At 39.8% G+C, this 72,089-nt stretch overlaps 1 long non-coding RNA gene across 1 annotated transcript; it reads left to right on the top strand.

Moving 5' to 3' along the window:
• Window positions 1-26,405: 26,405 nt before the first annotated feature.
• On the top strand, window positions 26,406-55,843 carry LOC144244781 (uncharacterized). The gene is made up of 3 exons (XR_013339069.1): window positions 26,406-26,505; window positions 27,699-27,756; window positions 55,491-55,843. It is a non-coding gene; the product is annotated as an uncharacterized LOC144244781 (long non-coding RNA).
• Window positions 55,844-72,089: the final 16,246 nt, after the last annotated feature.

Below are 72,089 nucleotides of genomic sequence, written 5' to 3'. Positions count from 1 at the left end.
ACTGCTCCAGCCCCAAAGGGGCCATGCCTTAGAGGGGACATCTCAGAGATGACCGAGAAGAGCAGAACATATGAAAATAAGGGAGGCATCTGGGGCACCTGAGTGGCTGAGTCAGTCAAGCCTCAGTCTTCGGCTCAAGTCATGATCTTGCGGTTCGTGAGTTCGAGTCCTGCGTCTGGCTCTGTACCCACAGCTCAGAGCCTAAAGCCTGTTTCAGATTCTGTGTCTCCCTCTCTCTGCCCGTCCCTTGCTCATGCTCTGTCTGTCTCCCAAAAATAAATAAACTTTAAAAAAATTAAATAATGGGGGCATCTCATTGTGCGATCTGACCCCTCTGGGAGAGACAGATTCTCTCTGTGCAGCAATCACATCGATTTTTTTTCTATAGCCATTTTACATGCTGTTTAGTCTCTTTCCCTCCACTTTTGCATATTTCCGACAAGGCAGCATTTCCCTTCTCATCTAAGAGGAATTATAAATTGTGCCTCTCTCACTGGCTATTACACTTGCTGGATCTGAACATAACTAAGATTAAAGCAGCATGTATTTTAATATCTTCCTTAAGAAATCAATTTGTACAAAACACAAAGCATCCGATGATCAAAAATGGGGACCAGTGGCAAAGATGGAGGGTTATAGGTAAACACTTGAAGAACTGTAAATGGAATGGTCGTGTCTTCTGCATGCATATGAGCCTCAGTCTCAATCTCTGTGCAACTGTATTCTGGAGGGCACTGGAAAGAAATTGGAAAACTTGAGTTGTGTGTCAGCTCTGTGTGGTAGCGGTGTGCTGACATGGGGCAAAACCTGAGGCTCATGTTCTCACCAAAAATGGGGATAATAATATGTGCTTTACCTGACATGTTGTGATAATCAAATGAGTTGAATGTCTGTAAAGATGGCCTGTAAATGACAAAAGGCCACATAAGTATCACTATCTAGTTATGGCTCAATAAAAACGGGTTTTGTGTCTGTTTGTATACACTCAGTGCATAGCTCATCTTGATCCCCAAGGAAATTGGGATCAGCAAATGACTTCATATGGAAAAGTAAAGGAAGGTGTCTGCAAAACTCAAATTGCCATGTACGGTAGCTTTTTGTCATTTCCAACTGGATCCAGGAAGAATTTAGCAGCTGAAGCAGTTTCACTGCTTCATTTGCTTTCAAAACCTCAAGTCATCTGGAAAATTACAGGGTTGGAATGGCTGAGAACATGAAGCCACTGAGGAGGGCGTTTGTGGAAGGCTCAGTGGCCTGGTGCCCCTGAGTTCTGCTGGGTACACCATGGAGAAGTCAGCTGTTTTCAGTGAGAGAGAGAGAGGCAGGGGGAGAGAGAGAGGGAGAAGAAGAGAGAGAGAAACAGACATACAGGGAGAAAGAGTGAAGAAGAGACAGAGAGGGAGACAGGGAGAGAAAGAGAGACATGGTGAGGGAGAGAGAGGGGGAGGGAGGGAGAGAGAGATAGACCAAGAGCAAGAGAGACAGACAGGGAAACAGATACAATGAAAGAGAGAGGAAGAAGGGGGAGGGGGGAAGGGAAAGACAGAGAGAGACAGAGAGAGAGAAGAAAATAACTGGAAGAGATTTTCTGTGTTCAGTCCCAAGAATCCTAAGGAGGAAGTTAATTTGCTCAGGCTTGCTCAGGACCTTTCTGGTACAGTGGGGAAAAGGAAAAACAAATATCCTTCATGAAAAAGAGTTGGAAAGTCAGAATTTTCAAGACTCTGCCTGAACTGCAGGAACAAGAAAGATCCAGCAGGAGACCTGGAAAATCAAATGTGTCCCTCCCCTGACTCTATTCCTTGATCTCCTTCCTGGCAGGATATATAGAATTTGTCTTGCTAATCGAGCTCTTGAAAGGTTTCAGCCAACATGTGTGCTCGTGCAGGAAACACATTTGGAGTGGTTTTCCTTCATTACATGATAGCACTGGATTTAGGTTAGGACGATGAGGCATGTCTTAGTGTGCCCAGTTGAAGGATGAATGCTAACATGAGGTTTTAAGCTCATAATGGTTCCCATGCCTGTGCTTTAGTGTTGGCAAGCCACAAAAGTTCTCAGTCCTCCAAGTTCTTTAGGATTAGGCCTACTTCTTGGGACAGGGGAGGGAGATGACTGGCTCATGGTAAATAGGCAACACACCCAACACACCCAAAATGATGATAGTTTGATTGTTCACCTCATTTATCTATTGGATTCTATGCTTTATCCACTATGCTTTGCATTGTATTTTTTAAAACTTAGTTCTTCTTTTAAAAATGTTTAGATTTTTTTCTTTTTTCTTTTTTTTTTTTTTTTTTTTTTTTTAGGGAAGGGAAAGGGCAGAGAGAGAGGAGCAAGTATCCCAAGCAGGCCTCATGCTGTCAGTGCAGAGACCCACAAAGGGCTCTGTCACATAAACTATGAGATCATCACATGGGCTGAAGTCAAGAGTTGGACATTCAACCTACTGAACCACCCAGGCGCCCCTGCATATATTTCTTTTCTCATTTAATGATCACAACAAATTTATGAGAGAGATATTATTACCCCATATTTAAGAGAAAATTGGTGCTGACAGAGGTTACAGAATTAGTCCAAAGTCACACAGTACTAGATGTCAGAACTAGAATTTGAACCCACATCTGTGACTATCTCTATAGTTGACTACGTATAGTTAATTACTGTCTCAAGTAAACAAAGATTTATTGAGAATTCCTCCATTTGCGGGGCACCGGTGAACATGCTGTGCTGTCTTACTCTTTGCCTTCAATGGATTTTTCATCCCGTATATAAGTAAAGAACACAGATAGCTACGACATGAGACCAAACTTGGTAGGTTGCTGAAGGATGGGTCCTATTCAACAGATTGTAATAAAGGTGACTGACAAATCACAACAGGTTCTGCCATGAAACAACTTGTCCCGCTATACCGGTGACTACTAGCTGAAAAGTGGTCCTTGTATTATTGAATAAATGGTTTGAATGTCATCTTCACTATCACAGAGTGATAAGGTGAATCATGGTTATGAGGCCACATCTACAATGTAAGTTAGATCTTTTGTAACTCCAGTTATAATTCAACAAACATCTATGGCACTAGTGTGGGAAACTAGCTGCCCAATCTATCTCAAGTGCCCCCCAGATACTTCTGCGCATTCATGGGGTCTCCATCTCTGGGCTCCTAGTCTTCTAGGCACAGCTGTGCTTTGGTGACTGCCCCCACTTCCTCCCACCATGGGCTCCATGGAGGGGCTGCTGCTCTCTCTTCACCTTCAATAGACACCCCCCCATCTTAGGTGTAGATCTTCTCACAAATCATTTGGATGTTTAGATCCTATTTTACTCCTTTTTCAGGGATCTTTATCCTCTCTTTACTCTTTGGGAGAATGCTAAGAACACAGTTTAAGTCCCACACTGTCCTCTTTGACCAATTTTATAGCTGGACTAAAGGGGAATTTATCTCTCAGTCCCCACAAATCATAGTACACATTACCATTTACCCTGCTAGATGACATGTCAGAGACAAAAAGAGAAGGCATTTTTAACTTTCAAAGAGATTGTTACTACCCCCACCCCAACCTTGGAGAGACAAGACTGATGAACCGTGTACTCTGATGGGGACAGAACATTAAAGATGGAGCTTAGTGATCAGCTTAGCTCTTTGACCCTGGTGTGACTCAACCTCATGTTGAGACTTTATGTCCCCATCTCAAAACAAAAGAGTCATCTTAGATGATATTGCCATTCCTGCTCTACTTTTTTTTTCTGATCCCATTAAAACATAGAACAACAATGTTCAATGATTTGTGACATACTGTGTGATTAAGACATGAACTGTATATGTTGAAAGAAAGAAAGAATCATGGTGAGTTGGGGGTGTTCCTGAAGGACTTGATGGATGAGAGGGGGGCTCATTAGGTATTGAAAAGTAATTAGATTTAGATTAGCAATAGACAGGAAGACTTTCATCTTTTTTACCCCAGCTATTTTTTGGATTGAGAAACTACTGTCTAAAGTGAAATTTTAGGGGTGCCTGGGTGGCTCAGTTGGTTAGACGTCTGACTTCAGCTCAGGTCATGATCTCAGTTTATGAGTTCAAGCCCTGCATTGGGCTGTGTGCTGACAGCTCAGAGCCTGGAGCCTGTTTCAGATTCTGTGTCTCCCTCTCTCTCTCTCTCTGCCCCTCCCTGGCTCTCACTGTCTCTCTCTCTCCCTCTCTTTCAAAAATAATTAAACATTAATAAATAAATTAATTAATTAATTAAGTGAAATATTAGGAGTGGTAGTATGTGGGTAGGTCGATCAGGTATGCACTTTGGATGAACTTGTTGTATTTCTGTCCCCAGTTTGTTTTCCTAAAACCCAATTCCATTTCTCATGCTCCTTTCCTGCCCTTTTATCTAAAAAAGGAGTGGTAGTACTTTTTTTAAAAATGCATTTCACCTCTTCTTCCTCCTGAGTTCTTAGGAAAATAAAAGTTTATGTATGTATTATTAATAGTTGTCCATTGTCTTGATTTTTGGAATCTTCTCTACAATATCTTCAAGTTATCCTAAGGTTCCCCCAGGTGTAAAGAGTACGGTGGTAGTTAGTCTTCAGAGATAACCCTACCCCACTCAAAGAATAATACCTAAACTTAACCACTCTCTAGTAAAGCCTTCTCTTCTTGAATCTGGGCTATCTCTGAAACTCATTTCCTAAGGAAGTGATACTGGACTCCCAAGAATAAGTCATGAGAAGCTTGAATCACTTGGAGTGTTTAATCTTAGCAAACTTCCTTTTGGAAACTAGGTACCATAGAAAAAAGATAACCACTAGGTTATCCTGAGATCATCAGAAAAATGCCCAAGTCATGGGGAGAAGCTCTGTGAGGAGAGACTCCTTGTGGAAAGAAGGCCAAGAGGCACCAAGGTGGCAGATGTGTAGGTGAAGAAGCCACCTTGGAAGTAGACTCCTCTAGCCTAGTCAATGCTGTGTGGATCAGAGACAAACGGATCAAATTTTGCAGAAATTTCTGACCCATAGAATTATGATCGAACCAAAGTGGTTGTTTAAGTCACTAAGTTTGGGGCATAGGATTTAAGCTGCAGTGGACAACTGAAACAAGTATCACCAAACCATAACACTATTCCAGAAGTGTTTGCTGCATAAGCTTGGAATATATGAGAAATGGCAGCAGAAAGGAGGATTGGAAAGAGAATCTGGGCCAGGTTGTATTCTTCTATGGTATTTGGATTTTTCCATTAATAGTGGAAAACTATTAAAATTTTTTATCATGAAAATGACCTATTTTAATAAACATTTACTTAAACTCTGGTTGATGTGTTATGGAAAAATCAACACTAGAAGAAAGAGTTAGGAAGCCCAGGAAAAGTGTAAGGAGGCTGTGGAGTGGGAAAATGGCAATAGGAATAAAGAGTGGGGAATGGGTAGTGTATATGCTGTATTAGTCTGAAGTCTGGACTGTCAACTAGACAGGGAGTGCAGGAAAGCATGCCAAAGATGCAAAAAGGACCCTGACTTTGTAGCTTTTGTGACTTGAAAGGATTGAGCCGTTAATAAAACCAGGGGATTTCAGAGGAGGATTAAGTTTGGAAAGGGAGGGAGAGAGAGAGGAGGAAGGATAATGATTTTTTCAATTTTGAGGTGTGTTATTAGTTATCTCTTGCTGTGTAATGAAGTATCCCAAAACGTATTCTTAAAACAACAAACCATCATACAGTTTCTCAGGGTCAGGAATCAGGGAGTGGCTTAACTGGAAGGTTCTAGCTCAGGATGTCTCACACTTTCAGTCAAGCTGCAAGTGGAGGGTGCTGTTATCTAGAGATCTGACTGGGTCTGCAGGACCTCTTCCACTCAGTTGCATGGCTGTTGGCAGGTGTCGAAGTTGCTTGCCACATGGACTTCTACACAGAGCTGCCACATGGCTTCCTCCAAAGCAAATGATGCCAGAGAGAAGCAGAATGGTGGGTGGGGCAAGAGGAGGAAGGAGAGGGAGAGGGAAAGAGGGAGGGAGGAAGGCAGAGCCTGAGCCCCAACGGAAGCCATAGTATTTGTTATGGCCTGAATGTGTCCTCTCAAAATTCACACATTGAAACCTAACCTCCAAGAGACTAGGAGGTAGGATTAGGTGATGAGGTGAAGCCCTCATGAATGAGGTGAATGCCCTTATAAAAGAAGCTCCAGAGAGTTCCCTAACCCCTTTGTGATGATGCAACAAGTCTGTGACCTAGGAGAGGGCCCTCACCAGACCAGGCTGGCACCTTGGTCTTGGACTTCTAGCCCCTGAAACTGAGAATAATTACTTTCTGTTGTTTGTAAATCGTCCAGCCTGTGAGATTTTGTTATACTTACAGTCTTTCTATAATCTAATCTTGGAAGTGGCATACATACTCCTGCTGCGTTCTGTTAGAAGTAGCCATTAAATCCTGCCTTTACTCAAAGGAAGGAACACTAAGCTCCACCTCTTTTGAGAATTTATGGTTATATGTTTAAAACCACCACAGATGTGGCAAATTTTAGCTTCTGAGATTCTATCCAGGTAAAGCAGAATTTAGGAAATATGTGTGTGGATCTCAGCATTGAGCTTAGAGGGCAAAGCAGGGATTGCCAAACTCATTTTTGGTTCCTTTTAAAATTGTTTTTCAAGCATCTCCAGGGTGCCAGGCATTCTGCCAAGTGAGGGAGATATGGTAGTGAATAGGACAAGCAAGGGGCCTGTCTTTATCATGCTTGCAGCCTAGAGGAAAATCCAGATCAGCAAATAGGAAGTTAAAAGTAGGAAATTATACAGGACACCTGGGTGGCTCAGTGGGTAAGCGTTCGACTCCTGATTTTGGCTTAGGTCATGATCCCGTGGTTCATGGGATTGAGCCTCACATCTGGCTCTGTGCTGACAGCGTGTAGTCTGCTTGGGATCCTCTCTCTCTCTCTCTCTCTCTCTCTCTTTGCCCTTCCTTTACCTGTGCTCTCTGTCTCTGTCTCTGTCTCTCTCAAAATGAATAAATAAACTAGAAGAATTATTTAAAAATTGGAAATTATAATACCCTAGCGATATGAAATGAGATTTGGGGGATGTGTAAGAACCTCCCAGATGAAAATGGGGTCGGAAGACAGACCTAGAGTACAGTGCAGAGGGGATGTAGAGCTCAGGAGAAAAGGATGCTGCCTAGGAAACAGGGAGCTGCCGCACTGTTTCCAACCTGACTGTTTAAGAGCAGAATCGGGCCCACAGACTTATTTTATTTGGCCTGCATTCTGCTTTTTTTTTTTTTTTTTAAATCTGAAATAGTTGCCAACATCAAAGAATCCTGGGTTTCTATTTTCTCTAGAAATTTGCATTCTCCTGTTGGCATATCCTGCTGGTGCTGAGATGGGGTGCCTTCAGTCTCTAGTCTGCTCCCTCCCTGCCCCTCTCAGTCAATGCCATTGCCATTGCTGCTACATGCTGTCTCATTACACTGCTAGCTTGGCTTGCTTTGTTCACCCCTATTCCCTGCTTTGCTCTTGGTGACATTGACGTGTGCAATTCTAGCTTTGATGTTGGTATGTGCCATCATTCATAGAGATGCTTTAATGATCCAAGATGATGGCAGATGTAGGATGGGTAGAAAAATGATCCCATAGAAGAGGGGTTCTAGAAGGCAGGGTGGAAAGGTCTGGAAGGGGAGGGAGACTTGGCCGAGAGGTCAGAGGAGCAGAAGCCCTTGATCCTGTGAGGCTGAAATACTGGAGGGGATGGTAATCAAGGATGATAGTGATCAGAACTGAGTGTGGCGGGCCACAGTCTCTCTAAAAGAGCTATGTCCTGGTGCTCCCCTGAAAGATGGTGAAAATAAGAATAGCCAATTATTACTGAGTGCTTACTGCATGTCAGGCTCTGTTCTAGTGCTCCCATGCCTTGTCTCAGTTTGCCCGCACAATAGCTCTGCATGGAGGTACTATACCGTAGCATCTTCTTGTAGATGAGGAAACTGAGGCAGAAAGGAATTGAGTTCTGTTTAGTCACAAAACCCAGATTTTATTCCAGGACATGTAACTCTAGAGCCTGAGCTCTCAATGGTCATACTGGAGGAGAGGACATTTGAAAGTGTCAGAATGAGCAAGCCAAGACCTGGGTCAGTTGCATTGAGGAGCTATTTCTCTGCATATGAAGGTTGCATCCATCCCTGGTGGATGACAGGACACCAATCTCTGTGGAAGGAGGTAACTTCACTCTGGATTAATCGCATGTTCTTGCTTTTATTTTATTTATTTATTTTGGGACAGGCTCCAGGGAGAGGCTGTCTGTCTGAGGCTGCTGGGACATGGTGAGGGGTCTGGCAGTCTGGGATGGCACCTCAGTGGTCAGATGCCAGGTTTCTCAAGGCTGACCTGACTGCACGATCCAATCCAGAACCATTCACAAATCCACATTTATTATTAGTCACAGCCTTTCTCAGTGTTGGGCCCAGCCTTGAACATAATCTGTTGCAGTCTTGGGTAGGTAGTCAAATGTGGCTTGGGTATATGGCCAGTAGTGGGGTGCTTGGTGTTGGTGTGTGGTGATGGCCTCAGAGTGTGCCCTCTGCTGGGTCTTGACAGCGCTGCTGGGAACACTCAATCCCTTCAACCTACAGTTCTCTGCGTTTAGCTCTGGCTTAGTAATAACTTCCCTCCAGAATAGAAGTCCTAACATTCTCAGGCTAAAGCTTCCTCTTTTCCTAGACCAGGTTTTGCATGGAAGGGATCATTGAATTTCCAGAAGCAAATACCTAGCCGTAAACAGAGTTTATCAATACCTATCTTTACAATACAGTTTTATCTCTTGGCTTGTCTCAAGTCCTGGGGACCTTCTAAAGAACAAACATGAACCCTTCTGGCTCCTGATTTTGGTAATTACCCTTAGCCCTGACTGCCAAGATTTTTTCCTAGCCCTGTGGTGCCAGTTTTCTTTCTCATTTTTCCTTCTTTTGCTGAATCACAATAAGGCTCAGCACAGAAATCATCTCTATTGCAACATTTGCCCAACATATGCATCTCAGACTAACTGACAGCAATATTGCTGTGAAATTTGGACTTCCTGGAAATAGCTTGTTCATAGTTGGAGACGTGTTTAAATAATAAAAGTAGGCTGTCATCCCTGGGTTATGGGTGAAGGAGCTATTTATAGATGAGCAAAAAATCTCCAAAGTGATAACTTACATTATTGTACAAGGACAATGGAAAATTCTCCAGGAGACGGATAGCATAAAAGGGATTTAAAATTAACCTCACCATGTTTTATTCATCAAGACCTTAAGTTGACTTACTTTTTTTTATGAAGGCCGTGCAATTTTGATTCCTTTTACTTCTTTTTTAAAAAAATAAAACCACAAGCCACTTAAATAATTATGCCAGGTCACAAACTGTGGTCCTATGGGCTTATCTTGCTTGGAGATCTCTTTGTTTTGCTCAGTCAATATTTTATAAAATTTCCATCGAAGTCCAGAGGCTGGGTCCAGGCTCTCTAGTTCGCTGTAGTCTGCACTGCTCCCTATTGTCGCACCCTGGGCTGCTTCGGCTGTGCTGGGGCATCCAAGGGTGTGACCCCTGCTCTGGGTCTGCCTGTGCCTGTCTCTGCGACCAGATGTATTCTGTGCCCTTCCCTTTGCACATACTGCAATCGCCAACTAGTGTGTCTTCCTTAACCCTTTCTTTTAATCCAAATCTTACATCTCTCATGAGCTGTTTCTAAGAAGCCTTTTCAGGCTATTTTGGTCCATGGTGATCTCTCTCCTTTTTCTATCGTCCCAATGCATGTACTTAACAAATGGGGGTGGGGTGGGGAAGTGAAGAAATGGGATCATTAGGAGATGTTCTAATAATTTTGTAATAGGACTTGCAATCCTTGAGGGCAGATACATTGCCATCTGGTTGAAAATGCATACTTCGTGTCAGGCACAATTCGTGCACCTTGGAGATCATTTGGACTGTGTTGCATTTCACGTTTGCTTGGCTCTTGTGTTTTAACACTTCAAATAATGAACAACCAGGGATTGAGAGAAAGAGAAAGGAGGAAGGAAGAAAGGAAAGAAGGGGGGAGGGAGGGAGGAAGGAAGAAAAAGAGGGAGAAGAAGAAAGGAATTTGGAGTAATTTAATTCTTAATCACCAGCATTAATATTTGACCTTAAAGAACATCTAATGATCCTTCCTCATTTTAGCACAGAGTTGAGGTGACTAATTCAAGGTCATACTGCTAGTTAATGGAAGGGTGGAACTTGCAATGCAGTCTGCTAATTCCTGTCACAATGTCATTTTTCTCTCCTCTCCCTCTCTCCCTCCCTGCTTTCCTCCCTCTCTCTAAGCCTGCGTGTGAGTGTGTGCATGTAAACACATGCACAACGGTATACATAGAGAATGCTTTGGAAGCTTCTCTATAACAAAAGCCCACAGGTACATCATAAATCTTTTCATGTTGATGGATAGTGGATGAATTCAAAGTGTAACATTAGGTATTCCTGGTTAATTTGAATTGAGAAGGTTAGAGAATCCAATGCTACATGTTAGAGAAGTTTTCATCTGTAATGGTGAAAAAAAGTGGGTGCTTAAAGGTGTCAAGAACCCTTCAGCTAAGTAGAAAGCTTAACTGTCTGGACCATCTCCTTTCCCAAAGTTTACAGATAGTTAAACTTTCATTGCATTTCCGTTAGTTAGCAAATTCAGCCTTTCTGAATCCTTGGAGCAAAGGAGGGAGGGTCCAGGTGGAAGGGGCGCCCTTGTAAGAGGGTTTCTCTTGCCTTCCTGCTCTGTGTATTTTAGGGATTGATATGCAGCTGTTCTCCAGATGCTGACTCTTTCCCCAAAGCAGCTGCGTCTCAGCAGGGGCCCCTTCTATCAATGTGACAACCTGCTGAGGGCTTTGGAACTCTTCCAGATGTAAGGCATGTTGAGGCTATAAAACATAATCATTAGCATTATCTCCATTTTCGTTTTCGAGTCTCAGCTGTTAAAAGTTTCTTGTACAGATTTAGGGCTTAATTGTGCTCATTTTTCTTCATAGGTAGCTTCTTTTAGACAGCATGGGATCTTCCCTTGGAGCTGGGTTTCCTAAAAGGAAAGAAAGACTAGCTGTGAGTAATGTTACTTGCTTCTGGGAGGCTGAGAAGCCTGAGATTAGGAGCTGTCTTTTCCCAGCGGCAGTGATCCGAACAAAATCGTGAGCTGAACAAAATCGTCCATGGCTTTCTTTTGCTGAATCACAGGCTTTCTTTTGCTGAATTTACTTGGAATCAATTTCTTCTTTCTTTCATTTTTTCTCCTCCCCTCCCCTCCCTTTGTTAACACAGCCCCTGTCTCACGTAGTGCCTGGAGAGGGTCTCTTGTTACTTCATTCTTCTTGGGATCTATGCTCTATTCAAGAGGGGATATATATCTATATTTTTGGGGAGTGTTACTTGAAGATTAAAAAGCTAATGCTTCTTTGCAAGAACTAAAGAGAGATTTCATACTGAAGGTGCAGTAAATTGGAAGCATGGGGCTTGAAGGTCTGTGAAAATATTAACCAAAGCAATAGACAAAATAATGACCTGGAATAAATTCGCCCATAGAAATTTATCTTGTGGGTTTATAGTGTGGTCGTTTTGTCTTGGAAATCCAATGCCTCTGTGCCCAATCTCAGAATCACCCTGAGTTTCGATGACAGAATTAGAAATACTCGTTCAACTCCACACGGACCTTCACACAGGCAGGCGATTATGGCATCGGCAGCAAGTATCTCATGCCAGGAGCTGCTGAGAAGCATTTGCTCACACAGGGAGCCCTGTAATTGGCCAGAAGACAGAGACTTATGCATATTGATATCTAAATTTCCGGCCATGTTTTACAAGTCTTGAATTCGACATTCAGAAGGTTCCTGTCAGTTTTCCAGACGGTTCACAAAATGCTGAACAGGCCCACGAGGGGTTCTTCAATGGCAGACGTCGCCTGAGGCGAGGTGGCCTTGAGGTCTGCCATTAAGTCTGCCTTCTCCAGTGAGCTCCACTCTCTATGATGAGAGATATGGAGTCCATGCAATGTGTGCTGAACTTCAGGTCAGAAACTCCTTATTTTGGGGCGCCTGGGTGGCTCAGTCGGTTGGGCCTCCAACTTCAGCTCAGGTCATGATCTCATGGTTCATGGGTTCCAGCCCCGCATCAGGCTCTGTGCTGACAGCCAGCTCAGAGCCTGGAGCCTATTTCAGATTCTGTGTCTCCCCTGCTCCCCTGCTCTCTGACCCTGCCCTGCTCACACTGTCTCTCTCTCTCAGAAATAAATAAAACATTAAAAAAAGTAGAAACTCGTTATTTCACCTAGCAACATAAAACCATATGCATAGTGAGATCCCATTAAAAAAAAAAAAAAAGTACAGGGGTACCTGGGTGGCTCATTCGGTTAAACATCTGACTTCAGCTCAGATCATGATCTCACGGTTGACAAAATTTGAGCCCCACAGGGGGCTCTGTGGTGACAGCTCAGAGCCTAGAGCCTGCTTCGGATTTTGTGTCTCCCCCTTTCTCTGCCCCTCCCTTGCTTGTGCTCCATCTTTTATTTAAAAAAAAAAAAATTAAAAATTTTTTAAAAGTACACACATACTTATATCTACCTATCAATCATGTATTTAAAAGAAGACTGTAAGACACAGAGTTAACAGCAATTTTGTCTGCATAATAGGATTGTGGATGATCTTTTTCTCTTATTACAAAGACATGATATTTTATATTTGTAAAATTTCCTTTTGTATTTTCTCTTTAAGATTTTTTTGTATTTTCTAATCTTTTTGTTTTTGCAATAAACATGAGTTCCTTCATAATCAGAAAATATCTAAGGACGTGTCCAAAGTTATGAAATATTTGACATCCAAATTAGCATCAGACTTGGACAGGTTCTGCATTGAGATTCTTTCCTTTACAAATTGTACTTGAATCTCATTTACTCAGGAAATCTACTGTGTGTGGCATAAAAGTCAGCTCATAGAGGAGGTGTATAAAACCCAGATTTACCATTTTGTCCTTGGCGCTGCAGATAGATTTGTCCGATACCCACATTTTTATATCTTGTTTCAGCTGGTTAGGTGGTATATGCAGTTGTTAAAACTAAGCTCTCTGAAGATCTACGTGTCTTATTGTATGTTAATAATATATTAACAAAAAAGAAATAAAAATAAAAGATCAATGTAAGGTGGAATGTGATTTTTTCCAGATCTTTGAAATTGAGATTACATTACATTGAATGACTTGGGCAGAGAAATGCCTGATGGGAACAGAATGTTCATCTGTTTTGTATGTTCTGACAGAACCAAAGTGTGAGCTGTAGTTAATTTCCCTAGGTTGGAAAATGTGATAACAGTGATGTTCGGAAAAGCCATCAGGCCATCCCTTCCCCAGGAAACCAAAGTCTAAGAAGCGCTGCCTCTCCTCGCCGAAGATGTCAATGTCAGGGAAAGAGGGTGCTAAGCAAAGTCCTTTAGCTTTTGTAATTGGGAGGGTGGCAAATGAGAGCAAATGAAGAGGCCAAGTGATACAAAAGTGTTAAAAGAATATAAAGCATCATCTGGAATTAAGACGCCAAAGAGGATGAGAAAGAAGATCACTTACTTGAAATATCTTTTTTATAAGTAGTAAGGTAACCTACAAATTGTGATTTTTCTCCTGTCTGTGTTTGATGAGGCGCTCGTGCTGGGTGGGGCATTCCACTAATGAGTAACTGGCCTTAAATATGCCATAAGGCTAAGAGCTTATATCTTAGGACTTCTTTTTAATTTAACTTAATTTAATAAAGTTAGGCAAGGTGAATTGGAAACTCAATCAACTGCTTTGTTATTGATGGTCTGGGACATTCCAGATAAGTGAACACCCTGAGCCTTCCACCTATGGCATCTGCATTAGCTACTGGTTTCCCCATGCCTCGTTTTTCTGTGGATTCAGGAAGGTCACCAGAATCATAACAATTTAAATTTCTCCAGATCAGGCTCACTCCCTGAAAAAGGTAGGAAGTTAAAATCCCATACAATGCCCCACCATCCTCAATGTCCCACCAATATATTCCTTGCTGTATGTGTTTTGTGATAGTTTATGAACAATCTTCTCATTTTTCACCACCCAGGGCCCATGTGCTTGATGTCACATGGGGGTAGTCACATATCACTGCCGTTTCCCTCAGTGTCCTCCTGGGATGCCATATCTGACAAGGGTTCCCTTACTCTGTCCTTCATTTACCAATGTGGGGAGTTCCAGAGTAGCAGAGAGGAGTTTGTACAAATGACTATACTTGGAGATTCAGGAGTCAGCCCAACTATGTAATCTGCCAATGTAAATTGCTAGTAAGTACTTTAGCCCCTCTTCCATTGAAGGGGGTCTGAAAGGGTTTGTTTTTTTTTAATGGGATCCAAATTTGCTTTTGAACTTGCTTTTGGTAGCCCTGACCCTCCCTGAGCTTCCCTGCTGGGCTTGAGACCCTAAGGAGCAGGCAGCATGCTTGGTTCACCTGTTCTCTGCTTCTCTTGAGCATGTAGACATCAAAACAGAGCAGCTTAGCTCCCTTCCCTCAAGCCTTGCCCAAGAAAATAATTCAGCAGCAGATTTCTTCTCTGTTGGGCTCAGACCTGAATTCACAGGCTGAGCATGGAACTGATATTCGAAGTCAGACACCAAGCTTTCCCCAGTTCCCAATCTTCCCCTTATGCACTCTGGAATGCACACACCCACGTGCTCAAAGTTGTCTTCTTCTTCTTTTGTTAATATTTGTTTGTTTATTTTGATGGAGAGAGAGAGAGAAAGAGCATGAGTTGAGGAGGGGCAGAGAGAGAGAGGGATACAGAGAACCCCAAGCAAACTCTGCACTTCCCTGGGCAAAGATGGACATGGGGCCTGAACCCACAAACCATCAGATCATGACCTGAGCTGAAATAAAAAGTTAGAGGCTTAAATGACTGAGCCACCCAGGTGTCTCACTCAAAATTTTCTTGAGCAAAAAATTTATATACAAATAACTTATGGTGGTCACTGCTGTTAATCATCTTATGGACCAGACCTCAGACACATCCATATCCCACTTCTGGCTCAAGCCAAGACCTCTGCCTCATCATCTAGCTGAGGCACGTGAAAAGATTAGTGTGCAATCCAAGATAGAGTGAAATCAGATGCTAGATAGACTGTATGTACTGTAAGTGCTTTGGGTTTCAGGGCCAGAAGATGCCTCCTACAGGCTAATATTGTTAAGAAAAATGGAACAGAAAGACAGAAGTGTACTGAACCACGAAGCAATGGTAAGATTTTCATAGGAAGGACCCTGTGTCGCATGAATTCTACTTGAGGGATGTTTGACACACACGTCCTTATAGAGGTCATTTCGTGCGTTTTCTCATTTCAGACTTTTAATGGAAACCAAGTCGCTGGCTTATTTTCTTCCTCCTGTCTTCTTGGCACTAAAAAGATAAGCGTTTGAGTTCCAATTCCACGCTTTGAAGTGCTGAAGTGATCCAGGCAAAAGAGATGTGGTTCTTTCGACCAAAGTAGAAGCTGCCAAGACAGTTAAGAAGTTATTTTAGTATTTGCTGATGAATTGAACGTGAAGGTGAGGAAAAGAAAGAAGGTAAAGATGATTGCAAAAATTTTTGCCTGATCATTTGGAAGGATGAAAGAAAGTCCCATCAACGGGGATAAGGAAGGGTACAGGTTTTGAGGGGAAAAGGTTAGGAGGTCAGTTTCGGGTATGTTCCATTTGGTATCCACACGGAGATAAACCTAGTATCCAGTTAGATATATGAGTCTGGAATGCACTACAGAGGTTTGCAAGGGTGACACAAAATTGAAGTCATTGGCTTAGAGATGGCCTTTAAACCCGCCTAGGAAGTGGGAGGACTTGGAGAAGGGCCAAGATCCCAGGCTATGGAGTGCTGGGCGAAGGAGGCAATCCAACATTCTCAATAATCGATGTGTATGCTAGAACCTTGGGCTTCCCTTCCCTCACGACACCTCCAGCCCAAGTTCTGGAGTCCAGTGATCTGCCACGTGGTGTCCTCTGGGCAGTGAACAATTTTCCTGTGGCGTGCAGGATAGTCACGGACTCTGCCACCTGGGCCAGACATTACTGCCATCTGCTGGGCACTTCTGGGGCTTCTCCTGAGTACAGCTGCACCCTCTGGATGTCACAGTGCTGTGTCCTACAGACCTGGAGGTCCCAGAGGGGGGTGGAATGATGGTGACATTGTATGCAGGGGGTTAGAAATTTATCAGAACAGTGCAGCCTATGGCCCCAACTTTAAGAGCTGAACACACCAAATTCTCCCTCCTATAGCCACCTACCCCCACCACATCCACAGGACTCAATATTTAGTGACAAACACCATGCCGACCTTAGACTTGTCCCTTCCCTGACCCCATAGGCCACGTTTATCTGTTTGACCTTCTCTTCTCTTGGAATGAATTCTCCCCTGGGAGGTTTCTTCATCCCTCATTCAAATAGACAGCTGGCAAATCCACTACAGCGGTTTGCCAGACATGTCTAGATATGCATCAGTCCTAGCAGTGGGGTTTTTAGGCATTTATGGGGCCTAAACTTGCTTTTTAAATTTCATAAAGAACACATCTGACATATTCATTCCTCTGAAGTCCACCAGCTTAGAAAGCTGTATATCCGATTTATTGTCAGAGAGTGGTATCATCTGGTGTGTGAGTATCTTTTCTGCAACCTCATTGATCATGAGCCCGGAGGAAGCAAACTTCAGTTGGCATCAGCAATGACAGGGCACTTAGGGGGCAGTCGATAGTCATTTGCTATTTAACGGGTTTAGAGGTGAAAGTGCACCGAAGCCTTCTACATGGTTAAGAGGGTGGGCAAATGGGACTATTAAAATCATACTGTAATTGCTGTATTAGTATTTTATTATGACCATGCTTTCTTTAAATTTTAAGCTTCAGTTAAAAATATCATATTACCATTAGGAATCTGTGTGTGCCTTAATAAGTAACTTATTTTTGAACAGGGGCAGGACTGACAGTCTGTGTGCTTACTTTGCTGGTTACGCCATGTTCCCCCCATACTGTATAGAGATCCCCTGAGGCAGCCTGACATTCTGCTGGTAAGCACCAGTACCACTGGACACTGTTTATTTTGGGAGCTAGGTGTCCTTTTTGATCAGTCCATGCCAACACACATCAGTCAGTAAATATTTTGAGTATTGCCTTTGGTTTTACATAGCTATTAACCCATTGATTATTTGAATTATATAGAATGAGTTGAAATATTACATATTACATTGGAAAATTGTAATAACCTCATGAAGCTGATGGAGGAGAAGGGGTACTCATTACTTTCATTGGGAAGATAAGAAAACTCAGGGGCGCCTGGGTGGCTTAGTCGGTTAAGCTCCGACTTTCGCTTAGGTCATGATCTCGGGGTTTGTGGGTTCGAGCCCCGCGTCGGACTTTGTGCTGACTGTTAGCTCAGAGCCTGGAGCCTGTTTCAGAGTCTGTGTCTCCCTCTCTCTCTGACCCTCCCCTGCTCACGCTGTCTCTCTCTCTCTCCTAGAAATAAATAAAAATATTTAAAAAAAAGAACACTCAAAGTCACAGTGCCCGTCCCTCAGGTGATACCATAAGAAGGTGTTAACATCATCTTTCGAACTCAGGCCCTCTGATGCCCAGGAAGGTGCCATTTCTAGTAGGAAGCCCTTCCCTTCTTAAGGGTCTTCTGCTCTTTGGGTCATTATCCACGTGGACTTTGATTTCTCTTCAGAGTCACTTGAAAGGAGGAAAATCTGGAACTTTTGCTGGCGCGTTTTTCCCAGTATTTTAAAAAAGTGATATCTTCTCCTCCTTCTGAGTTTGTGTGTTTGGGAGGGATGTCTTAGCTAAATGGAAAAATGAGGATGTGAATTTATAGGCTGATGTATAGGTTAGAGGAGGGAAGTGTTTTGTGGGTGATGACAGGTGCGTGAGGGATGCGAGGTTGTGAGCAGGTGTGTGAGAGAGTGTGATAGAGTCCAGTGATGTCAGACTGAGTAACATTTCCTCTCCACAGGGTAATTTACTATGGGACTCTTGACACAGCAGGAAATGGGGGGAGTAGAAAGTGTAAGAACAGCTGGAGCACCTGGAGAAATGCTATAGTTGCAGAAGACTTTGGATTCAACATCTTCATTTCGTTTGCTACCTGGTATTGTTTGTTATCTCTCTTTGGATGTGTTAGGTTTTTTTGTTTTTTTGTGTGTTTTTTTGTTTTTGTTTTTGTTTTTGTTTTCTCCTAACTTTATGCCAAGCTTTCAGATGGAAGGAATGATATTTTGCCTCGTGTTATCCCTGCAACGCCTGGCCAGTGTTAGGAACTGTGTATGTGTTTAGAACCCATTGTTAATTGATTGATTCCTGAGGTTCCCTGTGGTCATATATCTTATGGCCCTGTGAGCTGTAGTTTAAAAAAAAATCAGGGGCGCCTGGGTGGCTCAGTTGGTTAAGCGTCCAACTTTGGCTCAGGTCATGATCTCACGGTTTGTGGGTTCAAGCCCCGCATCGGGCTCTGTGCTGACTGCCAGCTCAGAGCCTGGAGCCTGCTTCAGATTTTGTATCTTTCTCTCTCTCTGACCCTCCCCTGTTCATGCTGTCTCTCTTTCTCTCTCAGAAATAAATAAACACTTAAAATTTTTTAAAAAATCAGGAGCCCAAATAAGGGAAGTCAGTTAACAATCACTGCTTCTCTTAAATTCTTAACAAGTTCAAACACACTAATGCTGTCATTTGGATCTGCAAATAGATTGTTTTAAGGCAAAATGAATAGACATTTTGGAAAGTGTGGCCAGAAAAGTCTCTCTCAAGAAGGTTTTGTTTACCTAACTTGTAATTGTAGAGATTTAATCATTTCTTTTCTGAGATTTGCCCTAGGATCCATCTCACCCTGGATTTTCATAATTATCATTTGCCAACAGCAGAAACTCTTGGGATCACAGGAGTAGCAAGGGGACAAAGTCCCAGTGGAAAAGCACTTTTCAAATCTCTGCTTGAATCACATTGGTTAATGTTCTGTTGGCAAAATCAATCCCAGCCCAGGTCTATTGATGATGTGAACAAGCATAGGCCGGCTGACCACATGAGATCTGTGTGGTCCCAGCTGAAAGCCAGCCAAGGCCCAGAAGCAGAGGCACCTTAGCTGACTGACAGCTTGCCCTAGGCACACAAATGAGCCCCAGTGAGGCCAGGAGAAGAACCACTCAGCTGAGTCCTGCCTAAATCATCACTCCGCCCAACTGTGAGATAACTACATGTCGGTGTTTTAAGGTACTAAGTTTTGGGACAGCCGCACGGGAAAAGACAACTAGTACAGTGTTCACTAAAAATTTCTTGAATAGATAAATAAAATGAATAAAGGAATTAATGATGTACACATGAAATGAGCAAGGTGGTTATTTTATTTAGTGGTCTCACTCCACAAATAAAGAAATTGAAAGTCAGAGTAGCTAAATAGCTTAGCTAATATTACAGAGCAAGTTAGCGGAGGGCCAGTATAGAATATCTATTATTCTTTTCTTTTAAAATAATATTGTCTCCCTAACAATATTGTATGTTCCTTGAGATCAGGAATTCCTAGGGTTGTGATCAGCAGTATCTCACAAAGTATTTTATGTATTTCTTTTTTTTTTAAGTTTATTTATTTTGAGAGAGTGAGCACAAGTGGGAGAGGTGTAGAGAGAGTGGCAGAGAGACAGAATCCCAAGCAGGCTCCACACTGTCAGCACAGAGTCATATGTGGGCCTAGAACTCATGAACTGCAAGATCATGACCTGGGCTGAAGTCAGATGCTTAACCAACTGACTGAGCCACCCAGGCCCCCTGTATTTCCTATTTAAAAATTAGTCTTGAGTACAGAATAAATGTGCACAGCACACAGGCAAAAAGGTACAAAGACCCCAGTGAAAAGTCAATCTTTCTTCTGCTCTTTTACCAAACCATCCAGTGTTCCTCCCCAGAAGCATTTAGTGTTGAGTGGCTTTTTTTGTTGTTGTTGTTGGTTGGTTGGTTTTGATATGTTTTGTACACTTGTATATGAGGTCTGCCATGCATTTGGTATTAATGGTGGTGAGTAAATTTCAGGGCTTGTTTTTTTCCCCCAAATCAGAGAATGGGGGTGGGGTCAATAAAGTAAACCAGCCTTGAACCTTCCCCCCAGCCATCTGCTGTACTATCTATGAAGCTGCACCATTTTGGGAGACAAAAGTTGAGACAGAAGGGAATCAGGGCTGATTGGAATACTCAGGAGTCAGCATACATTCTGTGTTGTCATAAACCATATCTATCCTAGTAAAACTAAGGGAAACAACAGCAACATGAAAACATAAAGGTTTCCCTGGACACTGGCCAAGATGCATGCCTTTAAATTGTGGGAGAGAAGTCAGTCTTGGAGATGGGGGACACATTCAGTTTATTAATAATTTGTAAAACATTATTTTGTTAAAGTCCTTCAGTGTACTTTATCTCACTTTATCTCTCCTATTATAAAAACATGTACATGCCCAGCATGTCATGTTATATTTCTCTGCCCAGCAAGTTAAACATTTTTCTGCCCAGCAAGTTAAACATTTTTACAAGAACATTTTAGCTTCTTATAAAAATAAAAAAGTAAAATTATCTTTCTTTCTTCCTTTCTCCCTCTCCGCTCTCCCTCCCTCCCTCCCTTCCTCTGTCCCTCCCTCTCTCTCTCTCTCTTTCTCTTTCTTTCTTTCTTTCTTTCTTTCTTTCTTTCTTTCTTTCTTTCTTTCTTTCTTTCTTTCTTTCTTTCTTTCTTTCTTTCTTTCTTTCTTTCTTTCTTTCTTTCTTTCTTCATTTTCCCTTAATACACTCTCCTTTTATAGTCATCGCTTCACATACACCTATTTGTTTGGGCATTTTCCTGCCAGAGATCATGAAATGTCATCCCTCTGACCCTGCCTGTCATTTTCTTTCTTTCAACATTTTTTTGTTGTTGTTTGTGACCCTGTCCATAAAGTTGTTCTATCCTAAAGTGTTGGCCCGTTTCACCAAGATTTCACAGTCAAAGTTTTAGAGTATACCTTTTTTTTCTGCAAGCGTACTTTTCCCCTTCTCCAGGGCACTGTAAGTTTTCATCAGCTATCTGACACATATGACATGGCCCACCCTGTCTAGCCTTTCATTGTGATAGCCATCACACAAGACAGGCTGAGTTGACTCTTCGCAGACTCCTTCTTCTACCACTGGAGTATCTTAATTTGGTGTGTTGAGGGTTTTTTTTTTAAGGTCCTGTTGGTCTTCTCACGTGTGCCAGGGTTTTCTGAAGATAAGAGAGCTGGCTTTCTTTCTGTAGGTGCCCATGGAAATAGCTCCTTGCATTTGCTCATTCTTGTCTACCCCTGTTGCCTTGCATCAGTATGTCTTCTCCTTGGAGGCTAACCAAAGGCATGACATAAGAAATTTCTCCACAACAGAACTGTACTGTAGCACAAAATCAGAAGGTCCCTTAGATGCTACATTCTGGAAATTTCATGAACCTTGGAAGTTAGGGAAATGGGTGGTTTGTTTTCAGTTCTCCCAATATCCTATTTCAAGATTCTGTTGGGTTCTCTTCCCCTTCTCTCTCCAAAGTGCTCTTACTGGTAAAAACTGGCACAAACACCTTCTCATACAGTCATGAGAAGGTGTTAGTAACTTAAGGAGAATGTAGTACTGGATCCGATCTTCCAACGATGATTTCTTAGGCGCTACAGAAGCCAGAAGAGGAGATATGTTTGAACTGGGACAGGGGCCCCCAGGTGCTCTCCAGCCCATCTAGTACATTCTCGCCTTCTCTACTGGCTCTCAAGATGGCCCAATGGTTATGTTTGTACTTATGCACAGTCTTGAGGCTGCCTTTTCCCCAGTGACTCTGCTTAATGATCTCTTCTCTTCCCCCTCATCACCACCCCTAAGCTCCACAATGCTCTGCCACATTGGCCTCCTGCATATGAAGGTTGCACCTTGTTTGTGTGATTTTTCCCTGGCGGCTTTGGTGTTCAACTTCCCAGAACTGGAGGAAGAGGAGACAGAAGAAGAAAAATCCCTCCTTGTTGAGAATTCATTCCAATAGAATTACCAAGCATGGAGCGGTGCCTTCCAGGTTCCCTCCCACATGTGCCTCAGGCTTCTAGCCCCGTATCTGCACAGCCTGGACCCTGTGTCAGCTTTGATAAGAGCCAGGCTGTAATCAGTGCAGCTGCAGCTCTCTGGCTCTGATTTCCTCTTGTGGCTTCTTCATTCCTGTTGATAATTAAAGGAAGCTTTTCTTGCCATGCTGAAGGCTATATAAAATAAGTTAATAAGTAATAAAGCAGCTGGCATGGGGCCAGGGACTCGCTGCTTCTGGTATTCTTCCCATCCTTGTGGTATAGTTCCTGAGGGGGAAGCTTGGCTCTCAGACTCAGCCTTTGGATTTGGATTTGGATGGCTGGGAGAGTAAACTTTGCTTGGCACTCTGTTAAAAATGTAAGATGCATGGAGAACATTCTGTGATAGTGCTTAGAGGGCCTTGGACTTTGAGTGAGAAAGGCCATTGGCCATTCTTTGTATCTTCCTGTCTAGTCTTTTCTTTCAAATCCTAGGTTTCTTAATTCTCTTTGCCATCCTTATGCCTGTATCACTGTACAGCTCACTCTGATGTCATTAAGCTTAAAATAAATACACCAGGACTTGCTCTCCATGTAGTATGTGGACTTAGTCATCAATTTCTTCTCTGCCTTTTCAAGGCTGTACCTGTCCACAGCACTACAGAGGAGTGTCTCCAAAGACTGTTGTTATTTTGGGAGTTACTTTAGAAGTTAGCCTCTCTTGAAATGGCCATGGGTCATCTTCTTGTTGTTGGAAGCTTTGAATAAAGTCTCTATAATGAGGTTTAGGCTCCCTCATAGTCAAGGAAACTTCCAGTTAAGTGTTTGGGCCTGGAGGAGTGGGGGTGATGGTCAACCTGTTTTGATTAGTCACAGATGCTTTCTTTACATTCAGTCTGCCTTTGGCACAGAGGGAGACAATAGTGAAGGCCATTATTCAGGTTATTTGTGTTAAAAAGAATCCTTGTACTCAACTTCCCTTTCAAAGAAGGTGATTTTGGTTGTAAATAAGCCAAGATGTCTGTTTCAATGAATGAGTATAATTGATGCTTTTTATCAGCTGCCCACATTGTTCTCTGGCAAAGAAAAGACATGATACTATAAAGGGCTGGAAGGGTAGTTCCAGGAGCACACCATAGCAATGCCTCCAAAACAACCCCTCTGAGCTTTCGTGGCCCTGGCTTCTAAGTACACTGGCTTCTAAGTACAGCACCAGAAAATTACTTCTTGCATTCCTAACTTCGACCTCTGACTCTGCGGTCTATTCTGGAATTATCTACAGCTTATTTCTAGTTTCTGTCCTCAATGTGAAACTTCTGGTTTCATATGTTTCTCTTCATCCATCCCTTGTCACTGACTTCATAATTATATTCAAAACCTTACCTATAACTTTTGGTTCCTGAACACTGGTGTATTTCAAACTTACTTTGCATATACTGCCCCATAGGTATTCTTGTTAGATTCAGAATTTACCCTTAATTTTCTACCCTGAGTTGGCTCCTGACTAGCTCTTAAGGTTATTCACTGTGAAACTTGCTACAGGGCAAGTGATGAAGCACTTATCAGCTCACATTTATTTGCTGACTCATCCTGGAATCCCAGAGATATAATATGGTAACTTCCATTAGAATTAATCAACCACACAATGAGCCAAAGCTGCATTGTGTTTGAGAACTTGGATGAAAAACTTGTCCATGTAAATAACCGTCTCTTCAACCCCAATATGCAAAATTGGATTTTAGGAGAGTCTGAAAACTGGCATGTTTGATGATTGTAATAATTTTAAGGTCAGACTTGCTATAATTATTCTATTTATTATTGTCATCTGTGTCTACACTCTAGGTATAGATGAAGAACCACATTTAAGCTGATCGTGTACCATATTATAAAAACAGAAAGTGTGTTATATTTGCCTACATTACTTTCTTCCACATCACCCCAACATATGTAGGCATCTCTATTCCTGGTTTTCTCTCTTGTTCTCAACCTGGAACATACCTTACTATTCAGAGTCTTTGCTCTCTTTTGGGTTAGTCAGTCTTCCTCCTAATATATACTGGATCCTGACGCCCTCCTCTTTTTGTCACACACACACATTGCTAGGTAGATTTCTCTTATTGGATTTCTTTGCTGATAGGTTTTGGCAATTTTGCAGAGTAGTTATAGTTTCTTGGGTAACTTCTGAAATTCCCTCTTGGAAGTCTGGGAGAGATGGTATATTTCATTATCAGGAGAACCAGAAGTTGAACTAAACTATTAACCTTTGTAGATATATATGACTTTGGTAAGGATAGTCTGTCCTTTTATTTATTTACTGTTACCCTGAAAGGATTAGACTGTATAGCTCCAGTGAGATCACTGATAATTGAACATGCTTTATAAGACAAGTTAATACTTTTTGAGTGTCTACTATGTGCAAAGTTCTGTGCCAGAACTATAGTAGCAAATAAGGGAGGTGTGGATCTGGGGCACCTGGGTGGCTCAGTTGGTTAACTGGCTAACTCTTGATCTTGACTCAGGTCGTGATCTCACAGTTCATGGGATTGGGCTTTTTTTCCCTCTCTCTCTCTCTGCCCTTCCCCCACTTGCACATATGCTCTCCCTCACTATCTCAAAATAAATAAATAAACATTAAAAAAAGAGAGAGATGTGGGTCTGATGTTATATCAAGGATGACAAATAATCTCATTATAGTACATTTAAAGCACCTTGAAAGAGAAGTATAATAAGCTATAAGAACTGATAAAAGGGGAACTGGCTAATCTTGAGGGGCAAAGGAAGACCTCTTTGAGCTGGAGTTGAGATTTGAATATAGAGTAAGGATTAATTAGACACAAAGAGGAAATGATGGTGATGAAGGGGTTGGGCACTAGAGGTGAGCTGGCATTAAATATTCCAGGTAGAGCCAAAAGCATGTGAAGTTCTTAAGGCAGAAAGAAAGAAAACCCATATTCACAGAACTAAAATAATAGAGTGGCAGGCTGTAGAGAGCTTGGGAAAGCATAGCATAGGGGTCAGCAGAGGTCAGATCATGTGTGACCTTCTAGATCATGATACGGATGTTATCATAAGCCAAGATCCCCAAGGAGCAGACACAGATTAACATGTGGAAAGTTTATTGGTGAGCACTCTAGGGATCAATACCTATGGGAGAGTGGAGAAAGTAGGACTAGGCAGAGAGATAAGTTGGACTGTAAGACAATTTCAAGAAACTTGTCAGTTCATCCTATCGGGAACTGGGAGGGCCCCTCAGAGTTATCATAAGTTTAGGGGACAGACCCGGACCTTGATACTTTCTCAAGGGCCAGTTGACTACTGGTTGAATGGGAACTTCCCTGAAGAAGAGTGTGTGTGATCTAGGTTGAGGTGACTTTTCTTATCTGAGGCCAAGTCCTGGAGAGAGGTTCAGCTAAGACCTGTCAGGTGCTTCATGCCAAACAGCTGGTGGAATGTATGCCTTGATTTTGAAGGGGAAGACCTGATTGCACATCATGGCATCCACTACAGATATTAATTTAAGCCTAGTGAGAAACCAGTGGGAGATTTTCAGTCTGGAAGTAATATCTTATTTGTGTAAAAAGATAATGCTGGTTGTTTTCAGGGAGGATGGGTTGGAAGGGTGACAAGATTGGCTCCAGAGGGACTTGTTATGAGGATCTGGCTTAACTCAGGGGACAGATAACAATGGGGTGGACTGGATGATGGCAGAGGAGATGGAGGGGTACATGTATATGAGTGACAATAGGCCAGATATGGGAAAAAGAATCTGACAACAGATTAGTTGGGGGAGATTAATGATCAAGAGATTCAAGTAGAATCAGAGTTCCTGGCTCATAGGACAGGGTAGGTGGTGAGACCATTCACTGAATTTCTTCTATTTTGAGAAAATGAGTAGATCTCCAGTTTAATTTAGGGTAAGTCAAATTAAGGTACTTACGAGATGTTCAAACAAAGGAGATAGTTAAATATATAATTGTAGAGCCCAGAAAAGGGCTCTGGGTGTAAATTTTAGAACCATCGTGGTATTTGAGACCATGGACTTAGATAAAAGATGGTTTAGAAAAAAATGTAGAAAGTGATCCTAGGAACTGACCCAAGAAGAGCTCCCACATTTCAAGCTCAAGTGGTCAAAAAGCTCCTAACTAAATTAGAAGAAGAATTACTAGATGGTGGTAGGAGAGCTGGCAGAGTGTCATGTTATGGAAGACTTTGGACATGTCATGGAACACTTTGCCATGATGAAAGGAAAGAAACATTCCTTCTTTGTTGTATCACATAGAAACATAATTGGAGAGTAGCTGCTGAGTTCCTACTATGTTCCAGCGCTCAGCTAAGTACTACTGGATACACGGAGTCCAAGATAAGGTTTTTGCTCTCAAGAAACTTAAAACCTAACTGAAACAAATAAGACCTGCTACTTCATTAGGCATGACCCAAGGTAACGGTGCTAAGGGCTGGGAGATGAGAGCAAAAATAACAGGATAGGGAGGTTAGGAAAGGATTAGGTGAAGATATTGAAGTTTTCACTTGGTTCTGAAGGTTGGGTAAGGTCTGGATGGCAGGGAAGATACTTCCAGTGAAGGGTGAGATTTTCAAAACGGTGGAGAGAGTGATATACACAAGATACTTTTAAGAGACTTTAATAATTGAAAAGTGAATAAATGTGGTGGTACTTGAATGTTATTTGAAATAATTGTCATATTCTAAATTTGTACCTAGTTTATAGGCCTTTAACTTTCTGATATTCACTTCATAATAACTTTTGAGGTTCTGAAATTTTCTGATGAAATATTTTTTATTTGCTTTTCTTTTGAATTTAATTGGTGTGTGCTTTGTTTTGTGGTTTTAAATTTCAGATTGGCTAACTTGTACATCAAGTCCAGAGAGCTTATTTCTGAAATACAGTCCAGTGAGCTCTGACATTGTATTTTATTCTTTTATTCCTACCCCACCCAGAGACCATAGCCTATGCTTTTACTAATGAATTATAGATAACAGGTTTGGTAATGCTTCAGAATTCAGAATGAGTAATTCTTTGAAGAATCTAAAACCTGTGCTTGTACTCTTTCCACATTTATTTAGAATTGGAATTCTGTAAAGGAGGGAAAATATGATCAGCACATATATGTTGATGTAGCCAGCCAGCACAGTTCCACAGCATTATTTTTATGATAATTCAGCTTATTTATTAAGTTGCAGATTGCTGTCTATCTTTTTTTCTAAACACAGGATACTGAGTATTATTTCACAGGTCTATAATCTTTAAACCTAACCCTACTTTAGAAGCTGATCTCTTCATGCCTGCTATGATTGTGTCCAGTTCCAAAACTAAACAGCTCCAAAGAACATTGATATTAGGACTTAGGTAAATCCCCCCTTTTGCCTCCCTTACTTGTACATCGCACAGCTAGTGCCATACAAATGACACTAGTGGATAGGTATGGCCTTATGATAGACAATTAGCTTCTCCATAGGAGGAGGTGACAGTCCTAAAAATTAACCCTGGATAGCACAGGCACAAACTAATGTTTACTTACTCCAACACTTGATTAATAGTTTGGTTGAATAAAGATTTCTAGGTTGAAAGTTATTTTCCCTAAGAATTTTAAAGGTTTGTGTTCTCTTTTGCAGCACGCAGTATTGCTCTTTAAGAGGCTAATATGTTTTGATTCCTGATTTTTTGTGTATGGTAAGTTTTAACTTTTTTTTTAAGTTTATTCATTTACTTTGAGAGAGAGAGACAGAGGGATTGAGTGGGAGAATGGCAGAGAGAGAGGGAGAAAGAGATTCTCAAGCAGGCTCCACACTGTCAGCAGAGAGCCGGATGTGGGGGTCAAACGCACCAACCATGAGATCATGACTTGAGCGGAAGCCAAGATTTGGACGCTTAATTGAATGAGCCACCCAGGTGCCCCATGTAAGTTTTAACTCTTTAGATGGCTTAGAATCTTCTCTTTGTTCCTAATGCTACCAAATTTTCTGGATTCTGAGTTATCATCTCTTTTGTTTTTCTTTTGTTTTGGTAGAGAGTATTGCTCAGTAGCTTGGGAGGTAAATTATCTGACACATAATGTATCTAAAAATATCTTTATAGTTTTCTTTTAGTTTATAATATCTTTTAGTTTCTAGTCTGATATTTTGGGTAGGTGTAGAATTCTAAGTAAAAATTATTTTCTCTCAGAATTTTGAAGGAATTACTTAATTGCCTCACTAACTTCCAAACGTTGCCACTAAGAAGGCCACTGTCATTCTTATTTCTATCCCTTCATGTGATTTGTATTTTCTCTTGGAAAGTGTTTTGGTTCTTTTTTTTTTTTTTAAGGTATTGTGTTGGAGCCTTGATAAGCCCTTTCAGTCTAGAAACTCATGATCTATAGTTTTGTGAAATCTCTATATTACTACTATATTAATAAATTCTTTTTTTTGGGTATCAAAATCTTTGGACTTTGAAAATACTAGTCTGATCAAATTCATAGGACTTTAGTTTCTTCTTTTTTAAAAATATCTTGTTTTATCCTTTAAAATATTTTATCTCCTTTTTCAGCCTTCTTGTATTGAGTGTTTGATTTGTGCTCTCATATATTTAATTTCCAAGAATTTTCTTGTTCTTGGAATGTTCCTTTTTAAAAATAGCATTATGTTCTTTTTCATGGATTCAATATCTTTTCTTATCTCTATGAGGACATTAATGATAATTAAAACATTTTTTTTTCTTCTCTCTCCCTCAGGGCCTTTTTGTTTGTTTGTTTTGGTCTCTCTCCATCATTTTTCAGGCTTTCCTCAGATATCTAATGATCTATGGCAGCATTTAATATTTGAAAGTGAAATTTGGAAAAGGTAACCTCTGTGCAAGGCTTGCCGGCTGAAGGGTTCACTGTAGGGTGACTGGGCCAGGCTGGATAAACAGGGCTGGTCAGTTTATCCAGAACATGGTCTTTTAATTTTCTGCTGGGGTCTTATGAGTGTGGTGGTTTCTAGTCTATGAGTCAAATAGAGGATGGAGCTGTGTGTCTCACTGTTTACGTTGTAAAGTCTCCTGTAATTCCCGTGTGGGACTCTAGCCCTCCACTGTGCTGACACTCCTTTCAGCCATCCTTACTAGACTGTCTAGGAAACAGACAATCTTTTCCTGGTTGGAAGGAGGGGGGAGTGGGGAGAATTCAGTATTCCTATTTTCTTTCTCCTTATAGACTTATGCTTTTTTAAAAACTCTCTTTATCTTGTTTATTTTTTCCAAGTATTGTTGAGAAATAATTGATACACATCACTACATACATTTAAGGCATGCAGCCTGATTGGCTTCATTTACCTTATTGTGATATGACCACTGCTGAAAGATTCAGCTAACATCTATATTCAGATTTAGATACAAGAAGAAGAAAAGAAAAGAGGAAACAATGATTGTGATGAGAACTCTTAGGATTTGCTCTCTTAACATTGAGATGTGAGAAGCATTCCAAGTCAATCTCTGTTTTTAATCTCCTGTGTTTAACCTGTGGCCAAGGGCATCCTTCTCAGAGCCCAGTGTCCCTGACCCCCCTCCTCCCCAGCACTCCTCAGGGCCATGCAAACCTCAGATCCCTGTATCTTTGAGCCACAGCGAATTCTACCAGCAGGCAATGGTCCCTGAGGCTACCTCCACTCTCCATGCAGAGTCTGCCCTCAGATATGGTGGTTCCTTCTCCATAATGCCATCTCCTCATCAGGGTCACTGACATGGCACCTCACCAGGGTTCTGTCTGGATTCTAGAACAAACAACATTTGTGGTCTATTGGGCAGGTCACACTTTGTTAAGTTCACCGTGCCCTTGGCCCCCTGGAAGATTCTGTCTGCCACCAATGAAACCTTGTGTCCAGCCACTCCCAGTGTGCTTTGAAATCTGTCAGCACACCACCTACAGTGCAGCCTCCCCAGTCCTGTCTTCCTGCTGCCTACTCTTCTCACCTCAAGCTCATTGCCCCACACTCTCCCCACTGTCACCATCTTGCTTACTAGCCCTGCGGTAGACATCATAACACCAGCAACAAACTCCTCTTTATTTTTAGTTTCTTCACAGGATCTTTTCCAACACTTTTCAACTCCACTTAACTTGACCACATTTTTAAACTTATGACCCCTCTTAACAGTATTATGTAATTCTTTTAACCCTTTTTTGGAATTGAGTATTTATTTCATTATTTTTGGGCAATATGTGATAAAGAAGGACTTTCAAGTGAAATGTTTTGCTTGTATCAGTACACTATTAAAGTTCATATTATAAATTTCATTGAAGTATAACTTAAAATGTTTTAATGTTTATTTTTGAGAGAGAGAGAGAAAGAAAGAGAGAGAGCACATGTGCATATGCATGAGTGGGGGAGGGGCAGAGAGAGGGAGACAGAATTTGAACCAGGCTCCAAGCTGAAAGCAGAGAGCCTGATGTGGGGCTTGAGCTCACGAACCAGGAGATCTTGACCCAAGCTGAGGTTGGACGCTTCCCTCACTGAGCCACCAGGCACCCCTGAAGTACTTTTATATTGGATTCTCAAACCAAACAAGGAAAAAATTAAAATTGGTATCTCTGATAAAGATTATTTATAACTACATGTATATTTTTAAATGTTTTAGCCTGTGTACATTTTAACCTTTCCCATTTAAAGAATGAAGCATACTCTACTGTAAATCAGAACACACTCATTTTTGAAACTAAATTGAAATTTCATCATATATTACTTCATTGAGAATGCACTCTATGGCCTGATGTTTGAGATTACTTCACTTTGCATTTTAACTGAAACCTGGAACTTTTAAGGAGGATGTCATCTTCTCACAGCTGTGTGGACCAGAGACAGCGGGTCTCTCACTTCACAGGACATGAATATGCCATCAACAGTGTCTTCTTCCCCTTGCCAATTTGACCATTGTTATTGTCTGACTTCCAGGGGATTCTTCTTCATTACCTCAGAGGATTGTAATCCCACTCAGTCCTGTGTCATCTAACTCAGGCCTCTTCCATCTTCAACAGGACTGTGTGTTACAATGCAGGAGTGCTGTCTTCAGGCTGTGGAGGATACCATTGTATCCCATGGGCCTGATGATACTCTGCCTCGCCTCTGAAATCATAAACTTCAATACCCAACAACTCTTTACGCCTTTAGCCCATCCTCTTGTCCCCAGTACTCAGCTCAGACCTCACTAGGATCTCCATTCTGTCATTTCCTTCCTTTTCTTCAGTCCACAAGGCTCCTTCATGGCCTGATGTTGTCCCCATACTAACCAAGACCCCCACTGCACTATTTAACTCTGACTTTTCCCAACCATTCTCAACACTGATTAGTAATAATAAAAGAACACATTTATTTGGCATGTTCCAGGCATTTGGTGTGTTATTAACCACTTTACATATATAACATATTTAATTCTAAAAAAGTTCTATGGTTAGCTACTATTAATATCTCCAATTCACAGACCAAGAAACTATGACCGAGAAAGTTTAGATATCTTGCCTGCTTTAGGTGATGTGGCTGGAAAGAGTTGCACTGATTTTTGTCTGGCTCCAGAACCCATACTGTTTTAAATCATTGTACTGGTACCTCAATAGTCTCTTCTTTCTTGTCCTGAATTAGCCCATTGGATCATTTTTGTTTATCCACTTTTATATTCTTATGTCAGGACTTCTGAGAGCTGCTAGAAAAAAATCACCACCCCTAGATGGATCGGTGCCATGACAAATCATGGTTTCCAGAATCACCTGGACTTTTCTTTGAATCCAGTTTACATGCATCAGAGAAAATTCTTTCCCTTCCTGAAGTGGCTATTCTAAAGTTTCAACATAATTCTCACACCCTTCACTTCCCTCACATCTCATCTTATTTTAGCAAATGGCTTTGACTCCTACCTCACTAAGAAAATTTGACTATCAGGTGTAAACCACCTTTATTTCCAGTCCACACACTGACAAGGTGTTTATATCTGTAACCACTTCAGTGTCTTTTCTAGTAGTCCAAGATGATGCCTCCATTCAAGACTTTTTTTAAAAAGTTTTTTTTAATGTTTATTTATTTTGGAGAGAGAGAGAGAGAGACAGAGCCAGAGGCAGAGTTTGAGTGGGGAGGGGAGGGAAGAAAAAGAGGGAGACACAGAAACTGAAGCAGGCTGCAGGCTCTGAGCTGTCAGCCCATAGCCAGACGCGGGGCTCAAACTCATGAACTTAAGATCATGACCTGAGCTGAAATCAGATGCTTAACCACACTGAGCTACCAAGGTGCCCATGATTAATCCTTATGTCTGGACTCTGTGTCTCACACTCTTCCACTTAGTCCAAGATAAAGATCATATCACATGTTTCTTGCTCTTTCTTCTGTACTTTCTATCTCCTTATCTTCTCTGGCTCCTTCACGTCACTCTGGTCCATATCCTCCATTAGCAGGATTGAGATATGCATTAGCCCTGGTCCTAGCAGGAAGCAGAAAGGACCATTGAAGAGAGTTTAATAAAAAGAGCATTTACAAAGCTATAGACAGGCTTCAGGGAAACTACAAGCCCAGTAGACATGCAGCACTGACAGGCAAAAGAATGGAACAGTTACTGGAGCCCAAGAAAAGAGTTAGGTGGATAGGACCAACTTAAAGAGGAGTTGGCCAATGACACAGTTGGTTTTCATTGACTCTAGGAAGATTGATGATAAATAACTATCCCTACCTTATTCTTCTTTCTCCAGTTTCCTGCCAGAGCCTTCCATTGGCCAAACGCAACCAGGGCCCAGAGGACAAAAGATTCCTTGTTATAATTATAGCCATAGAGACCAGCCTCCTAAGGCACAGAACAAGGCAGAGAAGGATAGAAAGTGGATCTAGATTGGGCAAACAGATGATAGAAATTTGTGTGGAATCATCTTTTTTCTGGAACATCGTTAGTCTAATTTTCATTGAAATGCTAATTTTAAAGAAGTATCCTTTTCAAATTTCAAATCATCACTAGTTTGTTTCTATACAACAATGAATTTCAAAAAAAATTATTGATAAAATGTTCTGATTTCCATAATTCTTTCTTCCATTACCCTCCATGTCCATTTACTGTGTCTTGAATGTAGTAGGTACAAAATTAATGATTGAATTTGTTTTAGGGTCCCTACACGCCATTCTCTATTTGCTTGTGTTTCTGTTGCCTAGTAATTTTCAAAGGCTTCATTCTGGGCGCCTGGGTGGCTCAGTCAGTTGAGCATCAGACTCTCAGTTTCAGCTCCGGTCATGATCTCACGGTTTCATGAGTTCAAGCCCCACATCCAGCATTGCCCTGACAGTGTGGAGTCTGCTTGGGATTCCCTCTCTCTCTCTCTCTCTCTCTCTCTCTTCCCCTTTCCCCCACACAGGTGTCTCTGTCTGTCTCAAAATAAATAAGTAAACTTAAAATTTTGGAGCACCTGGGTGGCTCAGTTGGTTAAGTGTCCAACTTCGGCTCAGGTCATGATCTCATGGTTTGTGGATTTGAGCCCCACGTCGGGCTCTGTGCTGACAGCTAGCTCAGAGCCTGGAGTCTGCTTCAGATTCTGTAATTTCCTCTCTCTCTGACCCTTCCCTGCTCATGCTGTCTCTCTCTCAGAAATAAATAAAACATTATTTTTAAAAAAAAGGCTTCATTCCATAAAAACCAAAGGTGAAAGAAAAAGCAAAGACAAAAATACTCAAATATTTCCCCCAAGTAGGATAATGTGAAAAACCAAACCAAAACAAAGCATGGAGTGATGTTACACACTATAGAGAAAGATTAATTTTTAGGGAAGAGGTAGATCTCCCCTGATGCCTGGCTTTGGCTAAGCCATGGTGCAGCATGACCAAACTGTACAAGGCCAGGGCAGGCCAGAATGCCAAAGGTCCTCTCAGAATTGGCTGCTCCCAGCACCTGCACAAACACCCTTTAAGAAAGGGTGCAGTTACATTTGGTGGCCAGCCTCCAAGCTCTTTCATGAGTTCTTTCTCTTGCCTTTCCCCATTTATCCAGCAAGTATCTTGGCTCACATATTCCTGAAATTGATATATCTGTGGCTTTCCTGGGAGGGTGATGTTGAATAGAGTGGGGGTTGGCTTCCTGGGGCTGATCAAAGAGTGTCCTGGTTTTCTCGGAAGCACTGAAGCCCCAAGTCTCCCTTGGGTCTGTCTGAAGGTTTGCACAGCTGTCTTATGTTCGGGGTAGGGTGTATCATCACCAATTATTTTGTCATCATTATGTCCTGAAATGGTAAAATTTTGCCACATGGGCATATAAAGGAAATATGGAAACACACTGCTGGTCACGTGGACTGAGGAGAGGGTGACATGCAAACCTCAGCTTTGTCTTGAAATCAGGCAGATCCTTAAGAAAACTCCATTGTTTTCTGAGGAAGTTTGGATCATTTTTGTTTATGTTTCAGCCTTTATTTTCCCATCTAACTTTCTATTTCCCTTTCTAAATCATTATAAAAATTTATAGTTCTTTTATAAAAGCATCTCTTGCCATCACCATACAATAGGACAGGTACATGTCTGGTCAACATTTTTGATGGTTTGATATCTGGTTTAGTCTATAGGTTAAGTTTTCAAATGACCACCAATCCTCTAGAAGCTTCTCACTATTATAAGAAATTACACCTACACTTTGGTTCTATGCCACCAGGTGAACAATGGAAAAGGAACCAGGTTAAATGCACTCTGATTAACAAGTTGAAAAAGGCAGGAGTATTTTCCTTTAGTAGTATCATTTATTTCCATAAAATTACAACCTTGGTATTGTACATACATTTGAATTAAAATAAGACCATTTTTAAATGGGGCTTTTATTCCTTATTACTTTGCAGTCATCTTCTCTAAGCTTATTCTCACTATGAATACTTATTGAGGGTCTTTTAAGGGCTAAGTATTGTTTCAGATTCTGAGATTACAACAGGGAACAGCATGAATTCACTGAGTTTGTGTGTGAGTGGGGCAGAGGTGTGTGTGGTAGAGGTCCTGGTGGAGATGTAGTCTCTGCAGAAGAAGGAAGCAGTGTGAACGGAGCACTGTAGCTAGGGTAGTCAGAGATGGCCTCTCCGAAGAGGAACCTTCTAGTGGAGATCTGAGTGTAAGAGGCCACTTCAGGAAAGAACATTGCACAAAGTAAACTCTATGATCTGTGTGTAAATGCAGGGAGTCCAACCCAGGGAGTGCAAGTGATAAACAAGAGCATATCTAGACTATATACTTTGTATCTATCTGTAATGGTTCATTGAATGTGTCATCCTGACTGGCCACAGGGTGCCCAGATTACATATTATTTCCCAGTGTGTCTGTGAGGGTATTTCTAGATGAGATTAGCATTTGAATGGGTGGATTCAGTAAAGTAGATTTCCCTTGCCAAAGTGGGTACACACCATCCAATCCATTGAGGGCCTAAATAGAACAAAATGCAGAGGAAGGAGGAATTGCTCCTTTTTACTTCCTACCTCACTGTTGAGTTTGGACATCTAATCTCCAATTTTTAGAATGAGGTTTAACCATCGACTCCTCTGGTTCTCAGACCTTTGGACTTAGACTGAAGTTGTCCTCCAGCTGTCCTGGGTCTCTAGCTAGCAGAAGGCAGATCCTGGGACTTCTTAGTTTCCAAAATTGCATAAGATACCTCTTCATAATAAATCTCTTATACATTGATATATGCATTTATATACAATATATATTATATAAATATTATATTTATATATAAATAATCTCATATGCATTTAATACAAATGTATTAATAAGTACATATTAAATGCATATATAAATTCACATATATGTGCATATGTATATGCATATATGTTATATGCATGTATATATTAAATGCATATATAAACGTTCTATTTCTCTGGAAAACCCTACCCCGCCTAATAGTTTATCTATCTCTCTATTTTTCTACATACCTATCTATCTATCTATCTATCCTCTATTAGATATATCTATGTATTTATCATCTACATGTCTCTATATTCTATTTATTATCTGTCTCTCTACTTATCTACCATCTATCAGTCTATCAGAAATATACTATTATACTTGTTCAAGTTTCTGTGTATTGAGTTTCTGGTAACCTAGATGGCCATTCAGCCATATGAGGGTGCACATATATTTCTAGGATTTATTAGATCATACTCCAGAGACTCAGGAATGATCTGAAGCAGGAAAAAGGGACTGAGAAGCTTCAGCAATCAAGGAATAGGATGACATAAATCTCTGAGCCTAAGCTGGAGTGGTTAGAATGACAACAGTAGTCAAGTTCAATGGGTTGGTTGTGCTCATAGCTCTCTTGGAAGCAGAATTTGCTTTATACAGTGGCAATGGCCTTGCTAGTCAGGCCTGCAAGTTCTTCACTGGGCCCTGTACTTGTGTGATTGGTGATCTGTGTTGGCTCTGAGAGATGAACTCAACATAAATGTGGGGAGGTGAGGGCATATCTGTGGGCGTAGTAAACCAGTTTGACGGGAACAGAGGTTTTGAAGAGAAGGGTGAGAGCGAGCATTTGGAATGTAGGTTCAATTGTGGAGGACCTGAAACACAGTGCTGTAAGCAAGTCTTTACAGATGAGTAAGCTTTAGTTACCTCATCTCTAAAATGGGGATGATAATACACATCTCATGGGGTGAGACGAGATGATGTAATGCACATAAAATGTCTAACATTACACTGTACACATATTAAGTGCTTAATAAAGAGTAACTGCTACTCTGATAATGAAAGTGGTGTTTAAGGATGATTAATGTGGCAACAGTGTGTGGGATTAGGTGGAGGAGGGAAATAGTGGAAAAGGGATCCCAGTTACAAGGCTGTTTTAACAGTCTAGGCATAAATACGGTACTAATGAGGCTGGGAAAGCAGGGAACCAGGAGAAATCACCTGCAGGGAGAGTTAAGAGGCCTTGGAGACTGCTTGGGAACATGCCGCCGAGGAGATGGGGAGCTTAGAGACAACTGGGGTTTGGCCTGGGTGGCTCCAGTGCCACAGAACTGGTTTTGACCAAGGCTGTTAAGTGACCATTCTTCTAGAAGGGGCGGGCTGTAGGGAGCCTGCAGCTAGAACAGGAGGGGAAGGGGGACAGGGAGGGTCAAGTAAAAGTTGAAGGATAGAAACAGACTAGTTCACTAGAATTGTCCAATAGCAACTCCTGTTGGTCAGCGGGGGAATTGTGCCAAGGACCAGCTGCCCAGTGGGCTGCGTTCACTGGAGCAGAACATCCAGGGTTAAACCAGACTCCATCCTCCCTCTCTTCCTTTCTTCTTTCTCACCTTTTCTTCCTTTTCCTTTCTCTTCCCACCTTCTGTCCTTCCTTCCTGCCTCCATTAAAAAGTGGGCTAGGTTCTGTGCCCGGTACTGGGCATAGAAAGTTACATAAATAGATCCTTGCTCTTGAGAAGTTCACTATCCAAAGTGAGTTAGCAAAAAGGCTGGTACAAATGTGAGGAACAGGTTCAGTAGATGGGGTCTGGGTATGTGGAATGGAGAGAGAAAGAATTAACCACCGCACCAAAGTAGAAGTCTTTTCTTCCAGAAGATCCAGGAAATAAAAGATAAGAAGATTTCGGTGCATTTATTTATTTATTATCTATAGGTGACACAAGGTCTTTTCATCTCTAGGGAATACGGAAGGATTTTCACCCATGGTTGATCTGAGTGTATTTTGTTCCAGATTTACTCCTGAAGGTGAGAAGCATCTGGCTTAGGAGGTTAATTTTGATGTTCATTTGAAGGATGTTGAAATGATCCATCTCAAGATCATAATACATTACCGAATTTTGTACTTTACTTTTCTTCCTGAATTAATAGCTCCAACTCATTTATTCTTCTCCGATGAGGAACCGTTAGGTCCATCATTCTCCAAGTATAATCTGTGGACCTGTGCAGCAGCAGCGGCTGAGAATAGGTGAGGACGGCTTATTCTCAGGTCCCACCCCAACCTCCTGAAATAGAACTTGTGGAGATGGAGAAGAGCCATCTGTCTTTTCAAGTCCTCCAAGTGATTTAGAGACCAGCCAAAGCTTGAGATCTGCTGCTTTAGTTTCCCAGCACGGACACTTGCATTCAGTGGGTAATCAATAGCATCTATTTGAATCAAGGTAGTAATGTCTGATGCTTCTCCCCACATATACACAAGATGTGATAACAGACTCCCAGGGTGAAATAATGTATGAGGTTCTCTTAGAAAGTGAGAGAAGCACAGATTTCTTGTCCCTTTCTTGCCTGGCCTGATTTTCTTTCAGCAGATGTTCTATTACACTTGCTATTCTGTGTGAGATTCAGGTTTGAGTTTGGGATAGCTGCACCCTCTGCTTTTTAAGCTACAGAATAATACACGATTAAAAAAGAGAATAATGGGTGGCTGTTCCTTCTCCAGCCTCTCGGTTTTGTGTGGAATCAGAGAAAGGAGCCCTCTTGCTTGGTTTAGCCTCACCTCCTGGCCACATCACAGTATTTGATTCAAGTTGATCGATGCCACCTCTTCAGAACATCCTCTCTTAGCTCCTGGCTTGACCTCTGCTCACTTTTACAACCTTCATTTCCTGTCCCAGACTCTCCTTCTGTTCTGATTTTGGTTATTTCAACCACTTCCATGGCTCAAACTATAATTTCTTAAGGAATTTCTGCCAAAAGTCTCTCTCGAGCCCAGGCCTTCCGCAGAGCACCAGACCTCTCTCGATAATTGCAGTCTCCACACGGACATCCCGCGGGTACCTTACACTTCACCTGCCTAAACTGAACTCCTTGGTTTCTTCCATCAGTGGACACTTCTTTCCAACTTCTCCATTTCTGTTCAGGGTGTCATAATCCCCCAACTCAAACTGGAAATGCTAGCCTCATCTGTAGTGCACAAGACCCAAGTGAGGGCAGGAATAAATGCCCGTGTTGGGATCTTCTGGGGGGGAGGTGGCAAGCGGCGTCTCTCAGTTTTGCCCGTGTTTGCTCGCTCCCTGTTTATTTAGGCTTTCCCCACAACTCCCCTACTGCAGTTGCCTCCTCACTGTCTTTCCCTCTGCGTGGAGGAGACTGCAAGACGGTGCTCTTAGCTTTTTCTTTCTCATTTTCAGATCTCCAACTCATTATTAAATGTGTGGGGAAAATCATCTTGTTCTGTCATTGTATAATAAAGCTCCTTGTGGCAGCTTGTTCGGCGTGGGCTTGAGAGCATAAACAAATGGAGGTCATTTTGCCTTCTGGGGGGTTATTTTCAATATCCAAGATTTTTCCGTTCCTGCTCATTTCCCCTGCTTCTTGCTTCAGAAGCTCCTCACAGCGAAATCCATTGATAGCTTCTACAAAACATAAATCGCAGAAAAGAATGCATAATTTATTCATAGGATCTTCAATCAAAACACAGGTGAGAATGTATTAGACAGATTCTAATACGCATTCTCACCTGGCTTTGCACACCGCATGGAAACAGCGAATTAGATTTCTGGAAGGAGAGAGACTGCTGATAATGCCAGGATTTGCTGACATTAAGAGTGACCTTTCAGAATGAGCAAGGGAAAGAAAGGACAAAAATCAATATTTTAAAAAGTATTTTACGTTCATTGTTCCGTTAATCTTGACAACTCTTATTTAATAGACGAGGAAACTGAGACTCAGTGATGTTTAATAACTCACCCAAAGTCATATTTCTTCAAGAACTAGGGATTCTGCCTTGAGTATTTTGGACCCCCAAAGCCAATTGCCTCTTCATTATGCTAGCATTTTCCAAAAGGATTCCATGGGACACGAGTTCAGTAGAATGCTGGTGAGTATTCTCTGTAAAAGGTCAATCAAATTACAGAACAATCTCAACACTGCTGTCTGTAGTGGACTCTTCTCTCTCCCCTGACCCTTGGCTACCATTGACTTCTTCTCTGTTTCTATGGTTGTGCCTTTTCCAGATGTCATAGAAATGGGATCACGTGGTACGTAGCATTAGCAAAACGCATTTGAGAGTCACCATGTTTTATATATCAACAGTTTTTCTAGTTACTGATAATGGTATTCCATTGTAAGGTTGTACTTGGAACACATTTAGGTTGTTATTCACTTTTGTGAATAAAGCCACTATGAATAATTGCATATAGGTTTTGGGGATAAATATAACTTTTGCCTTATTTTGGGTGGGATTGGTAGATGGTAGAGAAAAGCCTGGAAATAAATGCAAGTGTCCAGACATCAGTAGCTCCCAGCGATTCTATATTTTCTTGTTAGCCTACTCTTGACCTTAATATTGACAACTTTGAATTCATCTTAAAATTTTTGTAATGTTTTATTTATTTCTGAGACAGAGAGAGGCAGCATGAGCAGGGGAGGGTCAGAGAGAGAGGGAGACAGAATCAGAAGCAGGTTCCAGGCTCTGAGCTAGCGGTCAGCACAGACCCTGATGCGGGACTCTAACCCACGAACTGTGAGATCATAACCTGAGCCAAAGTCGGACGCTTAACCAGCTGAGCCACCCAGGTGCCCCTGAATTCATCTTAAATATGTCACGCTGCATCTGCCTCAGGGAAGTGGGATACAGTTCTTTCTCTCCTTGACAATTCCTTTCAGGTACCTGTCTTTCTTTAGATTTCTTGTTAGGTGATTACTCTAAAACCTCAGCACTCTGATGGGCTCATGAAAAGTTCTGAATTTGCAATTTTTTTTGGCTTTTTTTTTTCTTAGTGGTATATATGTGAAAGCAAAACTCTTTGTAGGTTTTCATACCTCAAGGTGCAATTAATCCCAAGCTGGAATTCCATTTGTTCACTTAAAAAAAGATCCCAACTATAAGCAATGGTTTTGAATAGACCCAAATGATTTTGAAAAGGGGTGCAGTTTACTTCCAATATTATTGATGGATTGGGTAAATTTCTTCAAATGCAGCTTTCTCTTCTGTAAACATGGAATATTAATCTTCATGGATTCAAGTCCTCATGTATTTTTTTTTTAATTTAATTATTTATTTTTGAGAGAGACAGACAGTGCCCGAGTAGGGGAAGGGGAGAGAGAGAGGGAGACACAGAATCCAAAGTAGGCTCCAGGCTCTGAGCTGTCAGCAAAGTGCCCAGTGCAGAGCCCAAACTCACAAACTGTGAGATCATGACCTCAGCTGAAATCAGATGCTTAACTGACTGAGCCACCCAGGTGCCCCCAAGTCCTCATGTATTTTTAATATCATCTGCATGTATGTCCTATAAAGAGAGGCTTTACATATTCCAGCTGCTGGACTGTCTGGCTGATTTCATCCTACAGTAAAGTTCTTTACATCTAACAAATATTAGTTTTAAATTAGTTCCCTGTGTGTGTGTGTGTGTGTGTGTGTGTGTGAGAGAGAGAGAGAGAGAGAAAAACAGAGAGACAGAGGGAGAGAGAGAGACAGAGAGAGAGAAAGAGAATGATGATGGTATATAGAAGTAAACATTTTCTTGTCTTCTCCAAGCTTGTGAAAAAGAAAATACTTTGGATGCCCATTCATTAAACCATACCTTCCTCACTCTCCTATCTTTGCTGTCATCATCAATCAACTTTCTGGTCACTATAACGTGTTTCCTGGGGCCTTGGAATCTTCCAAGTCATCCAATACCCTAGTCTCTAAGAATCACTGGAGATAAGTCACCAAAATGGTGCCTCTATAGGTATATGATTTCAAACTTGACAAGTCTCAGATCTCTCCTCAGAATCCTTTTTTGTGCCCCTAGCCTGCTCATTCTTCTGTTAAACTCAGAGAATATTCCAAAAATATTGCCCCTTCTTTAAAAATTTCAGGTACTGTCGAAAGGCTCATTCAGCTGATGACTTCATTGCCTATTGAACACAGAGACACAGCCATCTAGTGGGAATTGTGACTATTTTTCCCATGCTCCTTTGTGTATTTTTAGATATTTGTCCTAATGTTCTCTTTTTGTTCTGGTTGAAAGCATGTTTCTCTTCCAATCTAAAGTAATATCTCAAAATCCAGCGATTTCCATCTAAAATTTTGAATCAGTTGTCAATTTTGACCAAAAAAGCCCCCAAAACCTGTTGAAATTTTGATTAGGAATTATAGAATCTATAAAGTCACATTAATTTTTAAATTAATAATTATTGACATATCTGCGAAAGCTATTTTTTGGTTATTAATATAGTCATTTCAACTTTCTTTGGATTACTTATTAGTATCCTTTTTCACTCCTTTTAATCTACTCACATTTTTAGTCTTAACATGAGATTCTTTCAGATGACATGAAGTTGGATTAGCCATTTTTATTTGGTCTGAAAAGTTACTGTGTTTAAATTGGAGGGTTTAAAAGATTTATATTAATGTAATTGTTGATATCATTTGGTTTATATTTACCATCTTACTTTTGTTCTTATTTTGTTCTTTGTCCCATTTTCCTAATTTCCTACTTTCTTTTGAACTAATTCGGTATTTTCTTTCATCTTGGGTATTAACTTCTTTGTGTTACTTCTTGTTTTGTTTTATTAATATTTTTAGTTTATTTATCCTATTTGAGAGAGAAAGCAGGGGAGGGGCAGAGAGAGAGAGAGAGAGAGAGAGAGAGAGAGAATCCCAAGCAGGCTCCACACTGTCAGCATAGAACTTGGTTCAGGGTTTGAACCCATAAGCCAGGAGATCATGACCTAAGCTGAAATCAAGAGTTAGATGCTTAACTGACTGAGCCACTTCTTGTTTTATTTTTTGAGCAGTTTTTTTAGGATTTGCAATATGAATTCTTAGCTTATCAAAATCTATTATTTCATGTGTCATTTAGGACTCTTTCAACACTTATTCCCATTTCTTTAATTCTGTCCTTTGGCTTGTACAAAGTTTAAATCAAGATTTATTCCTTGGCTCAGGGCCATTTCTGCTACACCAATTGGAAATGAATACTATGATGAATGTCAGAGATACTAAGACATAGACTCCATCACGCAAGTGCTTACTTGAAAATATGGAACACACTTAAGTGGAAAGTAATTATAATAAGGCAAATAAATACATGTGGTAAAAGTCTAATGACCAGAATAGATACCAAGTACAGAATGAATTGAGGGGAGATCAGCATGGATTGAAGTGCCCAAGAAAAGTTTCATCAAGAGAATGGAACCTAAAAGAAGGATTTGCCAAAATAAAGGAAGAATTTTATCAATTGAACAAGAATGAACAAGATGGTGACTCTGGGATTTTGTGCAAGTTGGGTGAAAATATCTTGACTAGAGTGAAGAATTCAAGTTGCCAACTATAGAATATGATTTTGGAGAGCTCAGTATGTTGTAAAGTTAAGCACAATATTTCTTGTAGAATGTTATTTCATTATTTTACAAACTGTATTTCCATAGCTTTCTCCCTTTATGCTATTCCATTACACCCTTTTAGGTAACAGTGATTTGCTATATGGCTTTCCAAAAGCAGCTTAACTTTCATCAAACTTGTGTCTCATAACTTTGTTAAAGAGTTTCTGAAGTGAGGAAAGTAAGAGGCATAGAATTTAAGTGATGGAGAAAGTAATAATGAGCTTAGCAGAGAATATCACTTTTAGTCTTGAGAAAAATTTGCTTGAAAAGGAAGGAGAAACATTTCTTAGTTTCCTTCTCCCTTCACTTCCTCTACTTTACTACATGTTAGATTTGCCTCTCTTTTAAACGTATCTCTAAGTCATCTCTCATGTCACAACTTGTACTGCTTCTCAAGCCTTAATTAATACTTCAGTGACCTACCAAGTGGCATCATTTCAGAGTTGTTGCCTGAAACCAGGTGTAGGGGTGGTCTGTCATGTCTCTGATGGGATCATCTCAGTGGCTGTTCAGGCATTCCCCTCCTCTTTCCTATTTCATAGAACTTCTCAAAGAGAACATATTACCAAAAGGCTAATTCTCATTGATACATGGGGACTTTTCTTCAGTCAGTAGTATATTACTTCTACATAGTCAATGATATGGAAACAAATCGTCGTGTGATTGCTAATATGGCATGATGACACTTTACTGCCACTGCCACCACCTCTGGCACTAGTCCACAGCCACTCTCACAAAGCACTACCATCACCAACACTGCTTTGGGCTCCATTACAGCTTTCACTGTTGGCTGTTGTGCTCCTCACTGTGCTAGGCATTGTCTCTACATCATTTCTGATCATCCAAGGATCCTGCATTATTGCCTTTATGCTACATGAGTATGCTGATGATCACAAAGATTAGTTCTAAAGTTAGCAGTCAGTGAAGCCAGGAATTAAACCTAGGTTTGTCTGATTCCAAAGTTAAAGTTGTTTCAACCATCACAAACAGCCAATCAAGCATCCTCTGTTTAACAATTCATTTTTCAGGGGTGCTTGGGTGGCTCAGTCAGTTAAGTTTCCAACTCTTGATTTTGGCTTAGGTCATGATCTCATGGCTCATGGGATCGAGCCCCACATTGGGCTCTGCACTGAGAGCACAGAGCCTGCTTGGGATTCTCTCTCTCCTTCTCCTTCTCCCTCTATCTGTCCCCCTTAAAAAAATAAATAAACCTTAAAAACTAATTCATCTTGCAGAGTCTACAATGGATGACCACAGTCCCCATGTCTAAAAGCCTATTGTTGATATGTTCACAAATGTCTTTCTGAAAGTCTTTTTTTTTTTACTGTTTTTATTTTCTTTCTTGTTCTTTTTATTTCTCTCTTTACATTCCAATTTAAATGTCCCATCTGTGATTTGGAGCCTCTGTGGCCATTGGTGATCACTCTAGTAAACATTAACTATATGTTGAAATACCTTTTAAGTTTTGTTCTTACTGATTTTCCATGTGAAATCATAGCATAATAAAAATTTGGCACTTAAGTAGCTTAGTGTTCTTAGAAGTGTTGACATTTGGCAAATTTACCTTGAGCCTTTTTTTGCAAGGAGGGAGGTGTGACAGTGCATGACAGTATATGCTGGTAATTTATTTTAAGCGTAGTTACACAGAAACATTACCCCAGCAATAAATTCCCAATAGTATTTGCTCTCAGGTTATATATGTGTTCCTTACTAAACATAAAGACTGCTACAGCCACTTGGGGTGCCTGGGTGGCTCAGTCAGTCGGCTGAACGTCCGACATCAGCTCAGGCCATGATCTCACAGTTCGTGGATTCAAGCTTCGCATCAGGCTCTGTGCTGACAGCTAGCTCAGAGCCTGGAGCCTGTTTCGGATTCTGTGTCTCCCTCTCTCTCTGACCCTCTCCTGTACACGCTGTCTCTCTGCCTCAGAAATAAATAAAACATTTTAAAAATTTTTTTAAAAAGTAAAAAGACTACTACAGCCGCTTGCTTTGATTATAGTCCACGTTTTGTCACCTTAGTTCCTACTCCATTTTTCAAACAATACTCATTTTCCATGGTTTCTAACTTCTTGGTTATCCATTTTTATCTTGTTATATTTGGAATTTTTATCTTCCCTGCATCAAATAAGCAGAGATTGCTGGCTTTTGTAGGCAGGGTTGCAAGCTTGCCTTTCTCCCAGCAGGGAGGAATCTTGATTAGCTTTCATCAATCAAAGTAATCTCATTGTCCTTGACAGTTGATGATTTAAGCATTAGCATTAAATATAATTTTGGCTAATGAGACAGGAGGGGAAGCCTTTGAAGGATTTTTGGCAAGCCTTTTCTCATTGGTGAATATTGATACTAAAGAAACTGTTTCTTTTCTTCTATCCCTCAATATTTTGGTGACTTCTGTGATGCGTGGAACTGCAGCAGCCATGTTGTGATGATGAGGGACAAGCATAAGGTTGAAAGGAAACAGAACAAAGATGTAAAGCTGGAAGCTGGGAAGAACTGGTGTTCCTAGTAACATTTTTGAGTCACTGAGTAACACATTCCAAGGCTGAACTTTAATACTTATGGGGGATAATAATAATAATAGCATCTGTGAAATCTGCTGGTGTTAAAAAGTTACCACACTTTGAGAAGTGATCAGTTTTTTTCTTTTTTCTTTTTTCTTTTCCACACCGGCTTTTGTCAGAGGTTGAACAACCAATAGATTAGTGAGGAGGACGTTCACTAAGTAGGAAGAGGTGGGGAAATCATTTCATAATAATCAAGATTGAATATCAGCAATCTTGTTGTTGTTCTCACTATGCCGAGTTTCTAATGCGTGCATTAGAATGTGACCTCATTATTCTGGCCTTTATGCCTGTGAGTATAGAAATTTTCAGAAGGAAAATATGGTGATAAAGTTTTCTGCTAACCTCAAAGTCTTCCACAAAGTCTTTTAGACTATTAGGCACATCAACTCTGCTATATCTGCTTCTTCAAAAGAAGTTATTGCAAGCGGCACAGTTGAAAAGTTAGTTATTTAAAACTTTGTGACAGAATTCCACATTTACATTGAAGTTGTTTTGGAGAGAATCAACAAGAATGGCATATAAAAGGCTCACTGACTTACAGCATTTTAAGAAACAAATAAACTGATTGACTAAATTCCATAATCATGTAAGTGGCTAGTATTACATAATAATAATAGCCAAACAAATAACTAAAACCATGAACAGATGTGCTTTATTTGTTTCACAGGGAATATACTAGCCAATCTTCTTGTTCTCTAGTATTGTCTTCAGGATCTAGCTTTTCTAAGAACCCTCGGTCTGTATCTTCTTCCTTTTTTTGTAAAATAATCTGATAAAAATACAAAATCATCTCAATGGAAGTCAGAGGACCTGGGCTCTGGACTCAGGGCCATCGTTGACTAATTGCATAATTATAGACATGTTAGGTAAGTTTGCTTTTTACCTCGTCCAAGCCAAATTGAACTGCTGGGGATAAGTACAGCAATCTCTGTTAATAATGAATCACTGAGAATGGACTATAAACTCAAACTTGTCTGGCCTACCATATTGGGCAAATCTAGAACTATTTTCTCACCATAGATTGTTAAAGGCCTTTAGCCTTCAGTGCTAATAATACACAGGAATAACTGATCAAGATATGGCCTGGATCCTTGGAGCTGAGTAAATCTCTTCATCCTATATGGACACATGACATTCTACTTGTTATCCCTAAACGTCCAGCAGCTGTGTTTATTTGCCTTGTTGTATATCTACTTGTTATGGGTATTCATGCCAGAAACTGTTGAGATGGTTACAAGATACTGGACGAATGCAAAAATGCCAGTAATGGATCTGTTCTTGATGTTGAGCTATAGAGCCGATTACATACTCCATGCCATTTCTAGGATAAATGCTGACTTTGAATGTGGCAGCAGATCCAAGCTGCCTGTCCTGATTTTCCATAGTTGATTTATAACCTACTGTCAAGATAACTTGATGAAATCAAATTATGTTTTCTAGAGAAATAAGCCTGCATTGCCACACTTGAGAAATTTTTATGTCATACTTATATTCTGGACACCTCACATAAAAATCATATACTGGGGTTTTATTATTTATTGTCAAGGCCTCCATTGGTTCTCTTCAGGTAGCTCACAAATCAGAGTTTTCATGTCAACGTTCAGACCAGCATGATAGGATGTGTGGTTTAAAGGATAACGCAAAACCTGCTTTGTTGTCAAGTCAGTTATCAAGAAAGGCAGGACTTAGAAAACTGAGGAGGAGAGGACAGAATGAAGGGTGGAGGAAAGGCAGAATAGCTATAACTATTATGAAAATTTGTTCTACAGAAAGTGATCAGGAGGAATTGTCTTTTTAATAATTAGCAGATAATGAGGCCCTCAACTTTCCCCTCTTATTTATTCTGGTCCTACTGTTACGTTTATGAGGCTAGATAAGTTTATGTGTTGAATTCAAGTATCTCAAGGTCAAGGAAACACTAAAATGTAGAAGCTTTTAAGATTCAGAATGCAAGGTTTTTGTCTTTGTAGTTGTTACATTTGCACCTGTGGTTGCACCTGTGTTTGAGGCTCTATTCTTGGATACGCAGTTGTCACCCAGGAAAACTGTAAAAATAAAGTAAGGTGATGGGGTGGAGAGAGAGATTGTTCTTATTATTATTGTTCAGGCCCATTAGTGTGGCAGTTGAATGAACAGAGCTTTGTAGAGAGAATATTATTGGAGGTGTCTTCATTGAGCCACAGAAGACAGAGCAGGAGTGTGAGTTGTCTTCTTCCTTTTATAGACAGAAAAATTGAGGGATTTTGGTCTACCTTCCTCCTTTTATAAACAGAAAAACTGAAGTTAAAACAGATGAGATGGTTTGTTTAAGAGCACATAAAAAATTAGTGTCAGAGTCACTAAGATATTAAAGAGATCAAATACCAACAGGTGTGGAGATGTTGGTTTTAGAGTTGGACTCTTGAAGCTAAAACCATGGTTCTGTCACCCACTAGCTCTATGTCCTTGAATAAATTGCCTAATCTCCCCGGAATCACCCTTCTCATGTATAACATGGAGACAGTACCTACTCTATGAGTTTGTTTTATCTACCAGGTAAGATGCTTATATATTATGTTGTATATACAGTTATCCATATATGCGAAGTAAATAAATGTGTGTTTAGGCAATACCTCGTAGGTGCTCAGTAAATGCTAGCCGTTGCTAGTTATTGTTATAGCAATTAGCACTTTATGTTTATTCGAATGTGGATAACAGTAAAGATGATTCAATGCTATGAAGACCATGTGACATTATTTCTGACTGTAAGAAGCTTATGGTCTGATTCAGAAGTCAAGGAATGATGCTTGAATATCTAAACAGCAATGAAAGATGGTAATGTAAGCTATTTATAATAGCTGGCTTGCAAGTTTAGGGAAATAGGGGCCCTTGGGATGATGGAATTATATAAATGAAGGTACCGTTTCAGGGAGCTTTCTGTCAAATACTAGGAATAGCTAATAATTGAGTATAAGCATTGGAGTGAAGGTATCACAAAACACCCCAAACAAACATGAAGTTTCACAGGAAAAAGACTCCAATTTAATTTTCTGCTGGCCAGAAGGCAGCTTATGATGATACAAGTCAAATAACATTGTTTTTGTTCATTTTACTTTCCTCCTTTTTTCCCTCTAATTCAGAAAGAAGGGTCAGAGTTGACAGCTGGTGTATGAGGGATAAAAATGAGGGAAAAAGAAAAGTTACCTGTAATCTTTTCCCTAAAGGCAGATGCCTTGTCTTCAGTAAGGCTTAGCTTAGGAAGAATCTGGAGATAAGTCTTACTTTTGATCAATGTAGGTAATTAGGCTGGATAATTTTAATTACCAAACAGAGAGCGTTTGTGACTCAAATTGATGATAAGCCTTTTTAGTACCATAAAGTATCTAGGGGAGCTAACTGAATTTCCTTCCAATGGCAGAAGAAACCCCTAGCATTACTGGTCATGATTAAAAGGACAGCAGGATAACAAAATAAAGTTACTTTATGATTATCTTCATAACTTTTCTCTCTTTAAAAGGTCATTTAACATTCTGGTCCAGGTTTGCTACCAACTGCCAAATTATCCCATCCAATTTTGTCTGTAGAAGCCCTGATGGTAAAACTGCATTTATTCTTTTAAATCATTTTTAGAGCAAAGAGAGGGAAACATACCTACCTACATATCTACCTGTATACGTAGGTACACATTTATATACATACTCAGCACAATTACCTAGATCTTTTTATAGTCATGTCTGCAGTGGCCCTTTACAATGTATGATATGTGTCTGGCCTGCACTTTGGGTGAAAGAAACAGTACAGAAAGAATATCTATTTTAATTGGGCAAACAACATAAGACAAATTTTTGACAGTTGAAAGAAAAGTGAACTAGATATTGAGCTTCTGGAATGGCAGAGTAAAGACACTGGTGAACTTCCTCTACCTCTAAAACAACACAATTATTGGCAAAATAACTAAAATCAATGAGCTGAAATCAAGAGCAAAAATCTGGTAATATTCCAAGGCATAGAACAACCTGAAGATCCAAGAGAAAGTCCAAAAGGAACTATTGAAACTCAGTAAGAAAGTGGAACTATTTTAACTTGGGACTATTTTCTTTCCTTCTCCCTCTCTAGTTCAGTAGTATGGTAGCCAAAATCTGGCAGCATTGCAGATAATGGAAAGATTTTACTGCTTTTTGAGATTTGTTAAAAGTATCATTCCCAGAGTATAGTCCATATTTTGTCCAAATGGGAAATACTGTGGGAAATCTCTATTCTCAGTATAGTGACTGTTTGATTTGATCAGAATCCAGCTCAGTGTGTGTGTGTGTGTGTGTGTGTGTGTGTGTGTGTGTGTGTGTGCAGGAAGCTTACCTGAGGATGTTAACAACACAGTAGCAAACTGCTGGCAAAATGTCAGTTGCCTAAGGGTTTGATTTCAGTTGGGCAAGCAAGATATGGGCTGAGGAGTGTAAAGGGAAATTTTGGAAGGCTGAACAATCAGCAAACTCAGACATATTGTTGGGGCTCTAAGAGTTTGCATATGTGCAAATGCCTAGGAGGGACCTTGGAAAAGGAGATGACACCAGTTGCTTACCTCTGGCTAAACTAGAGGTCTTGAACAAGTAGAAGGTAAAAGCTAAGATTGTTTTGTAAACTGTCTGAAGTTTTAAGGCTTATCTTTTCTCACAGGTTTCCTTTGCAAAGGGTGGAAGTTTTAAAGGCAAAGCATTTGATGAAATTTTTTTGACCAACTAAATGTTGATGACTAAATTATACTGAATCAGGCATGGCTTTTAGGAAGTCAGACTTAAAAATAAAAGCAATAACTCAATAAGAGCTAGCAGAGTTCAGAGGGCACACATTTCAGGGAATACAGGAATTTACTAAACAAATAATTAGCAACAAGAAAAACAAGATTAACAAGAAAACTTGGTGGAGGAAACTGATTTCACAGATGTTACAATATATTATTTATAAAGTTGAATTTAAAACAATAAATTAAGTCTTTGCTAGTAACTTCCTGAGGAAACCAGGTGGTGGACTTACTAGACAAAGATTTTGAATCAGCTATTTTAAATAAACTCAAAGAACTATAGGAAACTTTGCCTAAAGTATTAAAGGAAATGGTGACAATAATGTCTCATGAAATAACGAATGCTATTAAAGAGTTAGTATTAAAAAACCAGAGAGAAATCATAGAATGGAAAACTACAACAACAGAAGAGGAAAATTTACTCTAGTAGTATAACAAATATGTTGTAGGAGTAGCATATTTGAGATGGTAGAAGAAACAGTGAACTTCAAGAAGTGTTAGTAGAGGCTGGCAGAATGAACTTAAGAAAGAAAACATGATCTAACTCTATGCTGTCTACAAGCAGGACACTTTATATTCAAAGGCAAAGAATGAAAACTAAGAAAAAGGATGAAAAACTATACAACATGTAAATAGCACTCAAAAAGGAGTTGGAGTGTTTATATTAATACTATTCAAAATAGACTTTAAGACAAAAAGTGTTATTAGAGGCAAATAAGAACATTTTATGATGAGTGTCAGTCCTTCAGGAAGATGTAATTATTATAAAATTGCACCCCTCGCTCCACCCCCCCAAAACTCCTCCATATCCAGGGAGCAAAAGCTGACAGCATTAAAGGGAGACAGATAATTTAACAATAATATTCAGAGACTTTAAGACTCCATTTTCAACAATGAGTAGAACAAATAGACAGAAGATCAACATGGAAATCAAAGATTTGAACAACGAGATCTAACAGACATCTATAGAAAACATCACCCTCTAGTGGGAGAACACACATTCTTTTCAAGTGTATACAGAATATTTTCCAGGATAGATCCCCTGCTAGATCATAAAACAAACCTCAAAAGATTTGAAATCATATAAAATATGTTTTCCAATCTAATAGAATTAAAGCAGAAATAACAAGAAAACATTTGGGAAATATAAAATATGTGGAAATTCAACAACAGTCTTCTAAATAACTAATGGAACACAGAAGAAATTGCAGTGGAAATGTCAAAAATACTTTGAGATAAATGAAACCAAAATACCAAAACATATGGATAGGAGCTAAAGCAGTATTTAGAAAAGTTTGGGTTGTTAACATACATATTAAAAAAGAAGATCTCAAAACAAAAACTAAACCATTCATCTTAAGAAATTAGGACAATAAAACAAAATAGCTAACTCAGAGGAAACAGAAGGAAAGAAACAATAAAACACACAGCAGAAATAAATGAGGTAGAGAATAGAAAAATAAAGAAAATCAATGAAATCAAAAGTTGGTTCTTTGTAAAGGCCAATAAAATTGACAAACTTCTAAAAGAAAAAAAAAGAAAGATTGAAATTATTAAATCAGAAATAAAAGACAAACTTCTAAAAGAAAAAAAAGAAAAGATTGAAATTATTAAATCAGAAATAAAAGAGAAGACATTACTACTGACCTTTCAAAAATAAAAAAGGCTATAATACTGTAAACAGCTGCGTGCCAACAAATTGAATAATTTACATATAATAGATTTCTAAAATGACACAAACTACTGAAAGTGACTCAGGAATAAATAAAAATCTGCATAGAGTAGATCTATAACAAGCAAAATTCACTTCGTAATTAAAAACACTTCAAACAAAGAAAAGACTGGGCTCCAAATGGCTTAAGCTGTGACTTTTACCAAACATTTAAAGAAGAATTAATACCAGTCCTTTAGAAACATTCCCCACCATGCTCAAAAAAAAAAAAAAAAAAGATAAAAAGAGGAGGTATTATTTCTTTTTTAAAAGAATGTTTATTTATTTACTTTTGAGAGAGAGAGAGAGAGAGAGAGAGAGAATCTAAAGCAGGCTCCAGGCTCAGAGCTGTCCTCACAAACCCAACGTGGGACTTGAACTCACGAACTGTGAGATCATGACCTGAGCCTAAGTTGGATGCTTACCCGATGGAGTCACCCAGGCCCCCAGGGGGAATAATAGTTCTCAACTCGTTCTAAAAGACTAGTATGGCTGTTTTACTAAAACTAAAGAAATCACGATAAAACTATATACCAATATCCATAATGAATGTCAATGCAAAAATCCTAAACAAAACACTAGCAAACCAAATCCAACAACATATGAAAAGATTATACACCATGACCAAGTAGTATTTATCATAGAAGTGCAGGAGAATTTCAACATTTAAAAACCAATCAGTGTAGTAAACTGAATTCATAGAAAAAAGGACCAAAAAAAAAGATACAGGGTCATCTTAGTAAATGCAGAAAAAGCATTTGATAAAATCTAAAACTGTTTCATAAAAAAAGAAAAAACCAACCAACACTCAAAAAACCAAGAATAGAAGGAGAACTTCTTCAGCTTGATAGATATCTACAAAAGACCCATAGCTAACATGCTTAATGGTGAAAAATGGACTACCTTTTTTCTAAGGTCAAGAATAGGACACAGAAGAAGCTTAGAGGGAGAAGGTTTAAAAGAGTAATGTATGAAGATCCTGAGACCACCTCCACCTCCAGGTACAACAAATCTCCAACTACATAACAGAATTCCCTCTGAAGGGGCCCTAGATATAAATGCAAAAATTCTCATATATAGTCAAGATGTAGAAGCAACCTAAACGTCCATCGATAGATGAATGGATAAAGAAGATATAGTTTGTGTATACAGTGGAATATTAGTAAGCTATAAAAAAGAATGAAGTGTTGTCAATTGTGACAACATGAATGGACTTACAGGATATTATGATAAATGAAGTAAGTTAGACAGAGACAGACAAACACCATGTGACTTCGCTTACTGTGGAATCTGAAGAACAAAAACAAAGCAAAACAAACCAGAAACAGACTCACAGACAGAGAACAAGATGATGGTGCCAGAGGGGAGGGGTATGGAGGGATGGATGAAATAGATAAATGGACAAAATAGGATTAAGACTAGAGTCTCTGAGGCGCCTGGGTGGCTCAGTCGGTTAAACATCCGACTTCGGCTCAGATCATGATCTCACTGTTCGTGGGTTCGAGCCTTGCATCGGGCTCTGTGCTGACAGCCAGCTCAGAGCCTGGAGTCTGTTTCAGAGCCTGTTTCAGAGCCTGTTTTGAAGCCTGTGTCTCCCTCTCTCTCTGACCCTCCCTGTTCATGCTGTCTCTCTCTCTCTCTCAGAAATAAATAAAAAACATTAAAATAAAATTTTTAAGAGGTACAGTCTTCTAGATACAAATAAATAAGATAAGGGAATGTAATGTACTGGCTGGAGACTATAGATAATAATAATTGTTACAATTTTGTATGGTAATAGACAATAACTCGACTTACTGTGATGATCATTTCATAATGTATACAAATATTGAATTGCTGGTTTGTCCACCTGAAGTGAATCAATATAATATGTCACTTATTCTTCAATAATAATAATAATTAAAAAGAGAGAGAGACAAGTCAAAGATGCTACTCTTGCCATTTCTATTAAACCATGTACTGGATGTTTTGGATGGGGAAATTAGACAAGAAAAGAAATAAAAAGCACTCAATTTGAAAGGTAAAGTACTATAATTTCCACTGGCAAATGATTCTGTATATAATTTCGTATATAGAAATTTATAAGAAATCCACAAAAATGTTTGAATAAATTACTTCAGCAATGTTGAAGGATACATGATTAATATACAAAAGTTAACTGTGTTTCTATACACTGGTGAGGAACAATTTAAAAATGAAATTAGAGAATCCTGGATGGCTTACTCGGTTGAGTAAATGACTGATTTCACTTCGGGTCATGATATCAAGCCCCATGTTGGGTTCCTTATTGAGTACGGAGCCTGCTTGAGGTTCTTTCTTCTCCCTCTTCCCCTTTTCTCTGCTTGCTTTCTCTCTCTCTCTCAAATAAAAAAATGAAATAAAAATAATTCTGTTTACAGTAGTATCAAAAAGAAGAAAATATTTAGGATTTTTAAAAAAGTTTATTTATTTTTGAGAGAGAGAGAGAGAGCACAAGTGAACAAGGAAGAGAGAGAGAGAGAATCCCATGAGGGGTAGAGAGAGAGGGATAGAGGAAGGGAGAGAGAAAGAATCCTATGTAGGCTCTGCACTGACAGTGCAGGGCTCAAGCTCACCCAAGTGAGACTCCAACTCATGAAAGATGAGATTGTGACCTGAGCTGAAGTTGGATGTTTAACGCAGTGAACCACTCAGGTGCCCCATGAGGAATAAATTTAATCAAAGCAGGGGCACCTGGGTGGCTCAGTTGGTTAAGCTTCCGGCTTTGGCTCAGGTCATGATCTCACAGTTTGTGAGTTTGAGCTCCGCATCAGGCTCTGTGCTGACAGCTCAGAGCCTGGAGCCTGCTTCAGATTCTGTGTTCCCCTCTCTCTCTGCCCCTCCCTTGTTTGTGCTCTCTCTCTCTCTCTCAAAAATAAACATTAATTTATTTTTAAAAATTAATCAAAGCAATGCAAGACTTGTACCCTGAAAACTGCAAACATTGTTTGCAATGATTAAGGAAGGTCTTAATTAATGTAGACATCTGTGTTCATGTACTTAAAGATTTAACATTGTCAAGACAGCAATACTCCCCAAACTGATCTACAGATTCAACAAAACTCTCTCAAAATCCCAGTTTCTTTGTTTTGTTTTATTCTGATTTCTGTTATTTTTTGCAGAAATTGACAAGCTGATCCAAAAATTCATATGGAAACGCAAGGGACCCAGAATAGTCAAAGCAACCTTGAAAAAGAACAAACTTGGAGAACTCATGCTTTGCTACTTCAAAACCTACTACAAAAACTTATAAAAATCAAGACAGAGTGATACTAGCATAAGGACAGACATATGCACCAGTGGAGCAGTATTGAGAGCCCAGAGATAAGCCCTTACATTTATGGAAAATTTATCTTTGACAAGGGAGCCAAGAAATTGAAAGGCAGAATACTCCTTTCAACAAATGGGGCTCGTACAACTAAATATCCACATGCAAAATAATGAGTGTGCTTCCCTATGTGATGTCATATTCACAAATATTACTCAAAATGTATTATAAATGTAAATGTAAGAGCCAAAACTGTAAGACTACTAGAAGAAAACCCAGGTATAAATCTTTATGACTTTCAGGTAGACAGTGGTTTCATAGACATGTGTGAAAAACCCAAGGCACACATAAAAAAATGTGGTAAATTTGACTTCATTACAATTGAAACTTTTGGGATTCAGACAGTATTAAGAAAGTGAAAAGATAATACACAAATGGGAGATTAATTAATCATATATCTGTTATGGAATTTGTATCCAAATATGTAAAAAACTCATAACTAAACAATAAGAACACACATCACCAAATTTTAAAAAATGGGCAAAGGATTTGAATAAACACTTCTCTGAAGAAGATATGTAAATTGTCAAAAGATACACGCTTAATCATTAGGAAATGCAAACCAAATGACAGTGAGATATCATCTCACACCTATGGTGATAGCCAAAATAAAGAAAAAATGGAAAATAATGTGTTGGTAAGAGTGTGGAGAGATCAGAACTATCACACTCTGCCGGTGGGAATGTAAAAGAGAGAAGCCACTTTGGAAAACAATTTCATAGTTCTTCAAAAAGCTAAACAGGATTTTTATGTGATCCAGCAAGTCCACTCCTACATGTACATTCAAAAGGAAGGAAAGTGAATGTCCATAAAAACTTGGAGGTGGGGAGCCTGGGTGGCTCAGTCGGTTGAGAGTCCGACTTTAGTTTGGGTCCTGATCTCTCGGTTTATGAGTTCCAGCCCGGCGACGGGCTCTGTGCTGACAGCTGAGAGCTTGGAGCCTGCTTCTGGTTCTGTCTGTCTCTCTCTCTCTGCTCCTGCCCCATTCATGCTGTGTCTCTCTGTCTCCCTCAAAAATAAATAAAACATTTAAAAATACCAACTTGTATGTGAATGTTCACAGCAGATTTATCCTAGATAACCAAAAGTAGAAACACCTAAATATACAGCCACAGATGAATGGATAAATGGAATATGCATATTTATACAACGGAGTTTTTTCAGGGATAAGAAAATAAAATATCGATACATGGTACAACATGATGAACCCCAAAAGCATCTTGCTAAGTGCAAGAAGACAATCACAAAAGATTACCTATTGTAGGATTCCATTAATGTGAAAGGCCTAGAATATGCAAATACATAGAGATGGAAAGCAGATTCATAGTTGCCTTGGGTTGGAGCTGGGTTGGGAGCAAGACTAGGGTATGTGGTTTCGTTTTGGATTGTTGAAAGGAATTCCAAAATAAGAACATGGTTATGATTGCATAATTCTGTTATAGAGTAAAACCCACTCAACTGTATACTGTAGGTGGGTAAATTTTATAGTATGTGAAATATATCTCAATAAATTATTTTTAAAAATGACCTAGACTCTCAATTCCTAGACACTTCTTTTAATGTGTATGGTGAATCTTTGTGAAATTAAATGACTTGTAAAATGGTATATATGTAAGATGTGGCATATTCAGGAAAAAACTAAATCTGCCTAACCTTGGAATTTATGTTCCTAACTCTAGCTAGATCTTTACTAGGTGAAAAGATCTTACCTAATGGAGATAAGTAACCATTTCATCCAGAGCTGCAAAACACTGAGTGGTTTAGAAAGAGCCTCTGATATCTATCACAAATTAGGCTAATGATGAAAGGAAATTGATGTAATTATAAATCAAGTCTGCTTTTAAAAAAAACATAAATTTTAATTTTCTCTACTCATATGATTTAGATTCTCTGTTTCTTTTCCACATTGATAATGAGAGTTTGATCCAAAAGGTTAAAAAAAACAGTTAAAAAGACTATACAGTAAAGATTTCCAACAAGACAGATTTAGCAAGGGCATCTGCATGCATGGGGTGTTAAATGTAGGTTTGTATTTGTTTTTGTTTCATTTTATTTTTTACTGTGTAAAAAAGATAATCATCTTAGAATTTATTAAATAGGGCAGTTTCTTTTTTTAATTTAAATCTTAGTTATTTAACATACAGTGGAATATTGGTTTCAGGAGTAGAATTTAGTGATTCATCACTTACACACAACAGCTAGTACTCCTCACACCAAGTACCCTCCTCAGTACCCATCACTCATCTAGCCCGTCTCCTACTTACCTTCCTCCATCAACCCATAGTTTGTTAGTTTGTTCTCTATCATTCTATCGTTTAGAGTCTCTTGTGGTTTGTTTTCTCCTGTGGGTGAAAAAATATTGCATTCGTCTTTCTCTGATTGACTTCTTTTGCTTAGCATAATTCTAGCTCCATCCACGTCACTACAAATGGCAAGATTTCATTCTTTTTGATGGCTGAGTACTGTTCCATTGTATATATGTACCACATCCTCTTTACTCATCCATCATTCAGTCAGTGGACATTTGGGCTCTCTCCACAGTTTGGCTATTGTTGATAATGCTGCTATAAACATTGGGGCTCATGTACCCCTTCGAATCTGTAGTTTTGTATCATTTGGGTAAATAGCCCAACTGTGCAATTACTAGATTGCAGGGTAGTTCGATTTTTAGTTTCTTGAGGAACCCCCATACTGTTCTCCAGAGTGGCTGCACCAGTTTGTATTCCTACCAATAGTGCAAGAGGGTTCCCCTTTCTCTGCATCCTCCCCAACACGTGTTGTTTCTTGTGTTGTTAATTTTAGCCATTCTGACAGGTGTGAGGTGGTATCTCATCATGATTTTCCTTTGTAGTTCCCTGATGATGAGTGATGTTGAGCATCTTTTCATGTGTCTGTCCGCCATCTGGGTGTCTTTTTTGGAAAAGTGTCTATCTAGTTATTCATGCCTTCTGCCCTGGGTTATTTGTTTCCTGGGTGTTGAGTTTGATAAGTTCTTTATAAAGTTTGGATACTAACCCTTTACCAGATATGTCATGTACAAATATCCTCCCATTCTGTTGGTTGCCTTTTAGTTTTGCTGATTGTTTCCTTCGCAATGATTACGTTTTTTATCTTGATGAAGTCCCAATAGTTCATGTTTCCTTTTGTTTGCTTTTAAACCCCTATAACATTCAGTAGAGTATTGTATACATGAAGAACCATCAGCAGCCCCTCCTGCTTATACAATCAAGACAATACATTGTCCAGTATCTCAGGCTTTCTATTAGTTCATCAACTATTTTATCCTCATCTCCTATAAATGTCTATCTTCTATAAATAGCACATGTTATGCAGGTGGTTCTTTGGTTACACCTTGAGTTTTAAAGGTCTTGATCAAGGGCACAATCCAGGGGAATATTTCTATAGGGATGAGGAAAGTGAAGGAGAAGAGAGGTGGTCTCAGAGAGAGGGGAACCCTCATAGGCAGACTGCAGGTACTTACTGAGTGCCTACCATGTGCTTGCCTTGGTAATGAAATAGAAAAAGAAAAATATAGGCAAATAAGGGAAGGCAGACAATTTAACATGGAAAGGCACTTTAAGTTGGGGAGGAATGGATGACTTGGGGGGAGCCATTTCAGTAAAAATGAGAAAAATCGACTGACTGTGGTAGATTTTGAGTCCTGGAAACAATGAATGTATGAATTTGTGAAAGAGAAAAAGAAAACACTTCACAATGAAAAGAGGGACAAAATATTCTGGGAAGGGCTTTTCAGACTAATCACAAAGTGTGTTTAAGCAAAATAGAAGAAGGAAATTAAAAAAAAATAAAGATTGAAGATTCCGGTTGCACCCTGTTTGGAAGATACTGTTAACAAGGCCATGGTCAAGGATTCAGTGGTCATCCAGGCCAGCTAGTCTTATATAATGAATGCTTGTTTTTTTGGACACAGCTGCACCTCTGCCCTTGGGCGACCATTTAACAGTCTCATAATTTTTGGCATGAGGAAAGCTGGGCTGGCAAGAGCTGCGAAATGTTTTGACATAGACTGATCGCAACACCTGAAAAGGAAACTTGGACCTATACTCTATAGAACCAGCAACAGCAAAGTGCATTAACAAATCCCACTAGACTTGGATTACAAAACTTGGATTGCATTCCCTCCCTGTCATTTGTCTCCTTCATACTACCAGAACATTTCAGAGTATTTCAGTGTTCTTATTGCCTTAAACAGCTGGAAGTAGCATAGAAGTCCTCATTAAGACAATCTAGCCTGTCTTTTAATAAAAAACTATAGTTACTGCACAACTGTGGCAAGACAAAGAAGGTGTAGTAATCCTGGTTTGCTCATTTGCTTATTCATTTAACAACTATTTGCTGAGTGCCTATTTTCTGCCAGACTCTGGACTAGTAGGTAAGAGGCACAATAGTTGAGAAGACAGACAAAGTAGAAAATATGTAAACAATAAATAAACATGATTCATAAGGATTGGTAAGTTTTATGACAGAAATAAAGTAGATAATACATTTGAGTCACTGAGGTGGCCTCTGTAAAGACAGCATGGCTATGAAAGTCCTCTCTCTCAGTTTGGTTACTCCAGAAGCATACTCTGAGGTAAGAATTAGAGCACAGTAACTTATTTGGAAGGTAATCCCAGGAATCACGGGAAGAGCAGTGGGTGAGACACAGAGGTGAAAGCGACGACCAAGGGTGCTTTGTCAACCACGGTGTCACTTGGGCAACTGCAGGTGAATCTTCCCTGGGAGGTCTTGGGAATGTGTTTGAACAGGGCCTCTGAGTTACCTCATCTGAAGAAAGCAGGAGCTCCGGTACTTGTAAAACACCATCAGTTATTGGTTGAGAATTGCTGGGGGTGGAGGGCATTGAAGAGGACATTCCCTGGTATTTCCTGCCTGTTGCACAGGTGGCTAGGGAAAAAACAAAACACCTCAGGTAAAGAAATGCAGGTGGAAGCAGTTGGAAATCAGTCCACCATGGTCAGGGGGAGGGTGATTGAGCTTTTATAGCTCCTAGAATAGGAGGGATGAGAATGACGCCATCACACAAAAAGCTAGAAGAGGTCCATTACTGGCAGATGAAATGGCAAATGGAAAAGTCAAGAGGTAGGAAACGAGCGATGTGCTTGAGACTGAAAGATAGGACAGTGTAACTATGTATTGATGTGCCCTCATCATCCTTGCTCAGTGGCTTTACACACATGCACACCCTATGTTCATTCACTCTCCCCACTTTGTGCTGCTGGACTCTCTTTCTAGGCATGCTCCTGGCCTCAGCTTAAATGTTCTTTCCTTAGACAGAGGTTTGTGATTCTCCAGGTGGGTGTAAGCCCCTCCCAGAATAGGGTCCCATAACACTAGTGTTTTCTTTGCAATCAGTATTTAGTGTCCGGTTTTCCCTCATGTAGTTCATTGGGTATTATCTGAAGACATCCTGGATCATTTATTTTTTTAAAATCAGATTTTCAGGTGGGTGGCTCTGTTGGTTAAGAGTCCAACTCGTGGTTTGGGCTCAGGTCATGATCGCACGGTTCATGGGTTCAGACCCCACATGGGGCTCCTCGCTGACAGCAAAAAGACTGCTTGGGATTTTCTCTCTCTCTCTCCCTTTCTGCCCCTCCTCTGCTTGTGCTCTATCTCTCTCACACACACAATAAATGAATAAATGTAAAGAAATCAGTTTTTCAAACCCTATCTCTAAAAGTACTCTATCAGGGTGTCTGAGAATGGAGAAGGTGAAATATCATTTTCATCTAGCTCTCTAGGACCTGTTTATACCTTGCAAGTTGGAGAGCCTCTGCCCTAGTCAGCAAAATCTGGAGGGCTAGGATCTGGGAATATTGTGGTCCCTGTGCATCACCAGAGCCTTTTATGGTGCCTGGAGATGCCAATAAATATTGAAGAAATAAGTTCCTTGGTCATCCTGCCTAAATGACAAAGATGAGACAAAGCCTAGGTCTAAGTAATAAGGTGAAGGAGTAAGATCAGGGTACATGAGAAAAGAGTCAGAGATATTAGTGGTGCTTAATAAAGAAGTCAGCGAGGGCTCTTCACTTCTCAGTGATAGAAACCAAACAGGCTTAACCCAGAGAAACATTTCTTGGATTACATAGCTAAAAATTTAGGTATATATTTGTCTTTAAGCATAAGTGGATTCACAGGCTCAAAGGCTGTCATGATTTCAACCCAGTCATCTACTTTTCTCACACTAGATTAAAAATTTTTTAATGTTTTATTTATTTTTGAGAGAGAGATAGAGACACATTGAACAGGGGAGGGCCAGAGAGAGAGAGGGAGACACAGAATCCAAAGACAGGCTCCAGGCTCTGAGCTAGTTGTCAGCACAGAGCCCTACAGGGGGCTTGAACCCGCGAACCATGAGATCATGACCTGAGCCGAAGTCCGATGCTTAACCGACTGAGCCACTCAGGCGCCCCCATTCATGCTAGATTAAAGCTCAATTTCGTATTTAGTGCAGATTCTGCTCTCTTGGTGACGAAATGGTTACTAAAAGCTCCAGGCTTACATCATTCAACTCAGGAATCTTAGCAGAAGAGGCATGTCTTTTAGGCGTGAATACAGGAAATGTCCCGAGGCTGAGTCCATTTGACCCATGTGATTATTTGATTATTCCTGCATTAGTCATGGAATTGATGGATGGAATTTATTGGCCATACCAGAAACATGTACTCATACCTTCAATGGTGGAGAGTAGAGATGTTGGAGCCAGATCTATCTGATCTGTATGGATTGAAGGGAAAGGTGGGGTTTTCAAAGGAAAATTGAGGATGTATTGAATCTCTGTTATTTGAAATTCATCCACTCAACTATTACTTGTTAATCCTCATGCTGTGTGCCAGATTGTTTTATGCATACAGCAGAGAATAAGACAAATCAAATTCCCTAAGTTGGTGTTATTATGGAGCTTACAGTCTGTCCAGTAACGCAGACAACTCCATTATAATTGCAGTAAAATTGGATGAGTGTTATAATAGAGGATTTAACATGGAGTATTTAAAATTTTTTTAAAAATATAATTTATTGCCAAATTGGCTAACATACAGTGTGTAAAGTGTTCTCTTGGTTTTTGGTATAGATTCCCGTGGTTCATTGCTTACATACAACACCCAGTGCTCATCCCAACAAGTGCCCTCCTCAATGCCCGTCATCCATTTTCCCCTCTCCTCCACCCCAAAGTGTGAGACAGGAAACCATCAAAACCCTAGAGGAGAAAGCAGGGAACAACCTCTTTGACCTCAGTCACAGCAATTTCAGCAATTTCTTGCTCGGCACATCTCCAAAGGCGAGGGAATTAAAACAAAAATGAACAATTGGGACCTCATCAAGATACGAAGCTTCTGCCTTGCAAAGGAAACAATCAACAAAACTAAAAGGCAACCGATAGTTGCCTTTCCCAAATGGGAAAAGATATTTACAAATGATAAAGGGTTAGTATCCAAAATCTATAAAGAACTTAACATGGCCTATGCACAGAGACAGGTTATTTAGGCTAAAGAAACAAGGAAGACATCTTGGAATGAGTGAAGTTTGAGCAGGCTCCTGGATATTGATCAGGAGTTAGCCAGAATTAGTCAGAGAGTAGAAAAGTTCTTAGGCAGAGAAAGTGTTCTAGAGAAGAGAGATGATAAGACCGCTGAAGACTTGGAATAAGCACAGTAGGAGAGAAAGAAGGTCTCCATTGCTGTGGTCTGAGCTACCACCAGATAGTCCTCTTTCCCAGACAGCCTGGCTTACAGGTTCTGGCAATACTGTCTCTGCCCTGGATCTTTCCCGATTTTGAGGTGGCATGAATTCTGGCTGGGGTTCAACGTCCAGACTGTTTCACCATCCCTCCTCTGGCTTTTCAGGTTTTCCATCCCTATGGAAACAATTTCTTATATTCAATATCTAGAGTGGCTTCTATTTTCCCGTTTGGACTGTGGTAGAATCAAAAGCCATGAATAGTTAGCTTGGTTCTGTGTCACTTTGGGAACGAAAGGCTTTTTAGAGTGGATTTAAGGCAAGAAGAGTTCTGTGTACAGTTTTGCTTACATCTGGTTTTTAAATTTTTTAAAAATGTTTTTTATTTATTTTTGAGAGTCAGGGAGAGACAGCACAAGTAGGGGAGGGGTAGAGAGAGAGGGAGATACAGAATCCAAAGACAGGCTCCAGGCTCTGAGCTAGCTGTTAGCTCTGAGCCTGACGTGGGACTCAAACCCACAAACTGTGAGATCATGACCTGAGCTGAAGGCGGATGCTTAACCAACTGAGCCACCCAGGTGGCCCAGATCTGTTGTTTTTTTTTAAGTTTCCTCACTGATGTGCTGGAATTTGTTATATGGTGATAGCCTGATATTAATCTTTTGCCCTTCATATATGTTGCAAGTATTTTCCAAGATATTACTGACTTTTCATTCCTTGTTCACATTTCTTGGTCTTCTCAATTTTTTAAAGTTTTAAAAATGCAAATAAACCATGTTATTTTATGTAATCAGATCTAAGAAAGCACTGAGAGTATATATTCATTGAACAGGTTTTTATTTCTTTCCTTTTTTCTTTCTCTCTCTTTCTTTTAAAGTTTGATCTTTTACACATATGGAATATTTTATGTTATATGGGGTGACATAGAGAGTTAACTACCCGCCCCAAGAGTGAGTTAAAATTATTTATCACCACCCCATTCTTGTTCTACTATTGCACATTTGGATCACACTTCTTTACCCAAGTTTCCTAAGACTGACCTTTACTAAAGGTCAACAGAAGAATATTTTATGGAATGGTTTCTATATCTTTAGAAAAACTAGTTGGAGATATTGTATATAAATCACATTAGTAGATACCAAGACAGGGAATAGGTATTTTCTTGGATTTAATTAAAAATGTTCACTTTATTAGTTTCTGGAGATTAACTGGAATGAATTCTTTTCTCAAGATATGAAAACCAGGGACGCCTGGGTGGCTCAGTTGGTTAAGTGTCTGACTTCAGCTCAGGTCATCATCTCATGGTTTGTGGGTTCGAGCCCCGTGTCGGGCTCTGTGCTGACAGCTAGCTCAGAGCCTGGAGACTGTCTTTGGATTCTGTGTCTCCCTCTCTCTCTGACCCTCCCCTGCTCATGCTGTCTCTATCTCTCTCTCAAAAATAAGTGAAACATTAAAAAAAGATATGAAAGCCATATGACACAATTTGACCAAAAAGTAAACATATTTAGCTCTATAGTATCTGACATCTAAATAGTTAAGCCTTTCCCTTTTAGAAGCCTTAGAAAAATATTCTGTTTCTTTAAGAAAGATTTGGTTCAGGTTACTCTTAGTTGTCATGACTGATCTGCAAACATCCCTTAAATAAAATAAATTCAAAGGAAGCAAATATTAGCAGTAACTATGTCCCTTAAGATACCAGTTTCACCGTAAGTCATACTCTGGAAGCTTAGAGAGAGACAATTTTTGCAAATATATAAGTGAAGAGAAATTTGTTTAGCTTGTCTTTTATGTAAAGATTTCAATGCTAAAAAGCTCATATGGGACTAATCCATGAACTTAGTGTCAGTCAAATCAAATTAACAATTTTCAACATCTAGAGTGCATTAATTCACTAGTCAACAAATCAGTCAATGGTTTATTATGCTAAAGTGATGTTAGGTGCTAGGAATTCAGGAGTGAACAAGATACACGTGGTCCTTTCCTTCAAAGTAATTTCCTGTCTGGTGGGACAGATGACACATCAATGTGATGTGAGTAATTAATGGTTGTTATTTACATGGGAAGCGTATTTTACCTAGTTTTGGTAGGTCAGGGGATACGGCTCAGAAGAAGCTTGTCTGGAAATCTGAAGGACACAGTAATGATGGGTGCGATATGTGTGTTCTAAGACAAAGGCAGCATAAATAAAGGCCCCATAAAGAAATCTCCAGAGTCTTAAGGAGAAAACTTCAAGTAGTGGTACAGTTTGGGGACAGAAGGTGATGAAGTCAAAAGTAGTGAGTATGGTTTGATGAGGGAGATGATGAGCATGAAACCCGGGCAGTAGAAAGTCACTGAAGGGTTATAACCACAGGGGAAGACACAATCAGAATTGCGTTTTATAAACTTCATCTAGATTCAGCTGAAGAATGGATTGGAAAGGGAAGGCAAGAAAGGGGGCACTTTATTAAGATTTCAGTATGGCCATACAAAGCGAAGTGGACAGATTCAGGAGACCTTAAAGAAGGAGAATCCACAGGACACGGGGACACATTGGAGATGGGAAGAATTTCGGGTGACTTTAGTTTTCAGCATTGGGACCATGAGTGAATAATGGTGCAGTTTACTGATGGGGTGACCCTGGAAGAAAACGTATTCCTGGAAGAAGGTGCCGAACTCAATTTGGGGCAGGTGAAATCTAATGAGGCAGAGGGACGCCCAAGGAGAACTGCCTTCTGGATCTTGAACTTGAGGATCGAGGTGGAGGTTCAGGAATCAGCAGTGAATGAACAGAAAATGGCATCAGGGAAATGACTGAGGTTATGTGGCACTGCACATCTGATTATGTCCACCAACGTGGGCAAGAACCACCGCAGAGCAAATGGAACTAAGCTTTGCCTCTGTTTGGTTCTGCAGCAAAGGTAAGTTGGTAGCATTCCCACCAGAACAGTTTCACCTGGGATTTTTTTTTTTATTTTTAATTTTTTTTTGAGGGGCAGAGAGAGAGGGAGACACAGAATCCCAAGTAAGTTTCAGGCTCTGAGCTGTTAGCACAGTGCCTGACTCGGGGCTGGAACTCACCAGCTGTGAGATCATGACCTCAACTGAAGTCGAATGCTTAACCAACTGAGCTACCCAGGCGCCCCTCACCTGCGAATTTTTTACAGACCAGTGCAAAGCTACAAGCTTTCAAATCCTTGGCACATTTGCAAAAATAGAAAATTAAATATAGTATTAAGGAAAGAAAAAATTTTAAAAATTCTGTTTTGTCCAGGGACATTCCCCCAAACTAGAAGAGTACCTGGCATATAGCAGACCCTTCCTGAATATTTGATGAATAAATGAATGTTTACAATTTTTATGCAAAGAAATAGTTATTTACTCTATCAGTGCAGAATGATCTCCAGGCTCTTAACGTTATTAAAATTCAGTAAACCCCTCACGGAGTGTTTCTTTCGTTATAATTTTTACGAATACTTTTTAAATTATTATAATTTTTAAGGGTCTACATAATTTATATCTAAAAAGGGAATTTTAATAAAATGTTTCAGAGCCTAAGGCACAGAGCCCTAAGTAGCAAAACTTCTACTTTTATCAAGTCTTGCTTGCGCTGGTCCTCAGCATCCCTTCGGAGATTCGAAGATCAAGTGAAAGGTGAAAACAGATTATGCCGTTTCTCCAAAGAACACGTCCAGAGTTTTGCCACCTCGCCAGCCCTCCAGATCCCACCCCCTTTGTAATCTCGGTCTCCACCTCCCCTTCTTCAGGGTCAGAGAAAACAGTTCTTTACTGTATAAACGTTAGCTTAGGACTTTTATACAAGTCAGGCTGGTTAAAATGTTTCCCAAACCCGTTATAACCTCCTGCCCTTTGTTTGAACAGAGTGAAACAACACGGACTTTACTTTTTGACCTTTGAGCATTCATGAGGGAGACCGAGCCTGGAGGCTGCAAGGAGGCCTGGGAGGGCTACGCGGGTAAAGTGCTGTCAGAGTCTGAGCCTCTAAAAGGGCAAGCCTGTTGCTAAGGAAACTGCGGCTCCGGGAGGGCTAAACACACAGTTGAAATCTCCGGGAAAGGAAGGCACAAACAAGTCAGATGCTTGGGGGAGGGGTGGCCTGAGAACTTCTATGCCTGTATCGCTGGGAGCCCGTCCAGGGCTGCGTAAGGCTCCTAAGGCTCCGGGCGCTCAAGCATCTATGTCCCTTCCTAGAAAACAACTAGCTGGAGTTTAAAGGGATCTTCCTCTACTGTGAATTTAATTTTGCCCTGCGCACAAGCAGGAGGACACCGCGACTGTCAGTTTTCCGTTAATCTCCGGGAAGTTCATAGCCGTTTTGCTTTTTTTCTTCCAAGTTTAATCACCATCATTTGTACGATGCAATATCATCAGAACAGTTTGAAAGTGCTCAAAAGCATTTTGATTTGTTTTCCAGTCGGTGTTCACTCTCAGTGGGATAAAATAACTATAGATGTAGTCATTTTGGAAACTATGAGAGATGCTTTTTTAAAGATTGCATAATTCTCCACCTTTCATAGATGGATAGTCCTGTTTTTAGTTAGAGAATGATGTTTGACACTTACTTTCTGTTACTCATTTCTAACGCGATGGGTCTTGAATTACTTAAGTGAATAAATCAGCTAAACTATGAAATATTGGAAAGATTATTTTTAACTTTCTAGTAAAAAAGCAGGGAATATAACTTCAAAGCCACTTCTTATTATTATAAAATAAGTCTCCTTTTTAACCTATGAAAAGTCGGGTTTTTTATATACAATGAGCTGGCACAACATCTAACATGGACAATCGTTGGTCTTTCCATTGCCCTTCCTTGTAAAAAGATTTGCTTGCATCAGTAAACATTTCCTTCCTTCCATCCTTTCCTCTCCCAGAATAAAATAAGTCATCAGTTCAGAGATACACTATCTAGATTGCTACATTATTGAAGCTAGATTGTTGCTTAGAGATCATGTAATCCAAGCTTTCCCTTTAACGTGTGACTATATCTAAATGCAACTTTTGTTTCTTGTTTCTGGGGCCATTTCCAAGCACAGTTATGAATAGGTGCCGACAAAATTCCAGCTTGAAATTCATAAGGGTACACCTAAAACTTTGGCTTAGAAAATATCCACATCCGTGTTAATATCAGTGAGAACCAGAAAGGTTTTAATCTCCAGGCACGTTTTACCAAAACAAGCCCATGCCACAGAGACGTAGGAATTTTAAAATAAGGAGAATGTTTTGTAAGTAACAAAAAGTTAAGTCAAACTGTACAGAATGCAATCAGAATGTAGCAAAAAAGATCAACCCCCTTGTGCTTACCATCATCTGTATAGATGATGCTCGGGCAGAGTGTGAGAGTAGTGTGTGTGTGTGTGTGTGTGTGTGTGTGTGTGTGTAAGAGAAATCAAAGCTGTAAACTTAGTTTTCTTGAAACCCAGAACCCAACAAGGTTATTTGGAAGGAAGCCAGCTCATCGTGTTTTAATTCAGTAGATGTTTACTTCAAGAGATATGTGAGTAAACTTAAAGTGTGCACATTGCTGAACTCAACATACCAGGTGCTAAAAACCCTTATCTTAATTTGCCTTGACCAGACTTCATTGTAAGATCAGTATTTGACTTCATTACACAGACGAAGTATATTTTATGGCAAGAGGAGAAGTCTGTTTTCTTTTAAATTGCTGCTAAATTTCTAACTCAGTATTTTCTTAGAGACATTTTGAAAGAGGCTTTTGAATTCTTAGTGATGTTACTAAGCAGTCTTAAGAAAATCAAAACAGACAAGAATCCTAAATAGTCTTTAGCTGATTTAAGTTAATTGTGAAAATGGTAAGGGCAGCAATGACTTAAAAGAAAAAGGAAGAGTAAAGAGTGATTTTTTTAAAAGGTGGATTTAGAAAGATACCTGAGAACTTGTAGACTAATTGAGTCAAAGGTAGATTGAAGTTTCACTCCTGGTATTCTTTCTTTTACTCATCATCAAACAATTACTAAGACCTAACTGAATTCTAGGCACTGTGTTAAGTAAGTACTGTGTGGGAATATGATATTAGTAAAATACAGTTTCTTTCTTTACATAGGCCACAGTTTAATATGTGAAATAAAGACAGAATTTATGCTGTTAATAATGTATAACTTTCTAAGGGATTTATTTTCTACTTTATAACATTTAAATACAGAGAAGTATTAGAAACCATCTGTTATAGTTCATTTAAAGAAAGATTAAGATAATATTTGTTGATTAAGAGACATCTGGGTGGCTTAGTTGGTTAGGCATCTGACTCTTGATTTCGGCTCAGGTTACGATTTCATGGTTTGTAAAATCAAGCCGACAGCACAGAGCCTGCTTGGGATGTCTCTCTCCCTTTCTCTCTGCCCCTTTCCCCCACCTCTCTCTCTCTCCCAAAATAAATAAAACTTTAAAAAAGGTAACATTTATTGATTAAATGAAAATCTGCTTTCCAGTTTTCCTTGCTTGGTCAGTTATGGACTTCTGAAAAACATAAGCAACAACAAAATATATATGTTAATCAAGTTTTAGAATATATAAAACACTACTACACCCATTATCCTGCTTGATTTGCACAATTGCACAATTGCACAATGATTTATTATTTCATTGCACAGACATTGAAATCGAGACAGTGAAAGCGCCTGGTTTTCTCAAAGTCATTTGGCCAGTAAAAGCTGCTGCTGAGTCTCTCTCTTTGGACTGCAAATGCTTTTCTTTCTGTAATGTACACTGCCTCCTGGGGTGATTTGTGCAGTTTATTTTTCTAAAGAATATTTATTTTGATTCTAAAAAGTATTACACAAAAATGTATACATTTTTGAGTAAAAATAAGAAGTATTATTTTATTATTGACTTTTTTTTATTAGAATCTAAATATATACAGTACACAAACCATAAGGGTACACAAGCAGTGAAATTTTAAGTATATCTTCTAATAAGCATCCAAACTAAAATACAGAATTCTTCCATAGTCCAGAAGTTTCCATCATATGCCTATTGGCCAGTTAGAAAATTCTCTGTTGTGCCTACCTTTGCACTTTTTTAAGTTGAACTTTTTGTCTTTTTCTTAGTGATTTGTGGAAGTTTTTCTCAATGAATTGGATATAAGTGATGTGTTAGAATATGTATCACAAATATTTTCTCTTATCTGCGGCTTGCCTATTTTTCTCACATAATTATGTCTTTTGATGAGTAAGTGTTAGTTTTAAAGAATCTCAATTCATTAATTTTTCTTGTAGGATAGTACCTTTTCTGTCTATATTTGCCTACCCCTAGTTCATGAAGAGATTCTATAGTGGTTTTTTTCTAGAAATTATCTTGTTTTATATTTAAACTTTGTGTCTATATGTCAAATTTATTTTGTACATATTGCAAAAGAAGACTAATCAGATGGGAAAAAAATGTCTCATTTCTTAAACTTGCTTTTTTCCCCGGTTTACCAATAATGTTGACAATCATTCAAATACTTCCATTTATTTTGTGTTTTTTCAACCATTATTAGTTACTTGTACTGTGCTAACACCAGTAATACGTCAGCAAACAAAACAGTTATCTTGGCTACTTATATTTCTACTGTGTTTGCTTGTTCATATTCTTTTTCTATTTTTGTATTTAGCTCCTTGAATTTTTAATTGATTTGATGAGTGCTGATTTCTAATTTTTCATTCTTAAACTGGTGTTGTTTGAGTGGGGTCCTTTCCCTTGGATTTTCCCTTGTCTTTTAACTTTATGTGCTGTGCCTTATGATTTTCAGAAATTTTAAATGTTTTTGTGGTACAATGCTCCACACTGACTTAAACTTCGGGATTTTACCAGGCTTGGCATATCACTTAGAAAGGTTTTCAGGGATAAGAAAAAAACGTGACAAACACTGACTTAAACAAATAGATCCTTGCTTCACTCTATCACAGGACATTTAGGGGTAGGCAGTGTAGGGCCAGTGGCGGGACTTAGTTTCCTCAGGAACTCCAGGCCCTTTTCACTTTTTCTGTTCCACCACCTTTAGCATGTGGGCTACTGTTTTTGTTTTTTTTTTTTAACTTTTATATTTTTTTGAGAGGGAGAAAGAGAGCATGCGTGCATGAACCTGAACGGGGGAGGGGCAGTGAGAAAGGGAGGCGGGATCGGAAGCAGTCTCCACAGGGTCAGCACAGAGCACATATGTGGGACTCGAACTCAGGAAACAGGAGATCATGACATGAGCCAGGGTTGGATGCTCAACCTACTGAGCCACCTGGCGCCTGGGAGATACTGTTTTTATGCTTCTATATCGTTGCCCCATGGCAGCTGTAGTTTCCTATCTTGGGTTCATACTTCAGGCAGAGGGGGGAGAAAGGAAGTGGAGGAGGTGGCAGCAGATTTCTGTGCCTTTCATTGGTCAGAATTGTGTCTCATGTACATAGAAAGGCTGGTAATGGAATTTGAACTTTCCATTAGTTTCTATAAAAGACGAAGATATGGGGGAAATGGGCTAGAAAGGAAAGATGGATATAACTCAATATAGACAGCTGCTAAATTTAGGAAAGACTATGTTGGATTATTTGCAGAATAATCTTTTAAAACCAACTTGATTTTAACATATGAATATTTTTAATTTAGCATTGGGTTCTATTTGCTAATATTTTGTTTGCATCTAAGTGATATGTTGTTTATTTTTTTGTTAATGTTTATTTATTTCTAGGAGACAGAGAGAGAGACAGCG

Source organism: Crocuta crocuta, unplaced genomic scaffold (assembly GCF_008692635.1).
Source record: "Crocuta crocuta isolate KB4526 unplaced genomic scaffold, BGI_CrCroc_1.0 scaffold395, whole genome shotgun sequence".
Classification (NCBI taxonomy): domain Eukaryota; kingdom Metazoa; phylum Chordata; class Mammalia; order Carnivora; family Hyaenidae; genus Crocuta; species Crocuta crocuta.
The sequence above is the reverse complement of the archived record's forward strand: the minus strand, read 5'-3'. Positions and strand labels throughout refer to the sequence as shown.